Genomic DNA, 65,784 nt, shown 5'->3' on the forward strand with positions numbered 1-65,784 from the left:
TCGTTTCGCCGAATAACTAAAATTGAAATATTCGGTATTCGGCCGAACACCGAATACCACTATTCGGTGCATCTCTAATTGACAGTCCTTAATCTGTGTGATAATTACATATCGGGACTACTTTGCGATTTGGGCGTACATTATTTTGAAAAAAAAAAACATTGTTTCATCGATTTCGTATTGAATTACATTAAACAGTTAAGAAACATTGAAAAATTGGTGGCATTTGCCACTGCCTTGCAAGCGGGAAAACAGGCAACATCAAAAATACCAAAATATTTTTTTTTTAAATTTAGGTTTTACGTAAAACAAATCTAAACACGTTACATTTTTTAGTGAAGAGTCCTAGTCGGAATTTTTTGCACTTTTATTCTGGAACGCAAATTTGTCAAAAACCCCAAAAAACCAATCCTTCTTCCACTCGAAACTTACGATCTGTTCGTAAAAAAAAACTGAGCTCTTGTTAAGAAAAAGGCTGGTGTTGAAGCTCATGACATGAATCTCTATATAGACTAGACTTCTCGGGTACTTATTCAAAAGGACGTATGTGGTTTTGTAAACAAAGATTCAAACGTCGATTTGTCCAATCTGATAGCACTCCCACGCAAACCATCACCACAGACAGGTAGGGGAAGCCTTCGGCTACCTGTTAGTGTTGTCGTTTTGCGTGGGAGAGCCATCAGATTGGACAAATCGACGTGGGAATCTTTGTTTACAAAATAACATACGTCCTTTTGAATAAGTACCCGAGACTTGTATGATCGACGAATTTATGCCAATATTATTATCGTTCGTTGAACTGGCTAATACGTTTGTTAAATTGTTATATCGAAAGTCTACATAGTTTCGCAAAGAATAGATCCGAAAACATTGATTTAACAAAAAAATATCCGTTTTCCGAAAGTCTCCCCAATTCGTTGCTTTATAATACTCTTCCACGTATTTCAGGATAAGTGGAGACCCTGTCTCCTTCCAATTGAAAACACTTTGCTATTACTTACGTGTCATCCTTTCCGCGCAATTTTGTGGAAGCGTAGGCTCCAACAGTGAACGCCGAAGCCATCCCCATGAACGGACCAGTGAAGTAGACGTAACGAGCTAGCGATGGCATCACCCCTTTCGGTTTGGAAATCATCAGCACTTCGATCGAGGACCAACCGAGACCGGCAGCCAGGGCATATTTGTTGGTGGCCACCATCTTCTCCTGCAGGTTGACGCCTTCGGGGCTGTCATAATAGTTTGCCTTTATTAGACTCATTTTTGGCTGAAAATCAAAACCAAGTAAAAATGTCAGCAAAGCAATCACGAAAAGGAACTGTGATGTTTGTATTCTGTAAGCGTTGGTTTATCGGTTCTATTATAAAGTATTAGCTACAATTGTTGATTTTATATAAAATTACAAGAAATAGTACATATCAATATTTATTTGAAAAATCTGACCTGGAGCTAAGGAAAAGGCAATTTTACGTAACTTCACTAATGTTGTTTTGCCTGAAAGTTTTGACTGGCAGTGTTTGACAGTTTGCTCAGCTGATTTTGATGGTGGCTGCGTACTTTAAACGTCTGATAACACAGTCCCAGTGAGTATGAAGGCATATGGTTTGACTAAAAATTTGAGTGGCCACAATTGGGTTGTGTAAAGCAGAGACAATACAGAAAAAAAAATAGACATTTTGATTATTGGAGAAGAAATGTAGACCTTTCTGGTCAATTTTTTTATTCGCCCAATCGATTCTTTAATTTATTCAAGGGTAACTTTCCCAAAGAACCTATATTTTTTGCGCCTCTAACTAATTTTAAAAATTAAAACAAAGAATCGAAAAAGCGCTATTTTTCAAGATTGGCCTATTATTTGTCCGATTTTTAACGAACATTGGGTGAATTTTTCACGCCGGTTCACACGTGCAGCACTTTTTCGGTTTTTGTTTTCGATTTTCAAAAAATATGGGTTCTTTGGAAAAGTTGACCTTAAATAAGCCAAAGAATCGACTGAGACAATAAAACGCGATACAATTTTTGATGGGAAAGGTCAATTAATTTTTGATCTTGTGAATGAGATCCCTTTTAAGCAACGCTGCTGAAAAGTATTGTGCAAATAGATAGGATACGGAATCATCACGGAATGGTTCGGCTACTGAAATTTCATGAGCAGTACGGAGCTGACAAGTAGAGAAAATTTCGTAACGTTAATAACGCCTGCTGGGTTAATTAAATGGAGCTGTCACTCTTCCCTACGCAAAAATATTCCGTATGAAAAAGTGACATTTCTCCCATCCATACTGAATCATATTAAAATTTCGGGGTATACCACTATTTTATTAGAACCAGTGAAAAATGATTTTTTCTTCAGCAGCGTCAGGTCCTGGGAGCTGCGGACTCGGTCGATTCTAATTATCAAGATGTTTTGCTTGAAACCAGCAAATTTCCTTTCAGTGCTCAAAGTTCACGTTACTTGTATAATTACCTTTATAGACTTGAAATGTTTCCAGAAAATTGGGTTTTGTTGGAAATGAACTAGGATTAGTATGAGTTGATTAACAACTGTCATCCTAAACGTTGCTATGTATGACAGCTTACTTTGCAGATTTTTTGACTCTATCCGCAGCGCCAGATTTTTTTGTGTATGGAACATAAAAAGATATCCTCTGCCTTCAAAATTGTATTTGAAATCCAGTTAATTCAAATCATACATGCCAATTTCAAACAAATATTCATTGAGCATTTTTCATAACTAAATAAATTTCAAAATGTATATAAAAATTTGGTTCTAAAATCATTTTCACTATCCCTGAATGATAATTATAACTATAACCCATGACCAGTGGCATAGCCACGGGGGTGGTTTTGGGCATAATCCCCGTCCCCCAGAGATAAAATTTTTAGAACTTTTTTTCGAACTCTCTCAAATTAAAAAAATGTTCAAAAAAAAACCCCAGACAAACTTTCTGGCTACGCCACTGCCCATGACAACTAAGAGGGAGATTCTGTTTTTAGATTTTGCAGCTCCATCCTGAGAAACATTTTTAAACTAGGATCTGTGATTTTCTGCAAAATAAGTTCCCGGGCTTGTTCGCCTCCGTCCTCCAATAGTTTAGTCATCTCATTGGCGTACTGGATCCAAACGCAGTTCTGACATCCGGACATACAGCAATTCGTTGGTTCGGGAGGGAGCTAGAATAACACATGCTTACATCAACGTCCATTAAAGTGTAACGATAGCTTACTTCAATTCGTTTCCCGGTGTGCTTGTTAATAATGACTTTTTCTTCCGTACAGAAAGGTCTAGACAAAAATAGCCTGCTAGCTGGATTACTCAAAATTCTTAATCTGTCCATCTTTCATTCGCTTATTGCTGAAACCAGTGGGATCAATGTTGTTATTCAACATAAATTTTAAGGATCGCATTTTGTGTGCCCTTTCACCAAACTTACTTGAGTTTTAATCAGCATTTTACTTCATTCATTACCTGAGTGCTCCTATCAAATAAATAACAGCACTTTACTAAACTGTTTAATAGTCGTGAATACAGAAAAAAGTTGAATAAAATTTTAGTTATATTAAACAAATAAACGTCTGATTCTGATATCGCCTAACATCTCTAAGATGACAGAGTACAACACTGAATTAAATCGTCTCGGTCTTTCAACAAACCACATGCAGTAACAAAAATTCAGCGTTGAGGATTTTTGTCCAGTAATAATAAATGTTGATCACAAATAAGTACATTTCACAAAACAACCATTTATAAACTTATTTTCTTTAATGACCATATAAATTTCTTAGTTTAAATATATATATATATATATATATTAGGGTGGCTCAAAAAACACTTTTTCAAATTTTTTGATGGGCCGCCCTCTTATTCGATTCTATTTGATGCCCTGATGCTCTGGACAAAATTTCAGCCAAATCGGTCAACGTTTTGGCAGTGCTAAACTCGTTGGAAGTTTATATGGAAAATGTTTGCAGAAACATCCAAAAACAGTGATTTGCAGTAGGACGGCACAATTTACGATCAAGAACCATGATACTCATTCAGTTCTTGTAAAATAAAATACAGAATGTTATGCTGAAAACCGCGAGAAGATTAGAGTTTATTACGCAAAGATATTAGCATTTTACTGGAGTGTTGGAGGGGTGAATTTATTTCTTTTCATAGGTAAAAGAAACGAAATTTGCTCAAACCACACTGCAGAGAAATGCTAATAACTTAGCCGGGCAAACTCGAATCTTCTCGCGGTTTTCTGCATAACATTCTGTATTAAATTCTCCAAGATCTGAATGAGTATCATAGTTCTTCATCGTACGTTGTGTAGTTCAGCTGCAATTTACTGTTTTTGGATGTTTCTGCATACATTTTTCCATATAAACTTCCAACGAGTTTAGCACCGCTCAAACGTTGACCGATTTGGCTGAAATTTTGTCCAGAGCATCAGGGCATCAAATAGAACCGAATAAGAGGGCGGCCCATCAAAAAAATTGAACAAAGTTTTTCCCATACTAATTTGAGCCACCCTAATATATATATATATATATATCATATATGATTCGTCCAACAATGTCCTTTCGCATGCTGTTTGCTTCGCTTTACCACCCGGGTAAGGAATCCAGGTCTCGTCGTTGCTTTTATATTCAGGTCGGTGGCACGACGTCATGTTTTTGTAGCCAACATCTCAATGTAAAATTCATGACGGTATGTGTTTTGTTTACAAACATCACAATTGATTCTTATTAGGATACAGAACTGTCAGTGGGATACGGTCGCGTAATGTTGGCTGCAAAACAAACCTATTGTGTGAGATAGGGATGCCACCGGGCTGTTTATATTATGATTCCAGTTGAACATCGAATTTCGAAGTCGCGAAAACCGATTTTATTCGAGTTCAACTTATATACAGTCACTCTCAAAATTGAGCGTACAGTATGGATTAGTTGACTACATTCGAAAATTTCAAAGGAATTTAAATGGTTAGCTCGGTTGTTTTTAATGCATTTCAATATTCATCCCTTCCTTCAATGTATGCGTACATAAAATTGTTGAAATTTTTTCTCTAAAGTTCATTTATTTGAAAATAATAATTTTTTGCTGCTCTTTTATTAATATTATTATTAATGAGTGTCCTGAGCTTATAAGCTACCTATACATCGACTTTTAAATAAAGTTATACTTAATTTGAAATATGCCGTTCCCAACATTTGTCGTTTCCTTTGTATGTTTACATCTGTTTTCATCATTTACCGACTGAATTTTCCCAAATTAATCGTATGTCTCACTCGATTTCGATTATCTATCATATATAAGACATGATGCCGGTGAAATCCATATCTTTACGCATCTGAATTGTTAAATAGCATTGTTCATACATCTTACTTGTTCGCCATTTTGATTGAAACATGGTTTAATTTCAAAACATTGAATGTTTAAGTAGCGGATGTTTATTATTATAAATATGATCATGAAAAAACAATATTAAAATACATTAATCGTGTTTATAATAAGAAATTTTAAAGAAAAACATTATCTGTACGCTCAATTTTGTCACATCTAATAGGCGTATTTTGAGATTATTTTCAAATAAATGAACTTTAAGGCTGCCTTACACCTCGGGAAAATTTTCCGCCGGATTTTGATCCCCGTGCATTTTAAATGGGGCAGGGATTTTGATTTTCCGTGCCCAAATCCCGGAAACATCGCATATGCAAAAATACATGGGGAAAAAATCCGCGGACCAAATTCCCGAGGTGTAAGGTGGCCTTTAGAGAAAAAAATTCAACCATTTTATGTACGCATACATTGAAGGAAGGGATAAATATTGAAATGCATTAAAAACAATCGAGCCAACAATTAAATTTCCGTTGGAATTTTCGAATATATTCATCTAATCCGTGCTGTACGCTCAATTTTGAGAGTGACTGTACATCAACTTAAAAATGTATGTAGATGCTTTGAAACACCATTCTTAAACTTCACACTACCGTATCAGTACTGATAATAAAGAAATCCCCAAGCAACCAAAAGTTCGGATAAGAGGGGATGTTCTGGCTTAATCAGCTCGCATTTTAAGTATTCGTTTGTATGGTGGGAGCGCAAATGTGAACCTTGAAGTTCCGTTAAGGTGCTTGGAACTCAATGTGAACCAAAAGTGAACCAATTGGTTCGGTAAGGAACAAATTTAAGGAAAATCTGATCTTTTGGTTGCTTGGGTCTACTCCTCCGCTTATTTTTAATCGCAACAAAAAATAAGCGTCAGATAGTCGCCTGAGATCGAGCCGGTGACAAGCGCAGTGTCATCATCATCAATAGACATAGCCCGCTGTCATCATTGAAACGCAGTATGAAAATAAATTATAGCTCAGGACATCCTGGCTACGATCTGGCGATGGGCTAAACAATAGGCTGTCAGTAGCCTGCCTAAGATAGATAGATACGATAGACGGGGATACCTTCGAGGTGGTCGAGGAATTCGTCTACCTCGGATCCTTGCTAACGGCTGACAACAACGTTAGTCGTGAAATACGAAGGCGCATCATCTGTGGAAGTCGGGCCTACTACGGGCTCCAGAAGAAACTGCGGTCGAAAAAGATTCACCACCGCACCAAATGTGTCATGTACAAGACGCTTATAAGACCGGTTGTCCTCTACGGACATGAAACATGGACAATGCTCGAAGAGGACTTGCAAGCACTCGGAGTATTCGAGAGACGGGAGCTTAGGACCATCTTTGGCGGTGTGCAAGAAGACGGTGTGTGGCGGCGAAGAATGAACCATGAGCTCGCCCAACTCTACGGCGGACCCAGTATCCAGAAGGTAGCTAAAGCCGGAAGGGTACGATGGGCAGGACATGCGGCGAAGAATGAACCATGAGCTCGCCCAACTCTACGGCGGACCCAGTATCCAGAAGGTAGCTAAAGCCGGAAGGGTACGATGAGCAGGACATGTTGCAAGAATGCCGGACAGCAACCCTGCAAAGATGGTGTTCGCTTCCGATCCGGCAGGTACGAGACGGCGTGGAGCGCAACGAGCGAGATGGGCAGACCAGGTGCAAAACGACTTGGCCAGCGTGGGGCGTATCCGAGGATGGAGAGATGCGGCCTCGAACCGTGTATTGTGGCGTCAAATTGTTGATTCAGTGTTATCTGTTTAGATGTAAACTAAATAAATGAAATGAAAAAAATGAATGGTAGAACACTTCCCTCATCGACCGGTTTACAAGGTTACGTGGTTTACGTGACATCTGCATCAGCCGAAAATATGGAAACGGAGCCTTCTTGACGTACATTAAGTTTATGGAATATATCGCGTCTGATCAGAGTCTGTTCACAAATTACGTAACGCAAAAATCCGAGTTTTTGACCCCCTCCCTCCCCCTTGTAACAAAAAAGTAACATTTTTGGTACCCCCTCCCTCCCCCATGTAACGCGTAACTGTGAAAATTTTAAAGGCATAATTGTTTTCCTTCACTGAAACATGTGGGTTTTGCTATTTTTTAACAGGTTTTAAGTGGTTGAGCTAAAATGCAACTGCATAGAATGAAAATTCTCTGGGTTTTTTCTGTTGACTTTGGCTTAGTTTGGAAGATCTAATCATGAAACACAATACCAGTCAAAGCGACGTTCCCGAAGTCGTTCCATCAAATAATATAATCTGTAAAAATCGTGAATATTCTTCGTGAGACAAAAAATCCTCGAAATGTAGCAACAATTTTTCGAACAAAAGTCGATGTCTTTTAGAATTAAAAAAAAACATCAAAATAGCCAGTTCTGAGATAAAAAGTAAAAAACTACAAAGACTAACATGGGACAATTATGGTTAGTATGGTTTTGAAGAGGATAGGTTGATGCGTATTTATCGACTCGATCATGACATGTCAGAAATTACTTCAATCAGTGTTAAAAACATTTAAAATATTTTTTATTCGCGTTATGCGTAACATTTGGTGGTATCCACCCCCTCCCCCACCATTTAGTGTAACAAAGTATAACACAAGTTGGACCTCCCCCCTCCCCCCAAAAGCGTTACGTAATTTGTGAACAGACCCTCATCACCTTCTCATCGGTGAAATACGCCTTCGCATTGCGCGGATTCGTCGGCAGGAGGAGAAAGTTGGACGACGGTTCCACACACGCCGACTGGAAGATGCCACGGTGAAACGGTCCTTCGTTGAAGAGCTGAAGACGCGTGCTGCAGATATTCCGGAAGGTGGTAGCGTGGAAGACCAATGTAACGCCATCAAGAATGCCTTCATCGCTACCAGCCAGAATAATCTGGGCGACCTGCGAACCCAGAGAAAACAACGGATCACCGATAAGGAAGATAGAGGAGCGAAGGGAAGCCAAAGCCGCAATAGAGCGATCAAAAACCAGAGGAGCCAAAGTCTTAGCCCGTCAACGATACTCGCCTCTGGAGAAGGAAGTGAAACGAGCATGTCGACGGGACAAGTAATCGTGGGCGGACTCTCTGGCCGACGAACGAAAGAGCTGCAGCAACCGGAGACATTCGCCTCCTCTATGATATCTCACGATGCTTAAGCGGGACGAAGATAATGCAACAATGCCTGTGCAAGACGTGAATGGCCAGTTATTGACCGACCCAACTGACCAGCTGAAACGCTGGTTCGAGCACTTTGAACAACTTTTTCAAGTGCCAGACAGGCCACCACCGCCTCGGCTTATAACACGGCGTATAACACGCGTCAACACTATAAATACTAGAATAAGAGATAGGCGAAGAAGCCATCTTGTTTCCTAACTGGCTGGCAGTATTATTTTCACGATTTCATGCATTTTTATACGTTGCCAATTCGACAGTTTTTGACTCCGCAGGTCTCTGGTTATAGTCAATACCCAAGCTTCATCACTGCAAGAGATTCAAACATCTATCCAATGTATGAAATCGAATAAAGCCCCAGGGGTCGATCGCATATTAGCCGAGATGCTCAAAGCTGATCCCATGATATCCGTTCAATTCAATCCGTGACTGAGTGCGATAACTGGCGAGGCATTATGTTGCTGTGTATCGTTCTCAAAGTTCTATGCAATGTTATCCTAGCCCGGATTCAGCAGAAGATTGATGCGACTCTCCGGTGGTGGCAGCAGGCCGGATTCCGTGCTGGAAGATCCTATGTGGACCATATTGCCACGCTCCGTATAATTCTGGAGCAGGTCAACGAATTCCTTTAGGGGAAACTGGGGTATTAATATCCATCCCGGGGCAAAACGACCCTTTGGCATTTTTTAGTACATTTTTGTTAGTTTTTCCAGAGTATTCACTACACCGCATGTAGTAGTAAATATTCTTGAAAATATTCCTGGAACATCGCTAAATATGACAAAAGGTCGTTTTGCCCCGGGGGTGCATATTACCGCAGTTACCCCTACTTCGTATTCGACTACGAAAAAGCTTTCGACCGTCTTAATCGCGAGAATATGTGGGGCGCCCTGAGACGCAAGGGGGTCCCTGAGAAAATCATCGGCCTCGTTGATGCAGATCAAGAGACCTTCTCGTGTAGAGTGCTGGTGTGAGGCAAGGATGTAAATCTTGTAAAAATGTAAATTCGACGAGATCCTGGTAGGTTCGATTGACCGTAAACCAAGGAGCACCTAAACGCATTGGCTGATGACGCTCAACGGCGCTCTGATATGCAGAGTGAGCTCAACGACCTTGCCGAGCGCTTCTCTTCGGCAGGTTTTGTCATCAACGTCAACAAAACCAAATCGTTGGATGTAAACACGGCGACCCCTTCCAGTTTTACAGTAGGCGAGCAATCAGTGGAGAATGTTGAAAGCTTACATTATCTTGGTAGCTAAATGGCGTTAGACGGTGGTACCAAAATCGACTTAGGCGCATGGATCAAGAAAGCAAGGACTGCTTTTGCGATTTAGAAATATCTAGAAAAACAGGCAGATATGTGAAGGCACCAAAATACGAATTTTCAACTATAACGTGAAATCTGTGCTGTTACACGGTAGCGAAACATAGTGTTGTAGAGTAGTTAGGAATAACAGAACAAATAAAATAAACTTTTTTGATGCAATATCATTATTATAATAAATAGATACTAAAATACAGACTAAAATGTTTCTCCAGGTGACAAGTTCTCGTCTATAAAACGGACGGTCATCGGAGACCAGAGCCATTCTACTCTCGAACGTCATATCATAGATATAATTATCAAGATGTTGAGGTTAGAGCAAATTAGTACTCATTTTAAGGTTCCAGTGTACTAAGTTTTCGGTACCCAGCTGGTACCCAGCGGTACCCAGTAAAACTAAGCAATCTTGCATGAAAATTTGAATTAGTTCTAAATTTCACCGTCGTCCATAGTGACCATCACATTTGTTTGTTTATTGTTTTCCTATGTAATGCATAGTGGCGTGGTGCTATTTGTTTAAATTAAAATTTCATTTTTATTTGTACCTGACTTCTAACTAACTCAATTTTATATTTCAGGAAGAAGCTCAAGGCCCACATTTGGTTTGTGGAATCAATGTTTGATCTCTTAATCCACAAGATAGTACCGCGGCCCAAATGAATTGATAGTCTGAAGCAATAATGCATAAGTCGACGTTAACACAATGTCATTATAAAATGGATTCCGTTCGGTTAAAACTTCAGCTGACAATGGTGTTCTTTGGCATTGTTTATTAGGAACAAGATTTTTTTGACCTCCAACATTTATTCATATCATTTCGTCCTGCAAATCATTTTGCTCATTAGCTCTCATTAGTCCTGGTGAAACTTTGGTGAAACGGATTGACTCAGGAGTAAAATCCGCTCGTCTTAAACCAAGAACCGCGTCCGGGTGGGTATCAAAAGGAAAGGGGTAGTGGGTAGTCGATGGTGCGCCTCTATGACGTAACTGTGGTTTCAGGCTTCCGATGCGAGGTGTTTACGGAGACGAAAGTTGCCGAGCATTCGAGGTGTTGACGGAAACAAAGGTTACCTATTCCGTATCTGAAGGACGAGGTCGATGCTTGCATGCGGTACAGGTACAGCAGGTAGATTGAGCCGACGGGTTCTAGGAGCTTTACCTGTGCCGCCAAGGTTCTACGTGTCTTGTTGGCGGCTTACTCTCGGGCCCGGATTCAAAATGTGGTTCGCCGACTCACGATAAAGAATTATTGTTGTCTGCTGGACCAGTGCAGAGGTTCAAATGTCGAAACCACGATACATTTTGGCTTCCGATACTAACGAAGCTGATTTGGAGGGCCGCGAGAAGACAAGGCCGAGTTGTGGTCACAGCTGGCGATTTCGCAGTATAATCACCGACGAAGTATAATGGCTGACCTCAGGGACGTGGTTTTCGGGTTTGCAATCAGATGCTTGCCATGAACATCGAAAGATTAAATAAAAAACACACGACCACGACCACCACTCTTCACTTGGCGATAACGTGAAACTTTTTGCCGATAACGTGGCGTCGAACCGATAACTCGAGTAAGATGACGATTTCCACCATTTTAGTGATCTCTAACATTATTCTTCCTTCCGCATAGTTTGAAATGATCGTTAACTAGCATCGTTGACGTTCCATGGTAATTGTATATATTCCTCGAAATTAAATTCTGAATTCTTAAAGGAGCGATTTTATGTAATATTTATTTTATATATTTTATTTTTAATATTCCTAGTTTACCTATAGCTCATCTGGTTAGAGAACTAAAATTACAGAAATTAGTACTTGAAAGTACCTTAATTATTTTCATATAATAATTAATACCGAAGTTGATTTTACTAAATGGTTACACCAGCTTCGTATATAAAACAAAGAGATTTCATTCAGAAGCCACCTAAAATTGTTATGAGTATTTTTCAGAGGCCATCTGGATTTTTCCTGACTGTGACACAGATTTGAAAGAAAGCATTTCAACAGGGCTGCCTTTAAAATTTTCCGGACTTTCTGTTCAGAAGTCACTATGCTCAAAATTTGTTGAATCATCGGGGCTTCGCCGGTATGTATAAGGTTTATTCCTCGATTCATTCATACATCAACGTGTATTCAGGGTTTTTTTTTTGAGAAGACGTAAGGGTTTTTGATCAGCTGATTGTAATCAATAGAAAATTTGCCAAAGGTTTACCTGAAAATAGAAAATAGATTGAAAAGTTTTGCATGAAATATGTTCACACCTGTGGTGACTGGTGCTATAATATTATTGATGCTTATACTTATTGGGGCCCGGCTCGTACTGTACGCATATTGTACCACATCTGTATGCGCCACACTGGCTGACCAGTGACCAGCGGTGCGATAGTGAGTGCTTGCTATACAGCTGAGTCAATCAAGGTTTCAGTCTTATATATACTCTCGTGATGACCACACGCGACTACCACAAGTGGCGACGAGGAGAAAAAACATCTCAATCGAATAAAAAGAAAGAGTCGGTTTAGTTTTTTTGTGGATTGGATCAATTTGAACCATAGGGGAAGGATAAGTGAATAATTTGTGATCGTGCAAGTACAGGAAAAGAGTGAAGAAAAAATGGAAAATAAGCTAGTGTTTGAAAGAATAACTTGCAGAAAATTGAAAGTGCGGTCCCTGGTATTATTTCGAAAAGAAAAAAAAGGAAGAAAATGTTGGTTTCTTATTTGTTATTAGTATAAATGTTGTCTGATAGTGATCGACCTAATAATGGTAAGCGTGCTATTGGATAATCGATATTCTGCTCGCGGTGTACTATCGAGACATGTCGAGTCTTGTTTGGGTAACCGCTTCGCGGTGAGTATGTTTTTCGCTTCCATTGTGTTGTGTCACCGTTTATTCATGACGTGAAGCATGGACGTCGGGTGCTATGATGGTCTATTTTCGAAGAGATCATTGCGTTGTGGTGTGTGAGCCGTTACAGTGCAGTGCTTTGATGGAAGTGAACTCAGTTTTGTTACAGAATATAGGAATACAAAAGTAAGTCATGCTTCACATATTTATTCCAACGAGAAATAATGAAAAAAAAAATATAGTTGATGTATGCCACAATTAAGAAAAGGAATGCCATTGAATATTGATGCATAACAGAGGTAAAGTTGCAACACTGTGGATGCTGTATTACTAAGTCGAATCATTTTGCTAAATGGTAAATTTCAATAAAGCATAAACAGTCTAGCTTTATATGTTGTAGGTATTAGAAAGGTGTTTTCTATACAGAGCTAATTTCATAGTATTTCAATTAATTCATTTCGGAAGTATTTATCTTGAGTAGAATTTTATTCAGCCCACATACAAATGAAATGATGTAAGCTTACATTGATAAAGTTAGATTTTAAGAATTATTATGTTTCGCTCGAACAGTGGGGGAAGCAGTCGCGTTTAAACCTTAATGCACCGTAAGAGTTCTTTGAGTTTGTAATAAGCTCGATTTAATTGGAGAGAGAATGATCATTAACGCGTAGCAGGTCAAAATAGCTCTATACATGAAATCTGTCATAAAATTGATTCTACTACATTTTTGATGAGTAGAATATCAATATGATAAGTAGTTAACTCTTGTAAATATTGTTGTTGAATTCATTTTTAGAAGTGTCTGGTTAGTTAGTCATACGTCCACAGTTCGTTCAGCCGATCGTAGTGCTGTCCCCATATCATTTTTGGAACGAATGACCAAAATTTTCAGTTTTGATTAGTTTCTTTGTGAGATAACGTTGCTTACTCGGTCCTTGAAGAAACAATGTTTTCACTGAAATCTGTAACGGGAACTCAAACCTTACCAAGAATACATGTAAACATCCAAAGTTTTGTTTGTTATAGTGTGAAGAACACTCAGTAACTGTAGAGATTTGATGCTGTACTGTTATGAAAATAAATATGTTCGGATATGTAATTGGAAAGATGGATGCGTATATACATAAAAAAAAATCAAATTTTCAAAAAAAATGGTGATCAAACTCACCTGCGATCTTACTTTTAAGGCCAAATAGAAGATATAACGGCACTATTGACAATTAGCTGATATTAGTAAATATTAATGTTTGAATGAAAATTCTGTGCTTATTATCGTTTGAGTACAGAATTTGAGAAGTTAGCGCCGGCGATACTCTTCTACTGTTTTCACGTGAAAAGTTTTCACATGAAAATTGCAATCATTTTCGTCTGATAATGATTGAGCACAACATTGATAAACATCAATGAATATTTGGGACAACGGTAAATTTGATTCCAATGGAATTACCACGTTCTTCGCGGTTAAAACTATAAGCTAAGCAAAACTCATAAACTGATACCCGTAAGCTTGAACAGAATAACTATCAAGCTCAAAGTCAAGTGCACCTATATGCTTATTTTTACGTGGTTTAATTATGGTCGATAATAACCTCCGGATGCAATAAAACAATAAGTTGACAGAACGAAAAAACATTCAGGTTGTGTATAAAAAGTTGAGAGGTGGCATTGAGCACCTCGACTCGAAACGAGCAAACCATGCAAACTGTCAGAGCTGTCGAAAAGAGATGCACAATGAGGCCCAGGATATCCAGAAAAATTATAAACTTCAAGTGCTCAAAACAAAGACTAAGGCGTAGATGTTTAACTTGTAGATGTCCATAAAAGGGAATTCTTTTATTGATGAAGAGACCTGGAATAAAACATTAAATTCGGTTTTGTTTCGGAAAACACGGAGTGTACGATCATCATAGGTATAGGTAGGTAGGTTTAATTGATGTGATTAAATTCACTGAGAGCGTGCAGAGGACGCTGTGATTAAATTCACTGAGATCGCAGAGAAAGCGTTGTGATTAAATTCACTGAGAGCGTTTGAAAAGCGCTGTGATTAAATTCACTGAGAGCGTGCAGACCACGCTGTGATTAAATTCACTGAGAACGCAGAGAAAGCGTTGTGATTAAATTCACTGAGAGCGTGCAGAGGACGCTGTGATTAAATTCACTGAGAACGCAGAGAAAGCGTTGGGATTAAGATTAATGAGAGTGTTTTAAGAGCGCTGTGATTTAATTCGCTGAGAGAGCGTGGAGAACGCTGTAATTAAATTCACTGAGAATGCGGAGAAAGTGTTGTGATTGAATTCACTGAGAGCATTTGAAGAGCGCTGTGAATAAATTCTCTACACGCTTAAAGTCAAGTACACACCGCATGAATAGTTTTCACACATTACGGCGACGCCTTGGCCAACTCTCACTATGAGTGAAAATTTTGTGTGAAACACGAGCAGTCGCTGTGTAATGTCTCACATGTGCATGATATGTGTAAGTGAGTTTGCCTCGAACTGTCAAAGTCCCTTCGGGTCGCTATGATGGCGAACGGGTGCAGAATGTGAGGCAAGAAATCGTACTTTTCGGAGGTTTTTCTTTTGCTTTGATGGCGAAACAAAAAATGTGCGAATACAAGCATCGCACTTTGTTTTGTTGATCGAAACGATTGGAGAAGCCTCTGAATAAGTATGGAAAAGTTGGCTTACTTTACCATCAATTTGAAAACATACAATTGAGGTTCGGTTCGATTTTCGACTGCTCTCTCGCTGTGTAAAAATGAACTCACCTAAAATCATCGGCTATCGGTTTACACAAAATGAGTAACATCGTAATTACTCATAATATGAGTTGTTCCAGGAGAGGCCCGTTTTGTGTGAACGGAACACAAAAATATGTAAGTCATTTTAAGCGTGTAGGTGCGCAGAGAACGATTTGACTTAATTTACTGCAAACCCGTAAAAGCGCTATGGTTAACTTGACTGAATAAACATAATGAAAGCTGAGAGTGAATTCACTCGCCTAGAAGTCCTGTTGTTAAAATAACGTGGAGTGTGCTGGGATTGATTTGACGGAGAGAACTTAGGGATTGAAATATGATTGAAATAAGAGAGCTTCAAACACGCTGTGATTTAACCCACTGAGTTTACTGAAAGAGCCTTGGATAATGATAGATTTCATTCGAAACACGAAGCTGTAATTTAGAACTACAGCATTACTTCATAGTATCACTATTCATTAAAAAAAACAATAATCTTATTATAAGATTGTGATATAAATAATTCTAGTCTATGTAAACAGTAGTACTGTTGCTCAACAAATTGAGCTTAAGAACAAACGCTGCAGAATCTAGTGAACGCACAATAACAGATGCCGTTTCTTGTTCACTGGGGTCTTCATCAGGTTCAATGTGCAACGTGCGCAGTTTTGAAACATACTTCTGCCTTCTGTGGATTGCAGGCTTCTGGGTCTAATAGTTAGAAAGCGTACATCAGTCATTGCTAGAGGCTTTGATACCTCCCTGTACACCAGTACCAGTACAAGGAAAAAAATGAATATAATTAGGTGAGAACTCCCAATAGTTTTAAAGGAATCAGGAGAAAATGGAGAGCTGCGCAAGTTAACTCCCGTGGTAAGTCTCCGTGGGAAGAAAACAACGTGACTTCCGAATAAACATTGCACCATGGGATCCCGTAATGCTGAGTCAGGACTTAGTTAGGGACAAATAGGTTTCATAGTTATTAGAGTCGATTTAATCAGTCTAGTTCTAACTATCGAAAAACTCGTTTCGGCTTTTTTTTATTTTTGAAGAGACCCTGGGTCATCCGTTAACTCGCACAAGAGATAAAATACATGAAAGTTGATTGCCAAAGGAATATTTATATCAGTCATGGAAATACCATGATAATACACATTGCTAGCGATATCTTCTCAATGGCAAAATAAGATATTGGAAAAAAATATAACACATATGTATGAATGGTATTTTCCATAGCTCCTAAAATACTTGAACATTAATATTTCAATGAGGTGGCAGACCTGCTTGAGGTATTGAAAATTGAAATCATCCACTATCATCATGTTATGATATGAAGGATATTATACCTGAATGTACTTACGCTTGAGCTTAATTATTTATTCCAAATCTAGTATTGAATGATATGCATATCAGCTTGAACGTTTTATTAACAGCTTGAACTAATAGATTGGAATAATATATTGGGAAAAACTATATTGTTCTTGTCTGTCCATGTGAGATATTTACTCTCACAATTTATTGATTGATCACTTTTCATACTATTATGATACAATATTTTTGATTTCTATATATTATCGGTAAGTGGTGGATATCAGCACAAATAGTATGATATACGAATAGTAGTAGATATGATCAGGTTTGTACTGTTTAACTTTGTAGAGTTTACAAACATATCGTCGAAGAAGATATATCTAGCAATATCGCATGAGTTGATCGTAATTATCAGCCGCGTATGCCGATGGGAGATATTCAGACTTTTCTATAATAATTTGTAAGTTTCATAAAAAAAGATTATTAGCTGAAAAAAGGGATATAAACCAGCGACAACAACGCACTACATGTACCTACACCTACACTATTACCAGTCTTATATGTTAAATTATAAACATAAAGTTAATGATAAACGGATTGCCTTAATTAACTTGATATTTCTATTCTTCACATTTTGTAACAACTCTGGAACGAAGCACAATGTGGTCCACTAGGTGTGTATCTTAAACATTGGCATACCAATACACCAGCATTAAGTTAACAAGCATCTTCATTTTATATAAAGGGGGATGTGGTGACTGGTGCTATAATATTATTGATGCTTATACTTATTGGGGCCCGGCTCGTACTGTACGCATATTGTACCACATCTGTATGCGCCACACTGGCTGACCAGTGACCAGCGGTGCGATAGTGAGTGCTTGCTATACAGCTGAGTCAATCAAGGTTTCAGTCTTATATATACTCTCGTGATGACCACACGCGACTACCACAACACCTAAAGGTTCCTTTTTTCATTTATTGTTTTTGTTGATTGTAAAACAACAAATTACGAAAATTTTGCCTTGACGACAGTGCTAAATGTTGTTCTAAAGGGCCGTTCAGAGAATATGTACTGATTACTGAGATGACATTTCTGGGTACCGAGGATTGTTCAAAGTGTGCGCAACTGGAACCACGAAATATTCTTCAGTTTTATATTGATTGTTGGTCATATCGTACGCTTCGAACAGCCAACCGATCCCAGCAGGCCAGGAAACCAACGCGGAATCATCAGTTGCCATTGGCAACCATCACCCATCAGCGGTGGTCGAACAGGCGACGGACAGCGTTGCGGAGAGGCACAATCCAGCGAAGAGGCAGATTGCCTGCCCACTATCAAGCGACGAACTACCTCGCGGACGAACCCGATTTCGCGGCGCGCACTTGACGGCGTGCATTCAGCGGTCGCCATAACAACGCCTCAACCAACGACGCGGACGGCGTCTACCACGGCAAACGGCACGCTTGTGCAGCAACCTCGTGGCATCAAAAAAATATAATAACCGGCCTACTGCGCATCTAACAGCATTCAGCTGAGACGCTAGCGGTACGCATGGCAATACGCCTTCCATAACATGTAACCAACCTATGGTTGGTATTTAAAGAGGATTGGAGGATTGGTACAAAGTGGCTTTTTATAATAAATATTAAATTAAATTCTCTCTAGCTGCGACAAGGAGTCGAAAAACAATTTGCAATGGAGAGCAAAGGTCAGTTCTACCACCGTTGCGAGGACACTGAGTCTGATCGTAGTCCGGAAGATTACGACAAGTGTGTATCAGTGGAGAACACTCGACGGCTGCAGGTGCTCATCAACAGATGCCTGCGGTGTATGATTCGGGCCTGGTTGCTTCACAACTGGATCTTAAACAAACGAGCTGCATCGCCGTTGTCACCAGAGGCCGATAGCAACAGAATTTAGGGATCGGAAGTGGGGCTGGGTTGGCAACACCTTACGTAAGGGGCGGAAAAGAAATATGTAAACACGCATTAGACTGGAACCCAGCGGGACATCTCAGCAGAGGCAAACTCAGAGGCTCACCAGGCAAAAAGTTAAGGCGATAGCTGGACACCGCTCAAAATGGAGATCTTTTAAGTTTTTCAGTCGGTGTACAGGACCCATAAGTAAGTAAGTAAAAAGAGCTTGAAGGTTACGATTTTCACCAGATCCAGCCATTCATTTGCAAAACAAACAGAGATAATATGGACGTTGTTGGCGAGTTCGATTCTCAGACATATCTGGTATCTTTCATTGATTATCACCTCTCCAACCACATGGTACAAGATACAAGTTAATACAATGGCAGGCTTATATAGGTATGATTCGATGAGGGAATGCTAATAACAACGATAAGCTAATTGGCTGGTTAATTTTCAGCAAAAACAAATTTACGAAAAAAAAAAGAAAATTGTGGCTAAAATTAATCGAAAAATATTAGCTTTGTAGATCTGTCTTAATTGCTGACATCTGAGTCTCATTATTTTCTTTCGACAACTATAAATATGATAAGACTGATAATACTAGTGGTGACAGCGGGTAAACTGCACGGGGCGGTGATATTACAATTAATCATAATTACTCATATAGGTCACATGTGCCACACATATCAACATCGACGAAAAGCGTATGGGAACCCATTCGAGGAACGTGCCACTTTCTTTATCACGAACCGATCAGCACAAAACACAAATTTCACAATGCATTGTATTGAGACGATCACTACATCGAACAGTAAATACAAATAAACACCATTTCAGTTTATTGAAAAACATCCCTTGCCCCGTATGAATCTCTATGATTAAACGCTCGCGTCACTATCAAAGGTTGTAGATGATAAACGTGTTTCCAATGGTCGCCGAAACACTGCCATTTTTCGTCGCAATTCAAATGGTGATGGTGCTGAGAACCTATCTCGAGGAATGTAGCTATGACAATGCGTTGATTCGTGGTAGATAATGGACAACGTTTCGGTTGAGATATTGACCCTTCTGAAGGGTTCGTCAAACTTCGACAGTTTTTTTTAAGTTTGAAGACCGGAAACAAAACTAAGATAAACACAGATATGCACATATCATATAGTATGTAAACGGTATACACAGGTACCATACATGAAATAATATATTTAGTTCGAATTTTGTTTGTTATTCAGTTTGGTTCGGTTGTTAAATCAATTCTGTTCGCTTAAACAATAGACTCTAAACATCTAAAGACTTCAAGTAAACAAGAAAATTCCACTTCATAGATGATATAATTTGCGAGGATGGTCATCCTCTGATCATTTTAAATCTAACTCATTGTACGCATTCTGTCCAATCAGGTTTTGTTAGAAAATTTTGAACATGAGATACGTGATTGGACCAGTTTCAACTGAAGACAATATAAACATTGTTTACAGTGTCTTCAGTTTGAACTACAAAAATAATGAACAAGTGGAGGTAGCTTGCTTTGATTCCATGTGAGCATTGAATTTTCATTATATCGGGTTGATCCTGTTAAATGATGAAAGATTCAATTCTGTTTCGATTGGATGAAATGTAAAGCTGACGATCCAATATAGTACTAAAGAGCGGACATATAAACATTTTAGAACAAATTTGCCCCCGTGTCAAGCGTCAACATCAAGCTTAAGCGTATCTGTGGAGAAAGAAAAATGAGGTAAATGGTTATTTGCAGTCAGATCAGATTTATTCCGTTAGTTTTCGTTAGAATGTTTGACTTATTCCTTTGTAATACTACTCTAGTCGATTGATGAATCTGTTGTTAACTTCAAAGTTAGTTTATGTATTTGTATTATGTAGATCACTGCATGGTCGCTAACTTGTATGTATACAGAATAAATATTTTTCCTTTTTACCACATATCGTCACAGTACCCGTCACGCAGTCTTGCTTGCAAAAATTACCAATTCATTCAGCAAATGTAAAAAAAAACACGTAAAGTTCATTTTTCAATTAATCTTCGTTTTTGATAACGTCATTTTACATGAAAATATGGAGTGATGCACGGGTTCATTAAGTTTATGGTTGGAAGGCGTCGAACTCATTTGGAACGAATACGTTTGATTCCGACAATGGTTTGAGTTCGTGATTGGTTGAGTTCATGAAGAAGGACTACGAAAACGGTCAGCAGACTATTTTACACCTAAACACTTATTCGCCTGTCAGAGTTTAATCGGTTTTATATATAATAAATTATTTGGCTTTATATTTATTGAAGTTAAGTTCATTCGGTTGATTTATAAAATCAAACTGAAAATTCTATCGCTTAGTGAATTTTGACATTTGACTGGAGTTCGTCAATCCATTTTGCACCAAAATTCGTCAGTTCTGTTGATGGTCTACTCATTAAATCATCAAGAACAAATCCATCAATCAAACAAACGGACCAAAAAAAATCGAAAGGATGAACTTGAATTCAAAAATTTAATAACTTAATTCAACATGTTCCAAAAACCATTTGTAAGGTCTGTAAGGTAATTCTGATAAAATAATAAAAGGTAATAAATGACGCCTAAAAAATCTTTAAATGATTCATAGCCACGGAAAAGATATTGAAACTTAAGAGACCAGCCAGCCAAGCGCTGAAAGTCTCTTTAATAAAGTTAAAAAAATATTTTCAATTTTGTCATTCAATTTGACATTCATTCTAGGCTCAAACCGTACAGTGATCGTTATGTGCGTTTGTGAGTTTTAGATAATCAATGATAACCAGACCTTCTCTCTTGGTTGCGAATTCCGTTGGCTAGACAACAGGCGGCGATCAAGCCAATCAGTTCGACGGCGGCTACACCCAGCGAAACCCATCCGAGAACGTCGCCAGCAGTATCGATGAACTCCCCGAGACGCGCCTGGCAACCGTGTGTGAAGGGAATGCACAACGGAGCCGTTCCAGCCTGGCAGCACGACTGAGGATGGCTGCCGTACCAGTCCAGGGCAGAGGTCTTACCGCAACATTGGAGCTGAAATTGATTCGACAGTTATTGAAATTGGCCTTCACGGTATTACTTGAGGTTGAACACATACATTAATTTGGATGGTATCAATCAGTTCTCTATTTCCGGGACGATCGCGCTCATCGAACAGCTTGGCGAAGCCCTTCTTGAAGGCTTCACGAGCATCTCCCACGTAGATGAACACCAGAGCAGCAATGACGATTTGGGCAATGATCAATACCATCAAGAAGAAGCCATACTGCAAAGAAATTTTAACCGATTAGTTTCGTGAATTGTCATCTCATATCTGCAGATCTTACGGTCGAAGTCATGCAGTACGATTCCCGAATCGCACCGCAGCATCCGAAGAAGGCGATCACGAACACGACCGATCCGAGTATGATGAACAGAATTGACGGAGCCACGATGCTATGCTCATCGCTGATATCCTGCAGGTCGGCGATCTTACTCAACGAGACGCCCCCGATCACTACCAGTGCAATACCGCATAGCTGAAAGGATAGAAAACAGTCATTATCGGAATCGTTATCGATAATTCGGATTACATATGCGTGGACTGAGCTGGCTTCAAACTGCAATGAACAACAACGGTGACAAATAGCGACAGAATGACATCACGCTCGGGGAATTTTCTGCGCAACGGACAATTTATTCCGCGGATGGAGTGGATAGTGATCTACTAGCGGCAGTATGAGGCACGTCGTATGATAGAATTACGCTAATGATCCATCAGCTAAACGAATATTATTTATATACATTTTATGGAAGTTATCATTCCTGTTTTTGAACAAAAGGATTTCGTTATCATCAAAGGTTTTTTTTTATCTATTGCATTTATTTGACAGGCTCAGGCGTGTATAACACTTAACGGAGCCGAGACTCTTTATGATATTTAAAAAACTGTATCATTATTATGAATAGTTTGTAAGGGGAAAGGGACATTGACTTCATCGAAGGTTAAATGAACCTTAAATAGCGTAATATTGCATATGGGAAATGGGCACTGATAAAGATCTTCACAATTGTGTCAGTATATTTGCCGAACAGATAATCGGGATACTAAATCCAGTTTCATCCTTTATTATTCTTAATGATTAACTATGAAACCATGTGTTATGATTAGTTTATAAATGGGAATAGTAATTTTTCAGGTGCGTGCCGAGACGAAGATTTTTGTATTTTTTGAATACCTAATCTACTTGAAATTTTGACTTGGATTTCCGATGAGATATGAAATGAAAAAGAGAACCGAACATGTTTTAAGAATCAAATGCGATTATTAAACGACGAAGGGAAACCTTACGATTTAAACGATTTAAAGCAAAGATAAAGAAACGATATACAAACATTTATACCTACATCCAAATTAAAAGTGCTTCGTAAACTATGGAAAAACCTGTGTGTTCTAGTTGGTGGTATTCCCGTAGATATATACTATACCTTAGTAATAAATCAAACAAATATCTATCAGACGCATTATTGCAATTTCACGATAAAAACGAACACATGTTGTCATTCAGTTCGATCGGTATCTTGCAATAGACTTTACTAGCAGTAGGTAAATTCACGGAGACAAATCGATATGAATAGCATGTTTATTGCTTTGAACATTATGCATCGATAATAAACACAAATGGATAATTCATTCAATCAGCAATCATTGCTGAAAATTGTACTAGTTTCGCGGAAATATCATTACGAATTCAGCTTATTTATCATATCTATTGCCAAATATTAGATTCTTTTATTCATTGTCAAATGTTATGATTTTACAACTAATACGATTTTCATTGACTCACGAAAGAAAATTTATGAAGGTTTAATTGAATCATGTCATCTAGAAATTTCTTTACCGATTATTCAATTATTGGATGCCCAGAACCACAAAACATTAACCTCAGAAGCACACGCATACCTAATAATTTATTAGTCTCCATCGGCAACCTTAGACTTCATGATTGTTTGCCGCCAGAGACTGCACATGGGGAGAGTGATAGATTCCATTGATTGGAATTTGATGTTACTCATGTCAATAAAAATACCAATAATGTAGCCATTATTTAAATTTTGGTCTTTACAAAGTGATTCATACAATGATCTCAGTTCTTTGTAACATATTCAATGAATTTCGTCATGAGTATTGATGTAGGGGCTATTATTGCTCTGCAAATGGGGGGCGATTCAATTTCTACGTTGCACGACCGTCTATTTCGATTAACTAATAAAAGTCGATAAAAATTATATTAGCTTAAAATCCTTACAATCTGTTCATATGAAAATGAGTTTGCTTTTCCTTCGAGGCCTTATAGCTCACGAACGAGTTGACCGATTTGCCAGATTTTCTATAGAGAGCGGCGTTGATTTGACATTGACATTAAGAATTCAACAACAAACCCGAGCAACGAAGCAACAACGTTCTGCTAGTCAGAAATAATTTTCAAATATGTAGTAATGCAAAATTAATTTTTAGATATTTTTATCAAGGTGCATCATATACCATGTTCTTCTACATTGAATGATACAATGAAACCTCACACATTTTAGGTTGAAGGTAAAACACATTAGCTTAACACGGTTGAGTGAATGGTAATTGAATGCTGACAATGTAATGTTGGGCTTTCAACGAAAACAAATCTTGCCGTTGTTTATTAGGAGAGAATTAACTGTTCTCATTTCCAATAATGGATTGTTATCCCCAGGAACCGTTAAAAACCTACACTAATTCAGAATGGAATTTTCTGGGGGTTTCGTCCCCCCTGTAAGATTTTGTTTATTCACATTTTTTGATTACGAAAATGAAGCTAGGATGAATTAAAAGTTTTTTGTACATACATGTATGTACTCAAATCCACATTGCTCCACTTTTGGGATCGAATCTTATGCCAAGATCAGGGTTTGAACCCAAAAAAGAATGAAAAAATCTCTCAATAATCATGTTTTTGCCTTTCTCGTACAACTAAGTTGTACCGAAAGGCTATCATTTCACTCCAAATTCGAACTTTTGATAGAAGTCCCGGAGACCCATAGTGTTATATACCATTCGACTCAGCTCGATGAACTGAACAAATGTCTGTCTGTCCGTGTGTGCGTGTGTGTGTGTGTATGTGTGTGCGTGTGTGTGTGCACAAAATGCCATAAAAAACATTAGCCAAATTTTCACATAGAAACTCTTAACCGATTTTCTTGCAACAAGTTGCATCCGCCAAAGACTAAAACGCTGTTGATCACTATTGAATTTCATAATAATTGCAAATTGCAAAAAATAGATAATATTAAAATAGTGATGAGACATAGTCACATAGAACAATAATTTGTTATGAAAAATGCCTTGCATCTATGAATATTTTTAAAGTTTATCCATGGCTTGCTCCCATTAAGAGTTTCATCGTACTATAAAGATGCTCGTGATGCACGCATTTAGGCGTAAGTATGCTCTTCGTTCAGTTTCATAGTACTATGAAATTGTCCGAAAGTCAAAATTCGAATATAGGAAATTCGAGAAACTTTTGGCAGAGCCATCTGTCGTCTACTAGTGTAAATTTTCTATCATAACATTAGACGGTGTAACTGTTTTGCGTTTCTTGTACATCATCGAGGTGTAAGTGTAAAGGCTACATTTATTACCTTTTTGCGCGAGAAAGGCGCCATCACCGCTAGGTGGATTCTTCTGGTTTTATATACTCTCAATAGCAGGCCTGGTAGCGGGTCTCTTTTTAGTGGCTTGGTCATTTTTTTCGGCCAAGGAAAGGAATTAAAAAAAAAAATTTTTTGGGTCGCTAAAGTCACTTTTTCTCAAAAAAGGTCACTATTTTCAACTACACAGGATTCTGTTTTTACACGATTTTTTTTCGCTCGTATTTTTGATTGTGTCACTTCTATTTCACACCAAAATTTTTGCAACATGTTTAAAAAAAATCCCAAATAATTCAACGTGGTAATTCATATGCGTTAAACATTTAGGATGGGTGCAAAATTGCGAGAGTGTAAATCGTGTAAAAACAGAATCCAGTGCGTATTTTGAAACAATTGACTAAGATTTTTTGAATAAAGCTTCGTCGAATGATGCTTGTTCATGGCGGAAATGAAATTACGGATCTTACGGAAAAATTATCACTCTGAAACTTCGCCAGTCATTTCACTCGCTGCTCTTATTGGCATTTCACCAGTAGCTAATTGAAGACGTCACAGTTTGTAAATTGGTATATACTCCATTGCGCAGTGACGTCACGCATGATAAGTACTGGTCTTGTGCTTTAGAAAGGATTACATTTTAATTTTGAGATACTTATGTTATTCTTAAGATTATCTGGTCAATAATTACCTAAACGAGGTTGTACTTGAATGTGGAATGAGCATGAGCATGATTAACCACCCACGGTTGCTACTCCGTTATTGCCAGTCCAGCTGTAATTACACAGAGAACCAGTAGATGAAGTTTGGGACTATCATCATCTTCAATGTGTAAGAACTGGTGACCCAAAAATAAGCAATACCAGCGCCGGCCGTGTCCGAATACAGGTCAATTAAGGAATAGGTAGGAAATTGTTGACGTGGTACTCGCTTTGATAGAAGCCGACGAGTTATCCGCACTTCCACGAGAAATCACTGGGATGTTGGATACATGGGGCAGGGAGTGTGGCGGGTTTCGTTTTGGTAAACGGTCTGCCGTGCATAGCGTGTGGTTTGATTTAAAACAAGAACAATCGAAAAACGCGAAATATTTTAATTATCGACCGCACTACACGGATACGAACTAAATCTTCACTTTCTGATTAACTTATTCACCCGCACAAAGCAGAACAAAATGTCGGTGACCGGCCGATCGCGCTGCTTACTGGAGAATCTGAAACACGAGAAAACACGCACTGAACTAATTTATTTTCTTATAAGCCGCGCAATACAGAACACAATATTTCGGGAGATCGCACGATCGTTTTGCTGTCCGAAACAAGAGATAACACGCACTCAAGGTTGTACTTGAAAGTGATATACACTACTGTTGACTAACGAAACATTTGTGGGATTGTTTATTTACATTTGCTTCATACTACATGCTGAGGAGGAGCGATGCACCGCATATTACCCCCCTGCATTTTTGTTGCTTGTCGGCTCCACCTCAAATGTAGAGCCCTGTAAGAAGAGTAACATCATGTGCCACGTTTGACAGGTCTCCTGCTCGTTTGGAACGCGCATTTGTATGGAGCTGACAGACGATTCTGTTCCAATTCTGACACTTGACGACACTGTTATTATAGTCACTGTACTCAAATGTACTCCGACACTGACTAACAAGCTTCCCAACAAACAATTTGAACAGAAGCTAAATTTTTAGCAGAAGAAGGCAATTTTTGGTTGAATAAGCCATTTATCAGCTTCCAATGTTTGTTGGGTTACAACGGTGAGCCAAAAAGAGTGCCCACCAAACTTTTTTCATCTGCCAATAGATGGTGCACGGAAGAATTGTCAGATCGACAACCCTGTCTATGTTCGACAATGTTCGTGCTTCGTCGTATCTTAAAATTATTGAACAACTCAGCTTTCAGCCGGAGGAAGATTATTAAGTTCCATGACCGCGAAAAGAGTGAAAGTACGCGTCGGAACCTTTAAGTAAAACGTAGTTAAAAACCCAGATTAATCCACCTAGCGGAGATGATGCCTTTCTCGTGCGGTAAAAAATAGTATTTTGGCCATAACTACCAAGCCTATTGTCCGATCCGTCCAATTTTCAATAGGAAACAATGGGGCAGTATACTGCGTCGAATCAGCCTGTTGTGAGGGAATCCGTTCAGGGTAAGTGCATTAAAAATGAGCTAGACTTTTTTACGCGCTTTTTTATGAGGAAAAGTATTTTGGCCATAACTTCCAAGCCCATAGTCCGATCCGGCCAATTTTCAATAGGAAACAATGGGGCAGTATAATGCGTCGAATGCAACCTGTTGCGAGTAAATTGGTTGAGGGTAAGTGCAAAAAAAGTGAGCTAAACTTTTTGCTCTTTTGGTGCGCACATACACACACACATACACACACACACACACACACGCACACACACACAGACATCACCTCAATTCGTCGAGCTGAGTCGATTGGTATATAACACTATGGGTCTCCGAGCCTTCTATAAAAAGTTTGTTTTTGGAGTGAACATATAGCCTTTACGTATACTTAGTATACGAGAAAGGCAAAAAGTATTGAAATATACTGTGTACGATTTTTTAAACGGATTGCCGGTGTTCCAAGTGTGATAACCGAGAAGGGTGAGTGAGAAAACGGAGAAAAAGGTAAAAATCACATTCGTGACGTCACAGGGGTGCTAACCATGCGTTCAGGTCAAGAGCGGCCTTTTTCTTTTTTCCCCATCGCTTGGTGGCATAAGCGGTGGATTGTATTCCCCAGGATTAACCTCGGACGATTCGGACAGGGCTCCGGAAACAGCAACGGTCTTTCGTTGAAGAATTCCGCCATCTTGGACATTGTTCTCGTCGAAGCGTGCGTGGCCATCTTGACGAGAGGGCCATTCCTATTGTGTTCATTCAGCGGCCATTCCGTCATCACGGTATCTACGTGGCCGGTGTGTCGCCATCGACATCTCGGGACAGCTTTCGGCGTCACCCATCGCATCAAAAAGTTGTCACGCTGGTCGCAAGTAAGCGCGGCCATTTTGTTGGCGTATCGCCAAGTCATCGTCCGGCGGATCATCAAGCTCTCACCCGGCGCATCGTCAAGCTCTCGCCTGGCGGATCGCCCAGCCCTCGTCCGGCGCATCGTCAAGCCTCCATCCAGTACGTCGCCAAGCCCTCGCCTGGCGCATCGTCCGGCGGATCGCCAAGCTCTCACCCGGCGCATCGTCAAGATCTCGTGCTGTGGATAGCCAAGCCTTCACCCGGCGCATCGACAAGCCTCCATTCAGTACATCGCCAAGCCCTCGCCCAGCGCCTCATCAATCCTTCACCCGGTGCATCGACAAGCCTCCATACCGTTCGTAGCCTGGCCTATGGCACGGACGTCGCCAAGGCCTTCGCCCAGTTCATCCTCCAGCCTTGATCATCGTCAAGCTAGCGTACAGGCGCATCGTTCAACCTCCATCCGGTACGTCGCCAAGCCTCCGTCCGGTGCAGAACCCGGCCTGCGTCAACGTCAACCTACCTGCCTCCTGCCACCCATTCGCCACCGGATGCCGGTGATCACCAATAACCGCAAGTACCCCCCCACAATGTTTTGTGACGTCACTCAATCAAAAAACCCCATGCTGAGGAGAATAAATCGCAAGTAAAAATGTATGTAACACTTTTTTCCACACAAGCAATCCCTAAGGTTTTTTACACAGTTTTCTCTTTGTGATCGTTCTCGGACTCAAAAAGGAGTCACCAGGCCTCGCTTTCCGCGGGCGGATATTTGAAAAAAATCGACCCAAGACGGGTGTTGTACCTACACCCTCCACGCTTAGCGCTTCTTGACTGACGCGCTAACCATCTGGACTGTATACCAGATGAGGAAAGATGCGATTAAATGCTATCATAATCTACGTTTCATGTTAGTGGATGTGAGAATCATCATATAAAATCAAATAGAAGGGCAACAGGGATGGCACTGGGTGATACAAGTGGAATTGGAACCATACAAACCCGTGTCCTTTTCCGTCGTTATGCTAAATGGAATCGGGAAGATTGTGTGGATCATATTGCTGTATACGATACCTATACTTGTTCTAGGAGGAACAAATGAGTGTCGTTTAGATGTATTGATCGAAACCAAATAAACTAGCTAAATGCAATGAGCTGGATTAACAAGTATGACATTCTCTGATCGGTTTTCATGTACGCTTAATACAACGAATGTCACCATTGAATAACTTCTCCCAATAATGACCAAATGCTATCATTTTTTTCATAGCACAAAGTCATAAATATGTTAAACGATCTGTACTGATAGAAAAGCCAACATTCCATCACAATTTCAGAATTTTTGGATTTTAAGTTTTTGCCTCAATATGAGGGATCAACCCTGATTAGTTATAATTTGGCGAAAAAATTCAAGAAAATATAAATTATTCTCGACCGGCTATTTTTTTTTGTATATTTGACAGATATAATGAAGGGTTTGCTCCAAAAAATATTTATTGAGTGGATATCATAGATAGGAGATCAATTTTCCCCCAATTTTGAAGAAAGATTCCATGCGCTGTCGAATTTCATAGGAACAATCGTAATTGTATAAATAAAAACTCGTAATGACTTATATCCCTTGCAATATCCTATAGCAGTGCGAATTAATGTCTATGTGAATCGTAATACAATCAAAACCACTCCAGTCAAAATGGATTGTTGAAGTTTCAAGGTGCTGTAAAGATATTTATAAATTGTGTAATTTATGTTGGACAAGAATCCGATTAACTTTAAGATGTGCAGTACGGTGCGGTGGTTCAGTATCCGCCTGCAGATCTAAAGATCGCATGTTCGAGACTTTGGTGCTGGTGAGATTTTATTTTTATTTTTTTATATTTTAATGTTTAATCGTAGGGTATCTGTTCCATTATTAATAACATGCTCCTGTATCAATAACATTTGCAAAACAGGCAATTTAGGCTCAATTTGTGTCGTATTTTGTTGTTATCCGGCGTGCTCACTGCAGAAAAAAAATCACAAAAATTAGAAATAAAACAATTTGCACACCAATTCTTTGTTTTCGAATGGTATTGATTTGGGTACATGGTATGAATTCAAGGAGCAGTTCCCCTAATACTGTTCTTATGATGTCGGGAAAATCGTTAAATAAAATCTTATGTACCAATATCGCCTCCACTTTGGTACGTATATAGCCAATCTATGCATTATATACGATTAAGTTGATTCTTATATAATAAACTGTATCAAGAGTTATAGGTGCCAAAATGTTGACTGGGTTATGCCTCTATTTTATCGTCTATCAATATGCATTAGCAATTGAAAACGAATTCTGCAAACCCGGATCTCGGAATAATCCTAAATACTGAGGTTTATTCTGCATCTATTCAAAAATAGATGTTGGTCTCTGATAGGAGAGGCAGAGTGCAACCCCAATTCTGATAGTGGAGATAACATTTGGGCTACAGTCCGATTAATAAGGCGTCAAATATAAGTAACCATAAAAGATGGAAAGTAGCATGGAGTCTGGAAAGCTGGAATGTAACATGGAGTCTTTAAATTGTAAATTGTTACGTGGCTCTGATAGAGATTCTGCATTCTAGCCCAATGTTGAACTCCAACACATAAAAGTGGAGTATTATAGTTCATAATATGCTCTGATAGAGAAGACAGAGCCAACATAGGCCTAATTTTGTCAAAAAGATGATAAGAATTTTGATAAAGAGTTGTTAAAAATTGTACTTTTCAGCCTGGTTAGACAATTGGCTTTTGATTATTTTATTGTGCATTTTATCAAAGATAATGAAACCGAGAAAACTATATTAAAACAAATAGGATAATTATATAACATATTTGATGTAAAATAGTAATTATTTAGGAAATACATTACTAAAAAATACTTAAAACTAAATTGGATCAGGCTCTCAAACGACCTGCTACACAAAAAATATAATTCTTTATAAAGGTATCCCTGATTTAATTTAGTATACGCATGTGTATACTAAATTAAATCTGGAATAACTTTCAGAGGTCACTTACTGAAATTCAAATTTCTCCAATTTTGCTTTTTTTAAATAAGAAATTAATAGATGGTCGATGTTTCAGCCTGATATAATAATTCTGAATGTATTACAGAAAAACATTCGAGAACTGAGTATATCATCAGAGTAATGCTAAATGAAATTTGAAGTACCTGAGAGCTATACTGCCGTTCTACGCATAATTGTCCCATGTTAACTTTGATCAAAAAATTCAAACTCGATGCAATTTGTCCCACTTATTTTAGAATCAAATGGATCTTAAATGGATCCCACTTTATAAAGACGTTTTCCAGCCTACATGATTGTTAGAACGTCATTTTTCAGTGGGACAAATTGAATTGAATTTGGAGTGTTCTATCAGATCAAAATGGGACGATTATGCGTAGAATGGCAGTATGTTACTCAGTCACTTTTAAACCAAATTCTTTGCTTTGGTCACATTTTGGGTAGAGCTTAAGTAGACCTTCTATACTGCAAACAATTGTATAACTTCACTAAGGGAAGATCCACTAATCACGTAATTTTTGTATGAATTATTACAATTTTATGTATGGATTGTCACACTTCGGGCAACCCCCCTCCTCCCTATGTACGTTACGTAATTTAGGGATGCTCCCTAACGTAAACATAAAGTTGTACCGGATGTTTCGACTTGTTTGACTTCTCTGCGGGAATCACTGCATCACAGTAAGGGCGAGGGGTTCAACCACTGATTAGCTGATAAGACTAGCGTTCAGCACACGCAACATACGGCGATGAGCTGTGTCATAGACTCGTACCTACATTCTATTATCAATTCGATAAGTTACATGAGCTGTCGATTCTCTAGTGCCACAATGAATCATTCAGCACACGGCGTGGCCCTGAGTGCACTTGAAAAAACGCGAACTGAAACGTGTTTGGTAACTAACGGCTCCCAACCGATATTTATCATCATGAGTGTTTGCTGTGAATAACGTGTTACTAATTTATATATGCGAGGGAGGAGTACTGACTGTTGTCTCGTCGTCGTCGACGTCCTTCCGTGTTTGGTCGAACAATTCGAACCTTGGTAGTCCTTTTCACGGCATCTCACCTCGGTGTTTGTCAATGCGGCGAGTCATGTCTGTACGGTAACCTGAAGGCACCTTTTGTGCATATGACCCAGTTCCGGCAGGAGCATTTTCAACTGCGAGAAAGGGATGTTATTAATTTCAGTCACGAAATGACTATGCGAATATTATCATTATTTGATATCAAGGATAAATATCAGTAATATAGAATGAGTGTCATATACTCAAGGTTGTATTTGAATGGGGGCGTCTTATTCCATATCGGGTACCAAACATCTCTTTTTTATATATTATGGTTCCAGTTGAAAATCGAATTTCGAACTCGCGAAAATCGATTTTATTCGCGTTCAACTTATAGCGCATCATTGCGCAACTAGTGCACATTGTTCGCAACCAGATGCGCTATACAGCGCACCAGATGCGCAGTAATAAAACTTGCAACCAATAGGAGAAATATTGATTGTCGTGAGTTCAAAAATTCGGTTTTGAGCTGCACACATAATAACTTATTCTTCGATGTTCTTTCAATGGAACTATCATACCATATCGGTGATGAGACAGATTCCTCAATTGACCATCGTAAATTCTCATCGTTATCAAATTAGTTGTCAAAAGTGACTCTTTAGATAAAGTGTCAAACTTTAATGGTGACAACATATAAAATATAAAACATTAACTTTGTTTTAATAAATATCAAGAGAAACAATGTTCCAGTGATGGTATTCATCTGTCAACCCCAATATAACGATCTTTCGCATTAGATTTTTGTGTTCGAGAAGATTATGACTAGTGCTTCAGCCTTCTAAGATACTTCAACGCTTCGACTAACAAATGGCGTGATTATTGTTAATATCGAAGCGGGAGTATGCTGTCCAAAGTACAATGCTTCTACTGTTGTGGTCGATGATACTTTGGCCTCGGTGCAGTTGCTGGATAACTGAACATGCCATCCAGACGTATAACGCGTTTAGCATCATCACATTTCTTGAAACTGAGACGATATAGATGCTTTTGGACGAGAATTGTGACAATAACAGCACTTATAAAATATTACATCCGCACCACTGCTGCAACTAATTTCGTGGCTAGATGACATTTAAATCATGTTCAATATTTCAATATAAACTACGGATAGTGTTCATATTGTTTAAAGGCAAAGACGACTAATTACGCATAAATTATTACATTTTCCAACAAGTAGAATATTTCAGTTAAATAAATTGAATAAATTTATTAGGAATAAACTGTCCGTTTAAGGTTTAGAAACACATTGGCACAAATAATTTTCTGCAATCTTTGAACATTCGATATAGCTACGATGGCAGAACATGATACAGAACGAGTTGTTTACAAATACACAATCAATGCATAACAAGTCACACATTAGCTATTTCCCTATCTAAATAGGCAAGTCTTAATTTTCTCCGTTTTTTTCAAACACACCCACTCTTATAAATATCTTAGTCACAGCTTCGATCTTAGCGCTTCAAGTGTAACATCGTAGATACTTGGATAGAGCACATTGCACAGGCTGACCTCATCTTTCTAGTTCTAGTTTTGTCCAAGCGAGTTCAATTGACGGAGTGTCTACCCTAATGACTATTTAGACGAACAAGTTTCTAGCCAGCTCGGCACGTTTTATGTTTAGATTTGGACTGAGTGCACATGAAGCATTCAATGGATTCTGTTTATACTCGCATGGTGTTAGTTATATTTAGGCTCTCCGCTGTGAGAAACGACGACGCAAGATGAAATTTCCGATCGATCGCACGCGTTTTAGATATACGTAGCTCGTTCAGCTGCGATGGAAACCACATCACGATCGCGATTGTGTTGACAAAACAGAGTTCGATTCCCTTCATCCATCAGCTCTGGGGGAAATTAATCGACAACTGCAATAAAGTTTGTTGAAATTCAATACTTTGTTGCGGTTAACTTCCCCGGAGTTTTGATCGAATGGGCAACACAAATTTCAACCCTCCTGCTCATGTCTCCTTACATGTCTCCGAACTTCTCTGCTGGTATCATTTTCGGCAGTCACCAGTGAGCCCAAGTTGCATCGGTGGTGACGAAATCGAGGTGGTAGAAGAATTTGTGTGGATGGCTCACATTGTCTTCTCTTGAACCTCTTCCTATCATGTACTTCGTCTTCGACGTGTTGATGACTAGTCCGATCCGCTTGGCTTCCCTCTTTAGTCTGATGTAGGCTTCCTCCATCTTCTCAAAGTTACGTGCCATAATATCTATGTCGTCGGCGAAGCCAAATAGCTGGACGGACTTATTGAAAATTGTACCACTCGTGTTAATCCCTGCTCTTCGTATTACCCCTTCCAAAGCGATGTTGAATAGCAGACACGAAAGACCATCACCTTGCCGTAACCCTCTGCGGGTTTCGAAGGGACTCGAGAATGCCCCTGAAACTCTAACTACGCACATCACCCGATCCACCGTCGCTTTTATCAACCGTGTCAGTTTATCCGGAAATCCGTGTTCGTGCATTAGCTGCCATAGCTGGTCCCGATTGATTGTATCATATGCGGCTTTGAAGTCGATGAATAGATGATGTGTGGGCACGTTGTATTCGCGGCATTTCTGCAGTACTTGGCGAATGGCGAACACCTGGTCCGTGGTGGAGCGTTCGCCCATAAAACCCGCCTGGTACTGCCCCACGAACTCCCTTGCAGTTGGTGCTAGTCGACGGCATAAAATTTGGGAGAGTACCTTGTAGGCGGCGTTCAGCAATGTGATTGCGCGGTAGTTGCTACAATCCAGCTTATCGCCCTTTTTGTAGATGGGACACACGACACCTTCCATCCACTCCTGCGGCAAAACTTCCTCCTCCCAAATCTTGGTAATGACCCAGTGCAGCGCTCTAGCCAGTGCCTCACCACCGTGTTTAAATAGCTCTCCTGGTAGTTGGTCAATCCCAGGGGATGTTGTTCTTCAGCCGGCCAATCTCCTCCTGGATTTCTTGGAGATCCGGAGCCGGTAAAATTATGTCCTGCGCGCGTTCTTCCAGGTCCATCACCATACCGCCATCTTCGTCTGCCACATCGCCATTCAGGTGCTCTTCGTAGTGCTGCCGCCACCTTTGGATCACCTCACGCTCGTTCGTAAGAAGGTTCCCGTTTATGTCCTTACACATATCAGGCTGTGGCACGTGGCCCTTACGTGAACGGTTTAACTTCTCATAGAACTTTCGTGTGTTATTAGCGCGGTACAGTTGCTCCGTTTCTTCACGGTCTCGATCTTCCTGCTGGCGCTTTTTCCTCCGGAAAATCGAGTTTTGTCTGTTCCGCGCCTGTTTATATCGTGCCTCGTTCGCCCTCGTGCGGTGTTGCAGCAATCTCGCCCATGCTGCATCTTCCACTAACTGCTCACATTCGCCGTCATACCAGTCGTTTCTCTGATCCGGGGGCACCGTGCCTAGTGCAGCGGTTGCGGTGCTACCAATGGCGGATCGAATATCTCTCCAGCCATCTTCAAGAGACGCTGCGCCTAGCTGCTCTTCCGTTGGAAGTGCCACTTCCAGCTGCTGCGCGTATTCTTGGGCTTGTCTACCGTCTTGTAGCCGCTCAATGTTAAGCCGCGGCGTCCGACTTCGACACGTGTTGTACACCGTCGAGAGTTTTGAGCGCAGGCATACTGCAACGAGGTAGTGGTCGGATTCAATATTCGCACTGCGGTAAGTGCGGACATTCGTGATGTCGGAGAAGAATTTACCGTCGATTAGAACGTGATCGATTTGGTTTTCCGTTTCTTGGTTAGGTGATCTCCATGTGGCCTTGTGGATATTGCGGGGAAAGAAGGTGCTTCGGACTACCATTCCGCGGGAGGCTGCGAAGTTTATGCATCGTTGGCCGTTGTCATTCGATACGGTGTGCAGACTATCCGGTCCGATGACCGGTCTATACATTTCCTCCCTTCCTACCTGTGCGTTCATGTCACCGATGACGATTTTAACGTCCCGCAGTGGGCATCCATCGTATGTCTGCTCCAGCTGTGCGTAGAACGCTTCTTTCTCGTCGTCGGGTCTCCCTTCGTGTGGGCAGTGCACGTTGATGATGCTATAGTTGAAGAAACGGCCTTTAATCCTCAGCTTGCACATCCTTGCGTTGATTGGCTGCCACCCAATCACGCGTTGGCGCATCTTACCCAGCACTATGAAGCCGGTTCCCAGCTCGTTGGTGGTGCCACAGCTTTGGTAGAAGGTAGCCGCTCGATGCCCGCTTTTCCACACTTTCTGTCCTGTCCAGCAAATCTCCTGCAGCGCCACGACATCGAAGTTGCGGGGATGTAATTCATCGTAGATCATCCTGTCGCAACCTGCGAAACCTAGCGACTTGCAATTCCATGTTCCAAGCTTCCAATCGTGATCCTGTATTCGTCGCCTAGGTCTTTGCCGATTATATCGAATCGCATTATCTCTTATATTGTTCGTAATGATTGGTTTTCTAGGCGGCTTATTGGGCCTGCGCAAACCTCCTGTCTCGTCGGAGGGCCGTCGTGTCAGGGCTGTTTAGCGTCCCATCTAACACCAGGACTTGGGCTTGTGCGCTTTGAGCGGCACACGGTCGCTTTGGTGGGGCCTACTTGTGGATACATGCAGCTTTTTATAGAGGTTTAACAGGGCCCACTGTCAAACCCCACCACATCCTAGGCAAGCCCCACAACTCGCAGATGGCCTGGGGAGGGATCGTCAAGCCCTTGGACATAGTCCCTGCTGCCCGCGTTAATAAAATCAACAACATTTCAATTTAGTTTGCCTTAGATTAGCAAACCAAACTTCGTCTAAACTGCATTTCAGTTATCGGAAGATATTTGCTAACTGAATCGAAAACAGGTTACAGTTATCAAACGCTTAGTTTAATCGCAATTTAAAAGTTCGCAACGAAAATCTCAGCTTATTTGTTGCAGATAAAATTGAGCATCATATTGTCCTTGTTCTTTTTAGGCGAGGACAAAGATAATGATCGATAGTCTCCTTTATTGCTTGTTGTAGCATTTTTCAAAAACGTTTTTTCACTCCTTAAGGCAGCGGATCTTCCAATCCCCTTGAAATCATAATTCCGAGCCCTTTTGAAGGGAAGCTCCTTTAAGCTTTTGAGTCCCTTTAGAGTAGGCTTCCGCGCCTCTTTATTAGAGGCTTCTGAACCTCTAGTAGAGAGGCTTTCGAGCCTCTCGAAGGCGGTTTTCGAGCCACTTAAAAGGAAGTTTCCGTTGCATCTTGAAAGAACGCTTCTAAACCTCTTGATAGTATGCTTCCAAACCTATTGAAAGAAGAATTCTGAGCTTCTTGAAGCGAGGCTTCCGAGCCTCTTGAAAGAAGGCTTCCGAACCACTTGAAAGTAGACTTCCGAGCCTCTTGAAAGCAGGCTTACGAGCCTCTTGAAAGAAGGCAATCTAACCACTTGAAAGGAGGCTTCCGAACCTCTCGAAAGAAGCCTTCCGATCCTCTTGGAAAAAGGCTTCCGAGCCTCTTGAAAGGAGGCTTTTGAGCCTTTTGAAAGAAGGCTTCCGAGCATCTTGAAAGAAGGTTTTTGAGTCTCAAGAAAAGGAGGCGTTTGAGCCTCTAGAAAAAAAAGGCTTTTGAGCTTCTTGAAAGGAGGCTTCCGAGACTCTTGAAAGAAGGCTTTTGAGCCTCTTGGAAGGAGGCCTCTTGAAAGGATCCTTCCAAGCCTCTTGGAAAGAGGCTTCGGGGCCTCTTGAAAGGAGGCTTTCGAGCCTCTAGAAAAGCGCTGGGAAGGAGGCTTCCGAGCCTCTTGAAAGGAGGCTTCCGAGCCTCTTGAGAGGAGGCTTCCGAGCCTCTTGAGAGGAGGCTTCCGGGCCTCTTGAAATGAGGCTTCCGAACCTCTTGAAAGGATGCTTCCGAGCCTCTTGAAAGGAGGCTTCCGAACCTCTTGAAAGGGTGCTTCCGAACCTCTTGAAATGATGCTTCCGAGCCTCTTGAAAGAAGGCAGCCTAACCACTTGAAAGGAGGCTTCCGAGCCTCTTGAAAGGAAGCCTTCGAGCTGCTTGGAAGAAGGCTTCCGAGAGGCGTAAAAGGATGCTTCTAATCCTCTTGCAACGAAGCAACCGAGTTTTAGTGAAAAAAAAAATCATTTTGTTCATTCGACGTTTTGTTCGTTTGATCTTTTGTTCCGCAGCCCTTCATACATTGTGCTGGTTGTGGAAGGCAGGATTCAATTGGGATTTATTAATCGCATTACATATTATGTAGGGGAACGGTTCGCCACTTCATCTCATAGCTCCTATTTCCATCCCATCAAAAACAAAGCAATGGAAAAGAATTTGGTTTGTTTATTATTTTTGTGATTTTTTTCAGCAGTGAGCACGCATGTTGACAAAAAGAAGCGACGAATTTGGTGCCGTGGTTTAGCGATGAGATGGATATATGTACAGTGAGATGGAGATCGGAACAGTTCCCCTACAATATACATTTTTGAAATAGAAAATACACAATTATCAAAACTTTATCAATGAATTTTGGTTGGAATTGTAATATGTCCGCCATTACGCATTTTTGTCCGAGGTACTCGTTAGGGCTAGCGAAGGTACCCCCAGGGGTACATGTACCCCAGGTTGAGAACCGCTGCCTTAAGGAGGTTCTAATACCACCTAGTAAATCTTTATAAATTATTTCCAAAATATATATGCGCAGACGTTTGGCCGCACTTCGCGCCTATTAGTGATTCATATCAACCACAAAATCTGATTCACACCTTCTGGTATAAAAGCTGTACAAACATTTGGAGACACTTCAAGATGTCTGTGTTGTGCCTGATTGAGATTGCCAATTGAAAGTATCTGCATCGACCTTTCTCAGAATTTTCAACGTGTAGAAGCTTAGATCATTGCATTGCTCATGCAAACACCGAATCAAATTTAATGGTCCATTGTCATTCCAACAAATCCAAGAAAGTCGTGTGATAGGAAGGAGCATTACGAATATCCTCATCACTCGTACAAATGTGACAATAACAAAAACGCAAAAACTGACGCGGGGGGAAATTCTGTCACGTTCACATCACATAGATGGTAGTAATTTCATTAATCCATATTTCCCCGTTGATGCGTCAAGGAGTTTAATATAATAGAAATTAGAATAGTTAGCATTTTTGTCGCTTTGAGATGAGTGACGTGCCACCAAGGGGAAGCATTGTTTCAACCGCACCAACAGTTGACACCGATCATCATCTGGTCTGGGAGCATTGAGCATGGCAATGATGTCATCTAATCGGCATCGACAGAAATACATAAACAGACAACAGTAGTTGATGGCGGTTTGTTGTGGGCCGCAAACTGTCCTGACTACCCAATAGTATAGGTACTGGTTGCTGCTGACCTTGACATTGCGTGTGTTTTTGCTGACGGGCTGAGTCAATGCTAGTTAGGCATCCAGTTATGTGTCTATTTTTTTCAAACTTATTCACTAGTATCCAGACACGCTAGTGTTACTGAAACTAAGGGAAAAAAGAAGTATACAAAACAATGCAACCACTGAAATGATTAGGACTTTGGTGTATGATTGCTTTATGATTCCTATGAAGATTTTGAGGTATTGGAATATTTTATTAAATCTCGAAATTTGCAACGCGCTAGAAGTTAATGAAACAGAGTAATGCCTCTAGAGTTGACGTTTACGTGTTTGCCTTTCTCGTATTCTAAGTACGAGAAATGGCTATACCTACATATATTCGCTCCAAAAATTAACTAACTAACGAAACGTCACTTTGGTAGAGATCTCGGCAAATTTCAAGTTTGCCAAAACTCGGCGGTGCCCGTTTCAAGAAAATAAACAAAAAATACTGAGATCTCGGCCAAAAAATAAATGTGTAGGACTGTTGTAGAATGGATCCTCTACGCTTCTTCGCTGTGGAAACTGATCGATAGTTTTTGAAAAATATACATTTTCAATGGTTGGCCAAATTAGGCACTAAGGTGGCCAAAACCGGTACACTTCCCCTATCTATTTCTATTCCAGTTTTCATTTAGTATTCTGCTATTCCTAAGACATACCTAATTAAATTGTGGACAATTTTCGTGAAGCACGTCAGGGTAGGCCACTTGCTCAATCTCAAATCTATTGTGCTCTAGCTGAAGTCATTTCAACGCATGACGCACGGAAATTCAAAATTTATTTATATGCATATGGATTTCACGATTTTATTCACTGGTGCAGTTCAGTTAATCAAACAAACCTTTAACGGCAATTGTTAAATGTGTGAATGTATAACATTCGGCATGAAATCACCATCGGAACCGTTCTGCCAACAAAGTCCATTAATGCGGCTGAATGTTCGTCACCAAGTTTACCGAAGGCACACCATCGGATGGTGCAAGTATTTTGTATATTTGCAGAACGTTGTGAATACACCTACACTATGGCGCGGCCAAAATAAACTGATAACAGTGCCGATAAGATTTCAGGCGATGAAGCTCGGGCTCCAAATTAAAGATAACAATATGCTTGCTTCGCGCAAAAGTCCCAATTTTGTATTTTTTGCCGTATCTGCCTTTCTTGTAAATGCCTTTACTTCAGAATCACTGCAAAACCGAACTGCTTATGAAAGGACAGGAATTCCATAGTGTTATGTATCAATCGACTCAAATCGACGAATTGAGGTGCGTCTGCGAGAATGTGAGATACACTTTTTGATATCCGATTTGAACGCAACACGTTGTATTTGACGAGGAATGTGAATGATGAAAATGGCCACAGTGTAGGTCATGAAGCCAATTTTGAGTTTCTTACTTGATATTGTTCAATTTGGGAAATCGTAATTGACATTCGACACTTGATTAATTATTTTGGAGAGTCTTGGGGGAAATGTTATTATCAATTCAGTAGAAACCGAATTAGCCGATAGCTTTCCGAAGATAGGTTTAGCGTACGGATTGTGAGAAAAAACAACTTTGCTAATCGCCCATTTCGGTTCTCTACTGAATTGATGATACACGGTTATAAGACTTTACAATTCTTCCATTTACTTCCACTTTAATCTTATACCTAGTGGAAATAAATGGAAGAATCGTAGAGTTGACACTTTTAAAACATGCTAGTAAAGGTAATCAATCCAATTTACCCAAAAATGGCTACCATCACGCAGTGGACGATGGATTATATCACACGACTAACGACTAGCACGACCAATGATCCTTTTCACTGAGAGCAAGGTGTACTCAGTATTTTTGCGATTTAGGGGCAGTCTGAGGCTCTCCGAACCCATCGACCCCTTTCATTATTTATATATGCATGTATTTATAAATATAAAAGTGAACACCCACTCTTAACGGCATAAACATGTGCGTATTTGACTACCGTCGTCGGGGGTGACAATGGGTCAAATGGGGGTGAGAATGGGTCACTGTTTCAAGTACTTAGAATGCTTGTAGAATGGATTGAATGTATCTGAGGGCAAGAAGACTAAAATATAAGAGACCTTTTTGAACGATTTTGCTATTCGACCTACAGGCTGCCAGTGAGCGCGATGACCCATTCTCACCCCCCAGACCCATTGTCACCCCCGATGGAGGTATTGAAATGTTTCATACAAAATCACAAGGGAGATATTTCAAATCTCCAGATAGATAGGGAGCTACTCACGTCGTTAAGTGAATACTCCTAACGTGTTTGATCAGTTACCCTTTGCCGTTTTGATTAGTTTACGTAGACGGTTGTAATCATTTTATAATTGTGCGGCAAGTGCATTCGCTTATCTATGTTTACTTTGTTATCTTTCTAAGAAAACGAAGCTTGCTGACTAAGGTTTAATCTCTACGATAATCGTCCACTAAAAAATATCCACTGACATCATTCAAAAGGAGCGTGCAAAAATATCTAATATGATATAAGGAAGTTATGAATTTTCGGGTTGGAATTCATTTTTTCATCTCACTGACACAAATTCATATGAAAAGAAACAAGTTTAACATCTTTTCATTAATTGGCATAACAGTTGGGTAATCGCAGTTTTCGGAAATAATGCGAAAATGTTAAATTTTTTACAATTATTTTCATTTAAACTAGAAATACTAGAATAAGAGATCGGCAAAGCGGTTCCAAATCGACTTGTTTACTTTTTTCCCCATAAGAGTCAAGCAAAAAGATCAAGTATTATTTCCACTATATCACACATTTTCATACGTTGCTATTTCGACAGTTTTTCACTCCGCCGGTCTCTGGTGATAGGGTTGCTAATTTAAACATCATGCTTTTCATAAAAAAAATACGGATTGAAGAATGTACATAACAATTATTGCTCGCATGTATATTGGTAGTCTCCATGAAATTTTTATTCTATCAGCCATTTCCACTTACCATTTTTTTTACCTCTGGGTCTGAAAGAAAATCGTCCTCGACAAATTTGTCTTTATGACGGAGATGTGAATGACAGAATTGTAAGTGATCAATAGCAAAAACCATTTGCTGTATGAAATACAGCATGAAAAAGGCAAAAAAATCAATGAAGGTAATACTGCAGAAAATATCATCATAAGTCAAGAAAATATATACTTTCATCTTCAAAGGATGAATTTTCCCGGAAAAAGGCAAAGTAAAAAACGATTACTCGGCGTAAGGCAAGAAATGATATGGTTCCTTCTTTCTATTCAGGCATTCGCTCGGCCTAAGGCAAGGGAGATATGATTTCTTTTTTCAATTCATGCATTTTCTAATTCCAGAATAGGGGAAGATATGTACCCTTCTTTCAATTCAGGTATTTTCAATCCTATATTTTACCAGAAATTTATAAAGAATTCAGCAATCCACTGTGCCAAAGTGCTTTTTGTTCAAGTCAGTGAGATGTTTGGCGACATCTGCTACAAAAGCCAAGTCACTCATCTATTCAGGATCATGCAGCTCGGGCAGTGGGTTTCATTTACTTTGTGCCATTTTCTTTTCGTAAAGAATAAAATTTCTCCAGCATGGTACTATGGCTTAGTCAATGAAATTCGCAATAATACAGCAAGTCTTCGTATTCGGCTTTTATTTCCGTCAATATAATTTATAATTGATGTGGGGTGAGTTCCCTAATGTTGATCAAGTTGATTATCTTGAAAACGTGCGTCAATACTTTAAGGAATATTGATCGTTTTTGCATATCGATTATTTTGGTGAAAATTCGATGGCAGAGAATAACCGCCATACCTATATGATTGCTTTTCCCTGCTTAGAATTGTCACAACGTCATTGTTCATTCCTGTCTTTGCTGGTGCTCCATCAATCGTAAGGTCACTTAAGTTCTCGAAGGGGAAAAAAGTTCCTTCTCACAGGTCCCAACAGCCCTCAGGTTTTTCTCGTTAGTTGCTCCCTGCCATCAATTCCTCTTATCTTATGAAGACAGCCACCTTTGCCACGTTTTTCACGTCAGTATTTTCATCGTTTGCGAGAGAGTATAATATGAAGCAGGCGGCTTTTTCACAACAACCGAAATGCATTCCTTAACAATAACAAGTTCTCCGTCCTGGAAAGGTTTCATTCGTTTTGCCAAAATCTTACTAACAGCAAAACTGGCCCGTACTACATTTTCTTACTTCGTATTTTTTCTAGTGAAGAGAGTTTGTTGCTTCTATAATTCACTGTACACAAATAATTTGTATTATATAAATCAGCGGTTCTCAACCTTTTTCTTGGGAGGTACCAATTCATACTTTTGCATTCATTGAGGTACCCCCTATTTTTATTGCCGTTCTTCGGCGAAATTAAGCGTTGTTTCATAATTCCGTGTAAGTTTTCAATTTAAATTAAGTTCACAAATCAAGCTTCTTACAACCTTGAAATTTTTTAAAGACTTCCGAGCCTTTTGAAAGGATGTATTTGAGCCGATTGGAAGGTCTGAGCCGTATAGAAGGAGGCTTCTGAGCGAGGTTCCTAAACCTCTTGAAAGAGGGCTCCCGAACCTCAGGAAAGGAGGCTGCCAACCCGCATAAATCCAAACGATAGCCGAACCATTATTGGAAGGGTATACGTTCCAGGTTAAGCCATAATATTAAAGGTACTTAACCATAACCGCACTGTAGTCTGATAACATTTTGACCATAATGACTATGGTTTTCCTAGACCGGACTGTATGAGCAACGGGTTGTTAAGAATGTTAACCGTAAGAGAAAACGATTTTCTTCATACATTTTCGGAGGAAAGATTGTGTCAGTATTAAATCGATTATGGTTCGTAGACCGTAAACTTTATTAAGGTTGAGATAATTGTTTTACCATAAATATGTATTGTTCGAAGATCTTAATGTTAATGGGTAACGATATCAACTATGCCCATGATATATTTGTAACTGTACAAAGAGCAGTGAATTTGTATGCGGGAAGCCTATTGAAAGGTGGCTCAGGAACCTTTTGAAACGAGGCTCTCGGCTCGGAAGCCTCCTTTCAAGAGGCTCGGAAGCCTTGTTTCAAGAGGCTCAAGAAGGGAGGCTTTCGAGCCTCTCGAAAGAAGGCTTTCGTGCTTCTCCAAAGGAGGCTTCCAACTTTCTTGGAAGGAGGCTTCCGAGCTTCTTGAAAGGAGACCTTTTGTGAGGAGGCTCCCAAGAGTCTTAAAAGTAGGTTTTTGAGCCTCTCGAAAGGACGCTTGTGAGCCTCTCGGAAGGAGGCTTGTGAGACTCTTGGAAGAAGGCTTTCGAGCGTCTCAAAAGGAGGCTTATGAGCCTCTTGAAGGGAGGCTTCCGAGCCTCTTGAAAGGAGGCTTCCGAGCCTCTTGAAAGGAGGCTTCCGAGCCTCTTGAAAGGAGGCTTCCGAGCCTCTTGAAAGGAGGCTTCTGAGGCCTCTTGAAAGGAGGCTTCTGAGCCTCTTGAAGGAGGCTCTGAGGCCTCTTGAAAGGAGGCCTGAGCCTCTTGAAAGGAGGCTTCAGAGCCTCTTGAAAGGAGGATCCTGAGCCTCTTGAAAGGAGACTCTGAGCCTCTTGAAAGGAGGCTTCTGAGGCCTCTTGAAAGGAGGCTTGAGCCTCTTGAAAGGAGGCTTCTGAGCCTCTTGAAAGGAGGCCTGAGCCTCTTGAAAGGAGGCTTCTGAGCCTCTTGAAAGGAGGCCTTCCTGAGCCTCTTGAAAGGAGGCTTCTGAGCCTCTTGAAAGGAGGCTTCTGAGCCTCTTGAAAGGAGGCCTGAGGCCTCTTGAAAGGAGGCTTCTGAGCCTCTTGAAAGGAGGCTCTGAGCATCTTGAAAGGAGGCTTGAGAGCCTCTTGAAAGGAGGCTTCTGAGCTGCTTGAAAGGAGGCTTCCTGAGCCTCTTGAAAGGAGGCTTCCGAGGCCTCTTGAAAGGAGGCTTGAGCCTCTTGAACGGAGGCTTCAGGCCTCTTGAAAGGAGGCTTCTGAGCCTCTTGAAAGGAGGCTCTGAGGCCTTTGAAAGGAGGCTTCTGAGGCCTCTTGAAAGGAGGCACTGAGCCTCTTGAAATGAGGCCTGAGCCTCTTGAAAGGAGGCTTCTGAGCCTCTTGAAAGGAGGCTTCTGAGGCCTCTTGAAAGGAGGCTGAGGCCTCTTGAAAGGAGGCTTCCGAGCCTCTTGAAAGGAGGCTTCCGAGCCTCTTGAAAGGAGGCTTCCGAGCCTCTTGAAAGGAGGCTTCCGAGCCTCTTGAAAGGAGGCTTCCGAGCCTCTTGAAAGGAGGCTTCCGAGCCTCTTGAAAGGAGGCTTCCGAGCCTCTTGAAAGGAGGCTTCCGGAATACATCCGCCATTACGCATTCTTGTCCGAGGTACACCCTGGAGCCAGCGTAGGTACCCCCAGTGGAAAATGTACCACAGGTTGAGAACCGCTGATATAAATAAAAAATTAAATTTAAATAATTTGAAGTTCTATCAAGTTTTGTTTCCTACCTGGCTACCTACCTACCTATCTTTCAAATATCATATTTCATAGAATACTTGGATTCAGATTTTATTCCTTAAATATGGCAAGACTTTCCGAACTAATAAAACAGACCGGCCTTCCTTTTTTCAACATGAACATAAACTACTCTGACCAATCTTTATTAAAAACGCGATGTTCCACATCAACCTTTTGTGTCTTGGGGTCGCTTATTGCAATCATTTCAAAATATGCAATATATTATTTTTGAATTTATAATTCAGATAAATGATTTTGCAGCGCGAGCTTTTGTTTTAAACTTACGTATTTAAAAATCTATATAGGGGAACAGACGGCTTTGGCAGGTTATGTTCTATTATTGTCAGGGGGGTTTTTGTCGACCAAATTTTATGAAGTTTGGCCACAATATTCTTTGATATGCAAAGAATGTTTAGGCCAAATTTGAGCATAATCAGTCATAAAAAAACCCCCTGACAATAATAGAATAAAACCTGCCAAAGCCGTCATTTCCCCTACATAAAAATGAATTTCTGTCTGTCTGACTCTTATAGACTCGGAAACTACTGAACCGATCAGCGTACAAATTTGTATGCAGAGGTTTTTGGGGCCAGGGAAGGTTCTTAAGATGGTTCGAGACACTTCCCCCTTTGGAAAGGGGGGTTCCCGTACAAATGAAACAGAATTTTCTTTATAACTCGAGAACTAATTAGAGAATAAATCAATTTTTGGCGAAACGAAGTTTGTCGGGTCTGTTAGTGAATAATAAAAAGAGCTTCTCTAGCTAGATAGAAAAGCTGGCGGGTCGATTATGAGATTATTTTTCTCGCACGCCGCGGGCCACAAAAAAACAAGAAAAGATATGACCCCTTTTTTTAAAATAACATCCGATCTCGACTGACCATAAAATAATAAAAATTCGATTTTCGACTTTTCCAAGGGGGGGGGGGGGGCTTGAGAAAATTTTCATGGGTAAAAATTTCAAAACTTTGATGAATTTTAGGAACCCCTAAATCATGTCCGAATGACCTCAAATTTTGCATGGGGTCATATTTTGGGGTAATGAAACTTGTGAGCAATGTCGTTTTTTGAAATTCAAAAATGTCATTTTCATTGGCACCCTACTGTATATCCATACATGGAAAATCAATGTCAAATTATTTTGATGCTGATTTATCTTGCTAGCGTGTGTTTATATTTAAAACTAGCGAAAGAAACCCAGCTTTGACAGGGTGTTACAAATGTCACAATGAACTATTTGCTACAGCATACTCTAGATCAATTTCCGTGCGTTTGTTTTGTTTTCCTCAACAGCTGACTCAAAATTGTATTCTAATGATTTTTTTACATTTCCCCTTTAAATTCACCAACTTTTTGTATATACAAACCTTGCGGATCCCAAAACGAATCGATCAGGGAAAAAAATCTTGCAAATCGGTCAACCCGTTCGCGAGTTAAATCGCTCTAATAACAATTATGCCATATGGCCATTATGCCGAACGACCATTATGCCGAACGGCCTTTATATCAAACGGACATTATGCCAAACGACTTTTTTTCCTCAGTTTGTACGTCACTAGAAATCTACAGACGCTGACCATGTACCACAAACCAAGAAGATCGGTTGTAACGCGCCCGAGTGGTAAACGTTGTGGACGGGAATAGTGGGTGCTGCCCAAATGGTCGAATACCTTAAATATAAATAGGAACTAGAAGATGCAAAATAAACCCAGATCAGATAAATTAACTAATGCATTTTAATACGTTTTTCAAGCAACACGACAGATACCACAAATCTTTTTCCAACAAGGCTTCTATCAATGAATTATTCAAATGCACATGTTAGTTCACTGAACTAGTAAATCATCAGTCGGGTAAAACCACTAACTCTATGTCCTGATTACTTTATAACTCCTCAACCTACTTGTGCATAACCTCCATACGAAAACAATAATTAATTTTGCTCGATACGATCGCGATCGGTTGCTTCGCCTTTGCCGGAGCAGCCTAGCCGCATCCGCGATCGAACCGAGCTCCAAAACATCCTTGAAAAGTCCATTCCTTTTCCGTCGAAGCGGGGTACACCGTCTGTCTGTCTGTCCACACAAGAACGTGTTCCCTCGTCTCATAAAGCGTGCGCTCACAAATATGTAACTACGGGTCGGTAGATGTGAAGCAACACACGTGTGGATCTGAATTCACGAATAATCAAAATAATGAAATCAATACGCTTGCTTGAATCTAAAGTTCTCAAGAACGATTTAGTCGCTCTCTAGAACATATAAATAAGCTCTGTTATAAGAAGGGAACCCAAAAGTTGGATGACTGTTATTCAAGCTCTTTATTAGTCACCATTCGTTAACGAACCACCGAGATGTATTTCTTGTATCAATACGCTGAGCTGATGCGCAAGGAAGTGTTTGTTGATCTTTCTTCGCATCTTCGAGAATGTTTTTCAATGAATAAAATCGAACAACGAGAGTGTAAGCGAACATTTTCGTTGTTATGTCTTGTAGATGTAAGCAGTTATACAGACACAGCGAAGACTTCGCAAACAGTGCATACAATTGCATATTGAGGAACTGCGGAAAATAGGGGTTTGGCTGGTTCTACATGTAAGGAGCTGTATGGTACACTTGAAGATTTGTGACTTGCAATGAAGTTATTTCAGCTTGAGGCGAACGATTGAAAATACAGCTTTTTTGGTGTCAGTTTGAATTGGTTCGATGCAAATACTTAGAAGGTGTTCAGCGCACGATAAAAACAAGCAACATTCTAGAACTTCATCTGAAATAAAACGATAATCACTTTAGATGCTCAGAATTTTAAGTTAACATAAGCGAATAAGAAAACAGAATCTAGGAATTTAGATGTAAAATAACTTCATTTAGTTTAAAATAACTTCATGTTCATTGCAAACATCATAAACAAATGAAATTTGCCCATTCCCTTTGCTTGGCATTCAAATATCTATCGATTTATGAGTATAGACCCTCCAATTTTTGATAAAAATATGACAAGAAGAAAAGTTGGAAGTTCTGTTGAAGACATACATTGAATAGATATTGGGCACTGGGCAGCCACTAGTGTGACAATTAAGACATTGGCATATTTTCGATTGAAGATTTTTCTTCGTCAAGCGGGACTCAGAAATTCGAAGTGTTATAGAATTTTGAAGGGATTTTCTGAAACTTGTAATACATATCGACGAACTCTCCGTATACTTAGGAATAGGAATTATGAAGGAACTCTGAAGTATTTTTATGCGATTTCTCATATGTATCCGCCCGGCAAATCTATTTCAAAATTCGCCCTGTTGATAGCAGATTACACAACATAGAACAGCAAAGGTAGGCCGGAGGTTTTCCAGTTTGCTTCCATAGAAAGTACACTCACGGCTCAGTCTTTCGTCCAACTGATACCGCATCGAATTTCAGCTGAATTGTCAGTAAACGGAGCTCCATGCTAGCCATCCAGTGTATAGGACATAAGCCTATCACAGCCGAATGCCATCGTGACATACTCATCAACTATCAGAACGTCGGGCGGTGGTACCGATAGCGATATTTACAACTATCGCTAAGCAATGATTCATGATTCCAGGAACATTATTCATGGTACTGTGAAATGCTCATCAGTCGACAAAATGTATGACCGGTTAAACTAAATTCTCAACAAAAAACAAGCATGGCTGAGATGTAGCACGCCGAACTCTCACCAAGTGGACTTGTGTTCGAACCCTGCGTTTTACTTTGTTTCCCGTAATTCATCGCATGTGTTACGCAAAAATAATTCATGAATTAAACTGCCTATGATCGCATATTTGTAACACTCGCATTTTTGTTCATTTTTTAAGAAGCCTGTGAATCGTCCAGAAAGCTCAATTTACTACATCTAATCCCACAACAGTAAAGTAGGCTTTACTATATCTTGCTTATCTGTGGTAGGCTGGAAATGATTGAGTTTGTTATTTTGGCGCTAAAAGTGTCGGGATCAGATCTATGTGAGTAATTGTTTAAATCATCTCAAAAGTTTTCAGCCTTACAGAAAATTATTAGTTTACAAATTTTAAAAAATATTCACCGTCTGATATTCATTCCGTGCACAACGGAACATGAATTTGAATAATATGTTACAAAAATAGGGTGACGAAGTAGGCCGACCAAAAACATTCGATTTTTTAAAACTCTGGGAACAACTGTGGATCACAATCATATTACCGCTGCATGTGGCTACTTTTCACCTCGGGGCTTAGTTCTATGGTGCGGTACAAGGGATTTATCGGGTTTTTAAGGTCACTCTTCACGGAATCCAAGTTTCAAAGTGCTCGCGTTTTCGTGGATCTGCTGAATGCGAAATGTTATGAAATCAGATCTTTGTACAAAAACGCATTCGGACTTCATAACAAGAAGCAAAACTATGTTTGAACATCAGTACCGATGTGTGGTCAAAATCACTTTTTTTTAAGCCGAAACCTTATAGGGTAACGATGGTATTTTGGACATCTGAATATATTTTGGACTTTGGCTATATTTTGTTTATTTTGTTACATAAATGTGATTATGAAAGAGGCCAAAGAGACACATGATTCCTATTTGTTTAAAGAAAGCTATGTAGAAAAACACGGAAAATATAACCAACAGTCCAAAATATATTCAGATGTCCAAAATACATCATTTACCCTACTTATATTTCAGTGATTTTTCTTGGTCGCGCAGATGACTCGTCGGCTTTCATCGAAACGGGTATCACGGCAACATTCGTATTCGGACACGGCCGGCGCTGGTATTGCTTAATTTTGGGTCCCCAATTTCCATTATTGAAGATGATATTAGTCCCAAACATCATCTATTGGTTCTCAGTGCAATTATAACTGATCGACTAGCACCATTAAGGAGTCAATCATGTTCATACACATTGCTTGCTTTTGAAGATTTATGGCACCAGAAACCCAGGTGTTGTCTTGACATTGTCGCGATTCAACTTAAGAATTTCATCACAAATTGGTGCTGATTTTTTTCTGCTGCTTCGAAGAGAGGGTACACCCAACACGAAGAGAGGGTACACCCCAGGGCTGTTAGATTTTCCAACAATTCTGTATAAGAATCTACCAAAACATGTATAAGAACTGGGCATATGCGAAATTGTTAGATTCTTATACAAAAAATGTAAGAAAAGCTTACAAAATTGTTAGATTCTTATACAATATTTGTATAAGAATCTAGCAATTTCGCATATGCCCAGTTTTTATACAGGTTTTAGTAGATTCTTATACATAATTGTTGGAAAATCTAACAACCGCCGGTTGGGTGTATGACCTTATCTGAATCTAAGACTTGTCAAGAAGTGGTCTTTTGTAGCTGTAACCAGTACTGGCCATTTTCATGATTGTCATGCGAGACCGAAAACAGAGGCATTCAACAATCAAGAGCTCAAAAGAAAATGTAGCAGGCTACTGTTACCTGTCACATTACAAGCGGTCATGATGGGAATGTTTGTTTTGTTATAAAACCTTAATTTCCAAAGCATTCTAATAGATTGTGTTTTCCAGAGAGTGAGACTTCAAAATGTAAAACTCGCGTGACTTCTCGCGTGACTGAAATTCTGGCGTAATTTTTGAAAACGTCGTATGTCCAAAAGAAAGGCTCTCTTTGTTTACTCTCTCTTTCGATTATTACAAAGCCATGCTAACATCGGATTTTTCAGCGCAGATCTGAAGAGAATACCTTTGTCTAGAGAGCTGCGGTGAACATAGTGCAACAAATTCAAAACTAGCCTAGATATTAGCAAAAGAGAGCATAATGAAAGAGAGTCTCTCATTTGGACATACGACGTTTTCAAAATTCAAGCTAGAATTAAGCTTCTCAGCACTGACTGTCCCTCCATAGCCGTGCGGTAAGATGCGCGGCTACAAAGCAAGACCATGCTGAGGGTGGCTGGGTTCGATTTCCGGTGCCGATCTAGACAATTTTCGGATTGGAAATTGTCTCGACTTCTCTGATCGTGGGCATTCAAGTACCATCGTGTACCGGGCCTTCTAGAAAAAGTTTGTTTTTGGAGCGAATATATAGCCTTAACTCGTAGAAAGAATACGAGAAAGGGTAAAACAAATGAAAAAAAAATCAGATTCGCTTAACTCTGTTAATTGCTAATACTGGCAAGAAATTTCTTCGAAACATATTAGTCGAAGCACAGTCCTTGATGCGTATCATGAAAGAACCCGGGGAATATTGAGGAAAAAAAAGTTCTTCACTATCAAAGTTGAAAATAGCGTTGTTTTTGATAAATTTTATTGCATTCGTATTTTTTTTAATTTTTGTTTTAGCACACCATTTTAAAACTTATACAATTACCTTTGTAATAATTGTTCTACCTATTTCTGACTTTGACACCTTATATCTCTGGAGTGGGGCCCTCCTTAGCCGTGCGGTAAGACGCGCGGCTACAAAGCAAGACCATGCTGAGGGTGACTGGGTTCGATTCCCGGTGCCGGTCTAGGAAATTTTCGGATAGGAAATTATCTCGACTTCCCTGGGCATAAAAGTATCATCGTGTTAGCCTCATGATATATAAATTCAAAAATGGTAACCTGGCTTAGAAACCTCGCAGTTAATAACTGTGGAAGAGCTTAATGAACTGCGAGGCGGCAATGTCCCAGTGGGGGATGTAATGCCAATGAAGAGGAAGAAGCACTAACTGTAATAATATATGAACGTTTCTGTTTACACTAAAAGCTGAGCATTTTTTAGGTTTTTTTTTACTTTTTTAGGTTTTTGACATTTGACTTAAAAACTTTTTAAGTGTATGTGACAATGTGACAATGCAGATGTCCATCATTTTGACATTGTTTTGACGTTTAGTGGTCCAATCGTTGGAAAGTTTTTGCGACTATTGAGCTGCAGTTGAAAAGCATTGCTGTTAATGGCAGTGGGGTTGTCGAATATCTATTGTACAGTAAACGATTGATTTTAACACACCGGTAAGCCATCATTACTGAATGTAAAAGGACTGTTGTTCAGCGGCAAGCAACTTCTATATCAACTAGTTGCTACGTAATTTTTCGAGTACCACAAATTAGTACCTATAGAATTTTCGCAAAATCATATTGGTATAAATTGAAATTTTTATAAACTACAATGGTGACACAGTTGTACGATTCGTCATTAAACATTTCAAATGAAAGTTTGTGAGTAAGATCGTTTTATTTGGTTTAGGTTTAACCAAACAACAGTCAATTTCTCACCATTCTAGATCGATGATATCATGCGACTACCCGCCTCACATACATTCATCGTCTAACGCAAATACACATCGGTAGACAGGAAGCAATTTCAAAACAATCAACCACACGAGCTATTCAAAGTGATCTCTTCCACTACCTACTAAACCGGTTGATGGTTTTACAACGCAAAGTAAATCCCAGCTACTGCCATCCATTTGTCATCCGTTGCTATTACTGTTCTCAGTCTATCCAATTAACCACGTGACTCTCAATTGGTTGATTTGCACTCGTCGAATGTTGCATCGCATGTGTAATTGTCTTCACCAGCTCAGCTTTACCAATTTTTCGATGCGTAAGCACCGATATGAATAAACATAGAACGTAGTATAAATAACTTCACTAATAACTCACCGAGCACAGCAGGTTGAACACGAAAAGCACGTATTTGATAGTCGACAAACCGCAATTTAACCCCATCGTGTGGCGATAGTCGTTTCTTGTAGCTCTGCAAATCTACACCTTCGGGAAAATATTACTGGCGAATACTTTCACTCTCTGAACCCTCGACCTTGTCTTCCAATTCTTTACTCGAACGCACTGCAATGCCCTTCGTTGAATGTTCTTCGCCTTCTCACTAACTGAATGTTTCACTCGATTTTCCACGCCCCCGAAACGTCCGTATTGCTTTAGATCTCGATCACGACTAACGTTTTGTAGATGCATTCAACCGGTGTGTTTTTGAAGCTGGTATACCATCGCCACACGTACACATCGTATATTTACAAACGCTGTCAACTTCCAAGCACAAGGTACGCATGGGTATAGTGGTCGATCATGATTCCACATACCAGCGCATTGGTTGCACTTGTGAGTATGGCGCGAAAAAATTTTATAGCCATGTGACTGTGGTGGAAAAGCGGAAAATGATGAGGGAAGCTATAATGATAGGGACGGTGAATCACACTTCGTCAGTATGCGTCGAGGCGCGTTAGTTATATTTCAGAGGAGGTTTGGGAACTAGGAGGCACATCAAAATTGATGAAAATTTGTTCATGATTTTTTAACAAACTATATTTATTGTTCACCTCTTGGTGTACATAAACTTTTACAATTTTTAACGTGTTCGCCCTTCTCGTACCAAGGTACATTTACTCTAGGACGATTTTGTGATAGAAGGCCCATAGTATTATATACCAATCGACTCAGCTTGACAAATTGAGATCACGTCTGTCTGTCCCGGGCAGAAGCCATGAACAGAATAACAAAACATGATATGGACTTGATTGATATAAGCAAGGATGTTAACGATCATTCAGTAATTTGCGTTCGATCATTTAGTAGTTGTCAATAACACATTCCAGAAGCTGAATTTCAAAATATGTTGTATGGTGGACTTCTAGTGCAAAGGTTTTTCTACAACTCTGCCTAATGGTTCGTTGTTTGAATTCCACTAGTAACGGAGTTATAGCTTTAGTTTCAGTAACTTAGACTAAATGATAACAAAATTCCAATCATTTAGTTTGAGTTACTGCAACTAGCGCTCTAACTCCGTTATTAGTTGAATTCTAATAACGAACCATTAGGCAAAGTTGTAGAAAAACCTTCGCACTAGAAGTCCATCACACAACATATTTTGAAATTCAGCTTCTGGAATGTATTATTGACAAACTACTAAATGATCGAACGCAAATTACTGAATGATCATTAACATCCTTGGATATAAGAGATAAAAGAACAGGCAACAATATCAAAAATTTGCACCGAAATATCATTTAAATATCAAGATATGCTATGGATGAGAACAAACTAATGACATTTGATATCGATCACTTATTACAAATAACATATCATGATATCCTTACGATATTTAAGTGCAAAATATTAATATTGTCATCTGATCTTTTATCTCTTATATCAATCATGTCCATATCTCATTTTGCTATCTTATCAACATTTGATATTATTGACCTATTTTCGTCTACTCGGGGTGTGTATGGAGGCAACAGGCACTATGTCCAAGAGCTTGAGGGTCCCTCCCCAGGATAATTGCGAGTTGTGGTGTGGTTCTCTGTTAAATATTGTTTTCGCTATTCTTTCTTTCGATATTCGCACTAAGTGACCAGCCCACTGAAGTCTGCCGTATTTTATTCGATTCACAATATTTTCTTCTTTGTACACCCGACTTTTTTTACACGGGGGATGCGTTCCGTGTAAAAAAAGTTTTCAGTTCAAAATTCGAAAATCCGTGTAAAAAAAGTTTTATGATTTCTCGACAAATCATGCAAAATGGAGCAACTTTGCAAAAATTTTGTATGGGATTTTTTTTTACCCGCCATGTAAAAAAATCCGTTTAAAAACAGAATCGGGTGTATACTTGATACTGCTCATGATTCATGCGTCTGTGCCACACATCATTTTCTATTTTCCCTCCGAGTATTGTACGCAGCACTTTTCGCTCGAAAACCCTGAAAGCTCTCCGGTTGGTCTCTTTTACCGTCCAAGCTTCTTGTCCATAAAGGGCCACTGGTAGAATCAGAGTTTTGTATAGAGCAAATTTCGTTTCCGTCTGCTAGTTGCGGGACCTAAGCTGGTTACGTAATCCGTAAAAGGCCCTATTCGCAGCAGCAATATGACCTCTGCACATCAGTCTAAGGTCTTCAATCCGTCTAAGGTCGCAAACGAGGTTGACACTTCGACTGCAATCCAAATAAGGTACCAGAGTGTAAAATAATCGAAAAATTTTAGTGAACTCCATTTTTCTTCATTTGTCAGTTCACTTCCGACACATTCATAGTCGGCTCTGGACAGTCAATATTCAGTTGAATATTAGTCATTGAATATTTATGCACATTTTACAAATTGATAAATTATCTGAAATCTGAACACGTTTCAAATGAGTAAAGTGATTTATCACACAGGACTGAATCCGATTTTCATCCGCGAGGCACTTGCAGCGGTAAACATCAACATTCATCATTCATTTATTTAGTCTACATCTATACAGATAACACTGAATCAACAATTTGACGCCACAATACACGGTTCGAGGCCGCATCTCTCCATCCTCGAATACGCCCCACGCTCGCCAAGTCGTTCTGCACCTGGTCTGCCCATCTCGCTCGCTGCGCTCCACGTCGTCTCGTACCTGCCGGATCGGAAGCGAACACCATCTTTGCAGGGTTGCTGTCCGGCATTCTTGCAACATGCCCTGCCCATCGTACCCTTCCGGCTTTAGCTACCTTCTGGATACTGGGTTCGCCGTAGAGTTGGGCGAGCTCATGGTTCATTCTTCGCCGCCACACACCGTCTTCTTGCACACCGCCAAAGATGGTCCTAAGCACCCGTCTCTCGAATACTCCGAGTGCTTGCAACTCCTCCTCGAGCATTGTCCATGTTTCATGTCCGTAGAGGACTACCGGTCTTATTAACGTCTTGTACATGACACATTTGGTGCGGTGGCGAATCTTTTTCGACCGCAGTTTCTTCTGGAGCCCGTAGTAGGCCCGACTTCCACAGATGATGCGCCTTCGTATTTCACGACTAACGTTGTTGTCAGCCGTTAGCAAGGATCCGAGGTAGACGAATTCCTCGACCACCTCGAAGGTATCCCCGTCCATCGTAACACTGCTTCCCAGGCGGACCCTGTCGCGCTCGGTTCCACCCACAAGCATGTACTTTGTCTTTGACGCATTCACCACCAGTCCAACTTTTGTTGCTTCACGTTTCAGGCGGGTGTACAGTTCTGCCACCTTTGCAAATGTTCGGCCGACAATGTCCATGTCATCCGCGAAGCAAATAAATTGACTGGATCTGTTGAAAATCGTACCCCGGCTGTTACACCCGGCTCTTCGCATGACACCTTCTAGCGCAATGTTGAACAACAGGCACGAAAGTCCATCACCTTGTCTTAGTCCCCGGCGCGATTCGAACGAACTGGAGTGTTCGCCCGAGATCTTCACACAGTTTTGCACACCATCCACCGTTGCTTTGATCAGTCTGGTAAGCTTTCCAGGGAAGCTGTTCTCGTCCATAATTTTCCATAGCTCTACGCGGTCTATACTGTCGTATGCCGCCTTGAAATCAACGAACAGATGGTGCGTTGGGACCTGGTATTCACGGCATTTTTGAAGGATTTGCCGTACAGTAAAGATCTGGTCCGTTGTCGAGCGGCCGTCAACGAAGCCGGCTTGATAACTTCCCACGAACTCGTTCACTAATGGTGACAGACGACGGAAGATGATCTGGGATATCACTTTGTAGGCGGCATTAAGGATGGTGATCGCTCGAAAGTTCTCACACTCCAGTTTGTCGCCTTTCTTGTAGATGGGGCATTAGGGTGGTTCAAAAAATCGATTTTGCTCCACAGTGCTCATCTGATTCTTTACCATGTTCTGAGTGTCCTCTGAAAATTTGAGCTCATTTGGATTAAAACTGATTTAGCACAAGCCGTTTCAAGTTTGCATGCAAATTAGTATGGCAAATTTTATTTTTCTATTATACTGTTAATGACGTTTCTCCATTAAGCGCAGGTTAAAAGAAAACCTACATAGCTAAAATGGAAACTCAACAGCTTTCACCCAACGAAAACCGCATGTTGATTAACCGTCCCAATAATTAGTAATCGATTTTAAAACAGGTTGCGAATCTTAAGTCATGATCGTTAAACTTCTTTGAGGGCATCACTGAAATGTGCAGTGCAACATAGTAGCCTGAATTTGTGTATGCTATCTTTCGCGCCACGAGCAGCAATGTTGCCTTGTTGAGAAGTTTCGCAATTAGCTCCAGAAATCCACGATATAGATTAAATTCGATTACTAATTATTGGAACGATTAATTTAGATGCGGTTTTCACTGAGTGAAAACTGTTGAGTATTCCTTTTAGCTATGTAGGTTTTCTTTAGCATGCGCTTGATGAAGCGTCATTAACAGTATAATGAAAAATAAATTTCATACTAATTTACATGCAAACTTGAAATGGTTTGTGCTAAATTAGTTTTTAACCAAATCAGCTCAAATTTTCGAAGAACACTCAGAGCATGGTACAGAATCAGATGAGCACTGTGGAGCAAAATCGATTTTTGAACCACCCTAATGGGGCATATAACCCCTTCCTTCCACTCCTCCGGTAGCTGTTCGGTTTCCCAGATTCTGACTATCAGTTTGTGCAGGCAAGTGGCCAGCTTTTCCGGGCCCATCTTGATGAGCTCAGCTCCGATACCATCCTCACCAGCTGCTTTATTGGTCTTCAGCTGTTGGATGGCATCCTTAACTTCCCTCAAGGTGGGGGTTGGTTGGCTTCCATCGTCCGCTGAACTGACGTAGTCATCTCCTCCGCTGCCTTGACTTTCACTGCCTGTACTCTCAGCGTCATTCAGATGTTCCTCGTAGTGCTGCTTCCACCTTTCGTCCGTCAAGATGCTCCCATCCTTATCCCGGCACATTTCGGCTCGCGGCACGAAGCCTTTGCGGGATGCGTTGAGCTTCTGATAGAACTTGTGTGTATCTTGAGAACGGCACAGCTGTTCCATCTCCTCGCACTCCGCTTCTTCCAGGCGGCGTTTCTTCTCCTGAAAAGGCGGGTCTGCTGTCTCCGCTTCCGTCTATAACGTTCCACGTTCTGCCGGGTACCTTGCTGCAGCGCGACCGCCCGCGCTGCGTCCTTCTCCTCCAGAATCTGTCTGCACTCTTCGTCGAACCAATCGTTCCGTCGACTTCGACCCATATACCCGACGTTGTTCTCCGCTGCGTCGTTAATGGCTGCTTTGACTGTATTCCAGCAGTCCTCAAGAGGGGCCCCATCGAGCTCACCCTCTTCCGGCAACGCTGCCTCGAGATGCTGCGCGTATGCAGTGGCGACATCAGGTTGCTTCAGTCGCTCTAGGTCGTACCGCGGCGGTCGTCGGTACCGAACATTGTTTATGACGGATAGTTTTGGGCGCAGTTTAACCATCACCAGATAGTGGTCAGAGTCGATGTTAGCGCCACGATATGTCCTGACGTCGATAATGTCGGAGAAGTGCCGTCCATCAATCAGAACGTGGTCGATTTGTGATTCTGTCTGCAGTGGTGATCTCCAGGTGTACCGAGGCTGTGTTGGAAGTAGGTGCTGCGAATGGCCATATTCTTGGAGGCGGCGAAATCAATTAGTCGTAGGCCGTTTTCGTTCGTCAGCCGGTGAGCGCTGAACTTTCCAATAGTCGTTCTAAACTCCTCCTCTTGGCCAACCTGAGCGTTCAAATCTCCTATGATGATTTTGACGTCGTGGCTTGGGCAGCTGTCGTACTCACGTTCCAGCTGCGCGTAGAATGCGTCCTTATCATCATCAGTGCTTCCGGAGTGTGGGCTATGGACGTTGATTATGCTGAAGTTGAAGAACCGACCTTTGATCCTCAACCTGCACATTCTCTCGTTGATCGGCCACCACCCGATCACGCGCCTTTGCATGTCGCCCATCACTATGAAAGCTGTTCCCAGCTCGTGCAGCTGCCGCAGCTCTGGTAGATGGTATGATTACCTCTAAACGTTCGCACCATTGATCCCTTCCAACAAACCTCCTGCAGCGCTACGATGCCGAATCCACGGTCCTTGAGCACATCGGCGAGTATGCGTGTACTCCCGATGAAGTTGAGAGATTTGCAGTTCCACGAACCGAGTTTCCAATCGCTAGTCCCTTTTCATCAACATAAACAATGATAATTATGTTTTTTTCTGCACATAGTAAACACATTCAGTGACAGTCGAATGAATGAGTTCGTGGAGTAGTCGTCTGACTATATCATTCTATGTTTTGAATATTCATGCGATGTTTGTCAAAATTCGGATCGAAGTTGCTTCATGAAGACGAATATTTTATCCTCTGTAAGGTACCCCGGGGCAAGTGAAAATACGGGGTAAGTGGGTACTATAGCTGCCGATTAATCGGTGAAAATTATCAACGAATTCGCCTAACACAAAAAAAAATGGAATCAAAACCATTTGCGGCACCATACTAATGGTATTGTTTGATCATGACTTTAAACTACCGGCAAAATCTGTTACTTTTATTTTAATTCAATGGAATTCCAACAAAATAGTCGTTTCTAAATTCATCATTGATGTGGAAAGTGAATATTTTGAGCAATTGAATAATTGTGTGACATCGAAAACGATTTAAAAGTTTTGATAAAAGCCAAAATATGCAATTTTCACTTGCCCTTAAGTTTTAACATACATGGGGCAAGCGGGACATATTTGAAAAACATTTTCGATAGACCCATTTTACCTGTTTTTAGATTGTTTTCTAGTGAAAAATAACTTCGACACTCATATATCATATGGATCTGAATCAAATGCATTTGGTATCGTTGGTTTCGTTGTCAAGAAGTAGTGTACAGTTGATTTACCGAATGTGTATTTTACTTTCTGGAAATTATCTTCCTCATGGAAAAGAGCAATGGTTATAACTATGCGAAATTTTCCGTTTACAGTACAAACAATCTATTTATTCTACAATAGATCAACAGGTTTTTTCTTTTGTTTTGTTATTTTTAAACATCGCATCAGATTAACACATTTTTAGATAAATAAAATGCTTAACATATAAATTGGCCATTTCGTTTTATAACAAATTTACAACACTGCGCATCGCCTGAATAAAAACGTTTCTTTTGAAGTTCTAATTTATGTAATAATTTGTGTTCTAAACAGAGAAACATTCATTCGAAAAGTGAACAAAGATTTGCTCATCTCTTCCATCTTACACATTTGATAAGACAATAAGCTAATGGAAAGCCAGACAAGAGCCAATTAAACAGTAAACCGGCTGTTGTCTTGTTTTTATATCTGCTTACATTGTAATCCCTTTCTTTTTGCAAAAAAAGTCTGACAAGCAATAAACCTCCATCCATGGTCTGAAATACTACGACTCAGAAATTATATGAACATTATATCTACATTCTTCAAATTAGTTTCGTTCGACAGTATAAAGCAGAATAGGTCCCACTTGCCCCGTTCGAAGGGGTAAGTGGTCCCACAGGTAAATTTATTTATGTCACTATCAATATTTTTGTAACTGAATAAATGGCTTAAAACACGTCTACACTTCAACAACGAAAGCATATAATGATGTATCCGTGGTTAATGTCCTGAAATACCCTGTTTTCTAGGTATGCGTTAATGATTTTGCTGAACTAGCATTTTTTAGGTCCCACTTGTAATCTGAAAAAAGTGACGTATGCGCCATTTTACAACATGCATGTTTTCCATTTTTCTGTTAAAGAGCTCGATGAATACTACTCGTTAACACCATTTTTGGAAAATGGTTGAAACGTCACTTTTCCAGATTACGGCAGTCAAGCGGTCTCAGACTGTTAAACAGGATATGCGACAGAATTTGGTATGCCGAGTTCAAAAGAGTGATCCCTCTGTAATTGGCACACTCTAGTCTGTGCCCTTTCTTATAGATTGGGCATATGAGGCCATCCAGTCGACAGACAGTTCTTCATCCTCCCATATTTTCTGGATAATGTGGTGGATTGATTGATTCAGCTGCTCACTTCCGTGTTTGAAAAGCTCGATCGGGATCTCGTCCTTCCCTGCAGCTTTACTGTTTTTCAGCTCGTTTAGAGCCTTCTTTACCTTGTCCAGCGTTGGTGGTTCCACAGCTTGACCGTCGCCCACTATATCCATCCTGCTCCTTAATACACCTTCATTTTCACCGTTCAACAAATTTTCGAAGTGCTGCTTCCACCTGGCTGCCACCATAGTCTTGTCTGTCAGCAAATTCCCCTCTCGGTCATAGCACATGGCGGGCACTGGCGCAGTCTTATGCCGCGCACCATTGACAGTTGCGTATAACCTCCGCATATCGTTTCTATCAACAACACAGCATACTTTGATCTAAACCGGGCAAATTTATGGTGGGCAACCCAAATGTCAGATATTATAGCAGATTAGGAATAAAAAGCTGCACGTGAAGAAAAAACCTTATAAATTATGGCAAAAAGCTATTCGAAGATACTAATACAATTCATTATTATTATTATTTTTTATTTATTCAGACTAAGGCCGAAGTGTTCTGTGCGGTATATAAGAGTCTTCTCCATTCGGCTCGGTCCATTGCTACATGTCGCCAACCACGCAGTCTACGGAGGGTCCGCAAGTCATCTTCCACCTGATCGATCCACCTTGCCCGCTGCGCACCTCGCCTTCTTGTGCCCGTCGGATCGTTGTCGAGAACCATTTTCACCGGGTTACTGTCCGACATTCTGGCTACGTGCCCGGCCCACCACAGTCGTCCGATTTTTGCGGTGTGAACGATGGATGGTTCTCCCAGCAGCTCATGCAACTTGTGGTTCATTCGCCTCCTCCACGTACCGATAGATGGTACGGAGCACTTTCCTTTCGAAAACTCCAAGTGCGCGTTGGTCCTCCACGAGCATCGTCCAGGTCTCGTGTCCGTAGAGGACTACCGGTCTAATGAGCGTTTTGTAGATTGTCAGTTTGGAACGGCGGCGAACTCTATTCGATCGGAGCGTTTTGCGGAGTCCACAGTATGTACGATTTCCAGCCACTATGCGTCTCCGAATTTCTCTGCTGGTATCATTTTCGGCAGTCACCAGTGAGCCCAAGTACACAAATTCTTCTACCACCTCGATTTCGTCACTACCGATGCAAACTCGCGGTGGGTGGCTCACATTGTCTTCTTTTGAACCTCTTCCGATCATATACTTCGTCTTCGACGTGTTGATGACTAGTCCGATCCGGTAGTTGCTATAATCCAGCTTATCGCCCTTTTTGTAGATAGGACACACGACACCTTCCATCCACTCCTGCGGCAAAACTTCCTCCTCCCAAATCTTGGTAATGATCCAGTGCAGCGCTCTAGCCAGTGCCTCACCACCGTGTTTAAATAGCTCTCCTGGTATTTGGTCAACCCCAGTGGCTTTGTTGTTCTTCAGCCGGCCAATCTCCTCCTGGATTTCCTGGAGATCTGGAGCCGGTAGAATTATGTCCTGCGCGCGTTCCCCCAGGTCCATCACCATACCGTCATCTTAGTCTGCCACATCGCCATTCATGTGTTCTTCGTAGTGCTGCCGCCACCTTTGGATCACCTCACGCTCGTTCGTAAGAAGGTTCCCGTTTATGTCCTTACACATAGGGGCCCTCCTTAGCCGTGCGGTAAGATGCGCGGCTACAAAGCAAGACCATGCTGAGGGTGGCTGGGTTCGATTCCCGGTGCCGGTCTAAACAATTTTCGGATTGGAAATTGTCTCGACTTCCCTGGGCATAAAAGTATCATCGTGTTAGCCTCATGATATACGAATGCAGAAATGGTAACCTTGGCTTAGAAACCTCGCAGTTAAGAACTGTGGAAGTGCTTAATGAACACTAAGCTGCGAGGCGGCAATGTCCCAGTGGGGGATGTAATGCCAACGAAGAAGAAGAGAAGAAGACATATCAGGCTGTGGCACGTGGCCCTTACGTGAACGGTTCAACTTCTCATAGAATTTTCGTGTTGCTCCGTCTCTTCACGGTCTCGATCTTCCTGCTGACGCTTTTTCCTCCGGAAAATCGAGTTATGTCTGTTCCGCGCCTGTTTATATCGTGCCTCGTTCGCCCTCGTGCGGTGTTGCAGCAATCTCGCCCATGCTGCATTCTTCTCTTCTACTAACTGCTCACATTCGCCGTCATACCAGTCGTTTCTCTGATCCGGGGGCACCGTGCCAAGTGCAGCGGTTGCGGTGCTACCAATGGCGGATCGAATATCTCTCCAGCCATCTTCAAGAGACGCTGCGCCTAGCTGCTCTTCTGTTGGGAGTCTTTTTCCACTTCCATCTGCTGCGCGTATTCTTGGGCTAGTCTACCGTCTTGTAGCCGCCCAATGTTGAGCCGCGGCGTCCGACTTCGACGCGTGTTGTACACCGTCGAGAATTTTGAGCGCATGCATACTGCAACGAGGTAGTGGTCGGATTCAATATTCGCACTGCGGTAAGTGCGGACGATCGTGATGTCGGAGAAGAATTTACCGTCAATTAGAACGTGGTCGATTTGGTTTTCCGTTTCTTGGTTAGGTGATCTCCATGTGGCCTTGTGGATATTTTTGCGGGGAAAGAAGGTGCTTCGGACTACCATTCCGCGGGAGGCTGCGAAGTTTATGCATCGTTGGCCGTTGTCATTCGATACGGTGTGCAGACTATCCGTTCCGATGACCGGTCTATACATTTCCTCCCTTCTTACCTGTGCGTTCATGTCACCGATGACGATTTTGACGTCCCGCAGTGGGCATCCATCGTATGTCTGCTCCAGCTGTGCGTAGAACGCTTCTTTCTCGTCGTCGGGTCTTCCTTCGTGAGGACAGTGCACGTTGATGATGCTATAGTTGAAGAAACGGCCTTTAATCCTCAGCTTGCACATCCTTGCGTTGATTGGCTGCCACCCAATCACGCGTTGGCGCATCTTTCCCAGCACTATGAAGCCGGTTCCCAGCTCGTTGGTGGTGCCACAGCTTCGGTAGTAGGTAGCCACTCGATGCCCTCTTTTCCACATTTTCTGTCCTGTCCAGCAAATCTCCTGCAGCGCCACGACGTCGAAGTTGCGGGGATGTAATTCATCGTAGATCATCCTGTCGCAACCTGCGAAACCTAGCGACTTGCAGTTCCATGTTCCAAGCTTCCAATCGTGTTCCTTTATTCGTCGCCTAGGTCTTTGCCGATTATATCGAGTCGCATTATCTCTTATATTGTTCGTAATTATTGGTTTTCCAGGCGGCTTATTGGGCCTGCGCAAACCTCCTGTCTCGTCGGAGGGCCATCGTGTCAGGGCTGTTTAGCGTCCCACCTAACACCAGGACTTAGGCTTGTGCGCTTTGGGCGGCACACGGTCGCTTTGGTGGGGCCTACTTGCGGATACATGCAGCTTTTTATAGGAATTTAACAGGGCCCACTGTCAAATCCCATTGTCATTATCATGCCACCATCTGGCACGACGGCTCTCCGACGAAACAACAGGTTTGCGCAGGCTCAATAAACCACCTGTAAAACAAATAATTACGAACAACTTAAGAGATAATACGACTCGATGCAATCGGCAACGACCTAGGCGAGGAATAAAGGATCACGAGTCAGTCATTAGATTTCGCAAGTTGCGATAGGATAATCTACGATGAAATGACAACAAGAGCTTTTTAACAAGATTTCGAATTGATAGACCTAAATTTTGATAGCGGCTTCGTACCTACTTTTCCTTCGACACCATTATCCATTAAGTACTTGTAATACTAATAAATAAAATATGTTCTGATATGTAGTACAGACATATGTTCATCATCTTCTTCTTCGTCTTATTGGCATTGCATC

The 65,784-nt window shown here is 40.7% G+C and overlaps 2 protein-coding genes across 2 annotated transcripts in view; both read right to left on the bottom strand.

The window, feature by feature from the left end:
* The window catches only part of LOC134210746 (uncharacterized), a 3,871-nt gene extending 2,281 nt beyond the window's left edge, over window positions 1–1,590 (bottom strand). Inside the window, exons 1-2 of the mRNA XM_062686994.1 lie at window positions 1,441–1,590; window positions 1,002–1,264 (exon numbers count right to left, since the gene is read on the bottom strand). Coding sequence (XP_062542978.1) covers window positions 1,002–1,258 — 257 coding nt within the window. The 5' untranslated portion in view covers window positions 1,259–1,264; window positions 1,441–1,590. The remainder of the gene's footprint in view (window positions 1–1,001; window positions 1,265–1,440) is intronic.
* An 18,250-nt stretch (window positions 1,591–19,840) lies between these two features.
* Window positions 19,841–54,174, bottom strand: LOC134210758 (23 kDa integral membrane protein-like). The gene is made up of 5 exons (XM_062687006.1): window positions 53,861–54,174; window positions 22,016–22,207; window positions 21,787–21,954; window positions 21,478–21,722; window positions 19,841–20,398 (listed from the first exon to the last, which is right to left on the bottom strand). Exons 1-5 carry the CDS (start codon window positions 53,924–53,926, stop codon window positions 20,389–20,391), a joined length of 681 nt encoding a protein of 226 aa, XP_062542990.1. The 5' UTR covers window positions 53,927–54,174; the 3' UTR covers window positions 19,841–20,388.
* Window positions 54,175–65,784: the final 11,610 nt, after the last annotated feature.

Source organism: Armigeres subalbatus, chromosome 2 (genome assembly GCF_024139115.2).
Source record: "Armigeres subalbatus isolate Guangzhou_Male chromosome 2, GZ_Asu_2, whole genome shotgun sequence".
Lineage (NCBI taxonomy): Eukaryota > Metazoa > Arthropoda > Insecta > Diptera > Culicidae > Armigeres > Armigeres subalbatus.

What these genes read in the sequence shown, in the direction of transcription:
- LOC134210758 (XM_062687006.1), bottom strand. Translation starts at nt 53,926, where the DNA reads ATGGGGTTAAATTGCGGTTTGTCGACTATCAAATACGTGCTTTTCGTG. An exon ending in CGTACTGCATGACTTCGACC is followed by an intron (nt 21,955 to 22,015) that starts GTAAGATCTGCA and finishes ATTTCTTTGCAG; the next exon opens with TATGGCTTCTTCTTGATGGT. An exon ending in TTGATACCATCCAAATTAAT is followed by an intron (nt 21,723 to 21,786) that starts GTATGTGTTCAA and finishes AATCAATTTCAG; the next exon opens with CTCCAATGTTGCGGTAAGAC.